This window comes from Triturus cristatus, chromosome 2_1 (genome assembly GCF_964204655.1).
Source record: "Triturus cristatus chromosome 2_1, aTriCri1.1, whole genome shotgun sequence".
Taxonomy (NCBI): domain Eukaryota; kingdom Metazoa; phylum Chordata; class Amphibia; order Caudata; family Salamandridae; genus Triturus; species Triturus cristatus.
In genome coordinates, this window is record NC_140581.1 from 85,591,139 (window position 1) to 85,663,227 (window position 72,089).

The 72,089-nt window shown below is 46.3% G+C and overlaps 1 protein-coding gene across 1 annotated transcript; it reads left to right on the forward strand.

Moving 5' to 3' along the window:
* The first annotated feature begins 2,073 nt into the window (after positions 1–2,073).
* On the forward strand, positions 2,074–57,310 carry LOC146863799 (extracellular calcium-sensing receptor-like). The gene is made up of 2 exons (XM_085628110.1): positions 2,074–2,252; positions 54,732–57,310. The coding sequence occupies exons 1-2, from the start codon at positions 2,187–2,189 to the stop codon at positions 55,551–55,553; spliced, it is 888 nt and encodes a 295-aa protein (XP_085484236.1). The 5' UTR covers positions 2,074–2,186; the 3' UTR covers positions 55,554–57,310.
* The last annotated feature ends 14,779 nt before the right edge of the window (positions 57,311–72,089 follow it).

Sequence of the window (72,089 nt, forward strand, 5' to 3'; positions counted from 1 at the left end):
GGATGTTAGTTTTCTTCAGTGGGCAGACAGGCGGTGATTTTCCGTCGGGGTGACCTTAGGGAGTGAGAAGGATTTGAAGGACTTCGTGGCACCTCTCCGTTGACTTCAGGCAGGTGCATTGCGAGGTGTGGTGCTATAGATACCAAGCAGTCGGTGACAGGTGAGAGGACGGTCGAACTGCGAAGCGTGGGGCCAGGATGCAGATTGCGCTTGCTAGCGGCTTACGGTAGGTCCTCCCGCTAAGCTGTCTCCAGTGACGTCTCTGCACCCCGGTGGCTGGCTTGTGTGGATGAGAACCTTCCTCAGTCCTTGGTCCTGTTGCCCGTCTCTGTTCCATCTTGAGTGCCTGTGGTGGTTGTCTGCCCTGTGGCGTCATGACAGTATTCTGCCTCCTTTTCTTTTGCGGACCTTTTGCAGGCCTGTCCTCTCAGTAGGACTTGCATGTACCTCTTGGGGACTTCCAGTGGCACCATCCCCTCCTTAGGGGTTTCACGGTGTCCCTCTTCTCTTCGCTTGAAGCTTCGTGCTTGCGCCGTCTTGGCGGCTGCTCCTTCCGTTTTTTCCGGTGTGCTCGTCCGGACTGTTCACTCTGCGTGAAGGGCTCCTTGCTTGCTCTGCGCTGTGACGTCTGGTCACGTGTCGCTGTGCTGTAGGAGTGTCCGTTGCCGTGGCGGCCTGCCACGTGTGGTGTGCGACTCCTCTCTTGCCGTCTTGGCTCTCTGCCGACTCCGTCTTGAGGCAGTGCGAGGGAGGACACTGTGTTTCCTTCGGCCCACTGTGGGGCTTCACTGGGCGGTGGAGATGTAGGGGATCTCCCTACAGCAGTGCTTCTTCCTTGTGGCCGCCTGGCGGGTCAGCTTCTTCGTTGCAACCGTTTGGCTGGCCGGCTTCACTTTTGGCGCGTATCCGACTGCTCTCTTCATTTGCTTCACAGGAAGTGCTGGCTGTGCATTCTCTTCGGTCTGTCCTTCCTGGAACGGTAGCAGCTGTCCCTGTGCTGCTGTGCACTTGCTTAGTGCTGTGTTCTCTTCTTCAACCTCAGTGCAGTAGAGATGTGGTCGCTCTCTGTACTGCGTTCAGCAGTGCTTCTCTGTGGAGAGGTCCCTCTCTCCTGGGCACCTGCCCATGCTGTCAAATTCGCCAGTGCAGCCTTCTGGGGGTTAACAATCTCTCCCCTCAATGACAGGCAGCCAATAGGGTGTGTGGCACTCACTTCGAACAGTCTTTTGCGGTGGCTGCTTAGAGCGCAGTCTCTAGAGTACTGTGTAGTCTCTCTTGCTGGAATATACAGTCTGCTGCTATTTCCTCCTCACAGGACGTGCACACTGTCCCTTGTTAATTCAGTAGGCCCCTCTCACCTCATTTCCTTGCAGCACACACTTCTCACTCTGAAGCTGCGACAGCCCTGCTAATACCACTGCAAGCTTTTCGGGGTGTTTAGCTGGAACCTGATGTGGCAGCCCGGCCAAGACTTTGATGGGCCTGATCTACAGACCAATCTCGCTTTCGGACTCCCTGCCAACAGGTGGTTGTACATTTGCTCACCACTGTAGGGGGGCAGCAGCAAGTCTCTTTTACATATGCTAGCCCTGTAAGAGGGCTGCTCCGGCAGGTCACTACTGCTGGGTGTGCTGTGGCCCTTGGGCCACCAGGTGACACCGTGCGTGTTTGCAGAGAGGCCACTATAGCTTTCCTCGTGCTGCAGGGCAGTTAGGCACTCTCTCTTGTGCTGCTAGGCTGTTTGTTTGCTGGATGGGGCAGTGTTCAGGTAAATGGAGGGCTCTTTGCTGGCATTTGGTGCTCTTTGGCAGTTCCCTCCTCCAGTCGGGGTGCCGATTTTCACCACTGGGTGAGCAGCTCCTTTTCACCATACCGCTGTTTTTTTTTTGCTGAGCAAGGTCGGTTCAGAGCAGTCTCTCCATGCAGGCACTGAGCTTGTGTCAGTCATTCATTGTGAGCCACTGCGTGGAGCCGACTTGTGTGCCAAGTAACTTCCTTTTCTTTTTGATCATGCCCAAGGTGCAGTGTGGTGAAACGGCCACTGGGTGGCTCTGCAGAAGAAAACAGAGCGGCTAGGCAACTCTTCCCGATTGCTGCAGGCCTCGCTCGTCTCTCTCCGGCGCTGCAGGCATTGCGGGAGGCCGTGACAACTTGCATCACGCTGCGGGCCTCAGGGTGTACTGGAAATGCTGGTGTTCCTCACTGTGGGTGCCTCTAGCCAGCTCAAACCTCTCCGTGACAGATGGCAGCAGGTAGGGCAGAGAGGATGGACGGTGGGTGCGGCCAGTCAGCTTTCCTGGGCATCGCGGGCCTCACTTTTCAGGGCGGTAAATACTTGGGCGGGGGAAAGTATTCCGCGATGGCATGGTTCATTGGTTGTAGTCAAGTGACGCTGCGGCAGCTTCCTATTCTAAGCCGTTTTCATTGCCTCTCGGCGAGGCGCAGCGTCTGGTGGGGGATGCACAGCAAGCTGTCTCTTCTGGCCGGCTTAACATTGCTTCACCGTCTGGCCACCCCGTAACTACCACTCCTGGGTGCGGTACGAGAATGCTCGGTCGCGCGGCTGCCCTCACTCGCCACAGCAGCCTAGCCTAACGCTGCGGGCTTTACGACCTTGTGCTTGTAGCGGTGCTCTCAGGCGGGGGTCCACATGTGGTCGGCCGCATCTCACCTACGGACATGGCAGCAACAGTTGCGGACTTCCGGCGCAGCAGGTGCGGCTCCAGGCCGAGTTCGCTGTCAATGGCCGGACCAGCTTGCCTCTTCCTTGCCTCGCACGTGGGTGGGACGGCGCACAGTCACCAACACCAGTGGAGGCTAGGTCGCAGGTTAACGTTTGATTGAGCACAGTAACCTGATGGGTTCGCTGAGTGGCCATAGACGTACTCTGCCCAGGCTGGTTTGCCTTTGTGTCGTCAGGAGATGCGGGGATGCATTACGATCTGCTCACTCTTCCCCTCTGACCAACCATGAAACGGTCGGCGGCATGCACGCGGGAATCGACCCGCTCATCACCATTGTTGTACCTTGGGCCTTAGGCCCACATACTGCACACATGACAACACAGACACGCAGTAGTTAGGTGCTGGAACTGGCCCAGGGCACGTGCCCGGCCCCTTTTATTAACAGGGTCACCTGACAGGTGACACCTGTGGTGGGTGGGTGTACAGTGTCTTACATCAGCAGCGGAACACTAGAATGCGTCCGGCTGGATGCAACACCTAACAGCCTTACAGAGGACTTTTCGAAGATGTGGCCTGACGGGCAGAGCTGCCGACTCTGACGCTCAGGAACCAGGTTCGAGTCTGGGTGTCGGCACAACATTCTGGGTGAATCACTTAATCTTCCGTGCCCACCAAAAATGAATGTGTCCTTGTGTAATGTAACTGGTGCTCATGTTAAGGGCTGCAATTCCTTCGGATCTAGTTTGCTATATAAAAGTGCGAAAGAAGAAATCCCAGTGTAAGCCTCGCCAGACGGGAATCTGGTCATAACGCATCATTACCTGCTAGAGCATGAGTTGACTCTTTGGGGCCATCTGTTGTGAGATCTAAACAGACTCCCCCATATTAAGCGCTATGTGAAACGTGGATGCCAACGAAATGTGGCACTTTAATGCCTCCTCATGTTTCACCAATTGGTGGACTGATCCAGGCAACTTTTGAACTTCGGTGGAGGGGGGAGGATTTACATGGGATGTGTGATATTTTGGGAGCTTTTGTGCAAGTAATTCTGCTCGTCTGTTGCTGCAGCTCAGATGAAAACAAACCATCAAAAATTCATGACGCTGGTGACGTCAGCTGTTGTGCAACCAAATGTCACTTATTGAAAATGAAAAGGGAGTGGCGGCTGGGTTTATTGATTGTGCTGCTGTGACTCTTCATGGCTGGGATGCGTGACAGCCAAGGCGGAAGGATCTTGTCAAAATTAAAATTCGGACATCATCATCGCTTCCTATTATAGACATCATTTCTTTTTTACAGCAACACACTATTATATCATGCCACTATGGCTAAACAAGCCCTTAAAGACATGCAGGATTCAGGGTGGTGGTGATAGGGTGGGAGTTCACCTTGTGTGAAACTAGACATGTGTAGGCATGTCAGAAAGTTTTATGGAAGTATACCAAAAAGTGATAGATGGAATGCTTGAATTAATCTCAGCCACTGGTAATCACTCTGGGCAGCATCCCAGTCCATTGTTATTTTGCCTACTGTGCCACCTCAGTTTGGACCCAGCTATATGCAAATCAGTCTTGATCCTGCTCCAATAAGAACAGCCCAGCCTGAACTGCCAGGCTCTCCCTGCAGTGGAACACAAGCAGCCCAGGAACGGTTTCACCCTAATCAGGGCCCATCAGCCAGGTATAGCTTATGCTGTCAATGTAACATCATCGAATACCTACTGTTTTTGAAGTTAGTATATGATGTGTTTTCCTTCACATACCATCATTTGCCAACCCATTAAAAGGTTGGCATAGAAGAGGGTAAATCTGACACCCATCACAGGCCCTATGTATGCACATAGATCATTATTATACTGTATAGTTTCTAATATCAAATTGCTATGCACTTATAATTTCCTGCTATATTGGTAAATCACCTTGTTTTGCTGAAGCATACCAACTGTATTAAACTTGTTTTTGGGCCATTTAAATTCTAGCAATTTCAGCATCAAATATACTAGAACCACTGCATCTGCGACTTTGGCAAGACAAAAGGTCAAGGTAGCAAAGCTTTGTCTGTCACTGGTTAGGGAAATCTCATTAGATTTGCCCCCTACATGCAAATAGTTGAAGCTGCAGAATAATAATATTTGAGTTTATTTTGGAAAATATGGTGTACATCAATTTGTGCTTTGTCAATGGCTGAACTGAGGATTTGATAACTAGTGATTTTCTGCCCTCTTAATAATGCTTACTGAGGGGTAGTGAGATCTAAACTGCACAAGATTTAGTGGTTAGAAAAATCCAAGATCAAATTATCACATTTATATGCATCAAGGGAAAAACAGCCACCACCCAACGCTGTTAGCTTACGATTGCAAACAATTGTAAAAGTTCAAACAAATGTTAATTCCCTGAGCAAGGTTCAGAAGTATATGTCTCTATATTAGTTGATAGGAATTTTCAAGCACAAGTACATATAAGGAAATGATATCCGAGCTTCATCCACAATCTTTATTTTCAGGTTCTGTCGTTTTTCTTGGAAGACTTGTTTAAACAAGAACTCTGTTTTCAAAGCATTCAGTCTTTTCAGATTCTGTCGTATTTCTAGAATGACTTGTTTAAACATAAACTCTCTTCTCAATTCGTACAACCTCAAAACATACAGCCAACAAGTGTTTTGTCTAAGGCAATATTTTTCAAAAGACTTCCTCAGGGCTCAAGCGGTAACTAACGAAGATAATCCTATAAAAAAATCTTCATAAAGTCATAATCCAAAAGTGACGCTTTCTATTTATAAAAATCCAATTCAGAGTTAACAATATATGTAATGCCTAGCCCATAGAAAATTCCTCGTTATTAGCTGACTCCTGACCTCCAAATTCGAGGCAGAAGGTTCCAATGCGTCCTGCCACACAGTATCGATGGCGTTAATAATGCTCTTGTAAAACCTTAAACACAAAAAGTTCTCTTTGGTGCGCTTCTCGTAGTTATGCGCAAATCTCAATGATAGTGCGCGTAATCCCCTTCAACTGTTTTTTGCCAGATTATTCGCTCAAGAATCACAGGAAGCAGCTCAGTAAAGAATCTCTTATGGCAAATTTAATGTTACTCGTTCACAAATCTTCAAATGTATTTATTCGCTATGTTAGCTATTTCCATGCTTACGTACAGGTATCTGCAAAAAGAACAATTGATGCACAGAATGCAGAACAATGTTTATACATTCACCCCAGTACAGAGATCTGGGCCTACATCCATCGTTTTTTTGCTCACCATGCCATTCCAGTTTGGACCCAGCCATATGCAAATCAGTCTTGACCCTGCGCCCAATGGGAACTGTTCAGCCCAAACTGCCAGGCCAGGTCCTCTCTGGACTGGAAACAAGCATCATAAGACCAGTTTCAGGCTTTCAGCCCTCATCAGCCAGGATAGCTTGACTTATCCTATGTCTTATCTCATCATTGGTCTGTATGCTGGTATTTGAAGTTCCAAGAAATACCACCTACATTTTCTGTTGATGAGTCAGTTACTCAGAACTCAGTGTATTTAATTTTTCTATCATGTAAAGTTCCTTAGTTTCTTGTTAATATCATCCCCTTGTAGTGGTAATTTTACTTGTTCTTCAGTTTAGAAATCAGTTCACTTAGGAGATGGAGAACCAGAGAAGTGTCACATGATGACTCATTATGTGCTAAAGCATATACATTCTATTTCTTCTTACATGTAAAATAAAGGATATTGATAAAACCATTTAGAAATTACACTTAAATCACACTGTGATTTTCTGTAGCCAAGGCTTTAAGAGGCCGGCTCCATTCAGGTCTCAGACACAGTAATATTTATACAAGCATTGAAAATGCAATAGGTCTCGCCTTTGAATAAGTTAAAGCCATTTGCTTTGCTAATGGTATTCTATAGCATAGCAAATGGCTTTAACTTAATGAAAGGTGAGACCTATTTCATTTTTAATGCCTGTTTGTTCTTGAGTCCATATGAGTGCGGTTGTCTTGGTGGACCACCAGAGGGCAGTCTTATGCAACCGTAGAGATGCTTCGCGGGTGCCAAGTGCCGCATTCCTGGCATACCAACAAGATTCCAGAAACGCACACCATGGAGCCTTGACCTTATGTAAGCCCAAAGGCAGCCTGGAGCTTGACATCCAGAAGATGGGTCTGTAAGAGGGAGTTTCCCTACAGAAGAATTGCTTCAGCGCTAAGACCGTGACACTGGCCGAGGCAGGTCTGATTTAAATCACTAGGGAAACCATATACTTTTTGGCACCACAGGGACCATCCCAGAATGCAGCCTCTATATATACATATTGGGTGATTGGTCCCTTTTATTAGATAATGACTCACCCTATTTTGCTTGGTCCCCTAGCACTACATCACTATAATTCGGCCTGGGTGGAGTTCACAGAGTTCTACTTCGCGAAACTCCACGAAGTGGCAGAAAAACTCCACTGCCATTTGGAAGTTCCGCAAGCAGAGTAGTATGTTAAGTTACAATGCTGGCACTGATTTAAAGCGTCTGGAGAGTGTCCCACGCTCTAAAATCAGTGCAAATGGCACTACCCATCATGCAAGAGGGCGCTGCTGCTTTCTGCGGGCCGAGTAGAGTATTTACCCAAGCGGCAGTTTCCTTAACGCGAGCTGCAGATTTCTCAATGTGAGAGGTTGCGACCTGCTGCGGCCACTCACGTTCAAAGAGCTCGCCATGAGGAGGTCGAGTGAGCATCTTTTCTCTCGAGAGCGCTTGCCAACTTACCATTGGTGAGCCACGCAAGAGAAAAAACTTTGCTCAGCATCACTTTGAGGAGTTTTGAGGAATTTTGTGCCCTGCACAGAGCAGGCAAAACTCTGTGAACTCCTCCAGCGGAACAGAATTCTTAGTGCCCCCTAAGCTATAATGCAGGCTTCTAGCAGTAGAGGAGGAATCCTTCTCATTTCTAACGCTGGCTGATGAGTTCTGTGATGCCTGTATGCCTCAATCTAAAATGCGCTCACTTCTGCCCTGGAGCCACTTGAGCAAAAAATGAATAAGCTGACACAGGTGCGCCATGAACCCCTTGGGTCCCCAGGTGATCACCCGTCCAAGCACTTAGTGCCTAATAGACCCAATGAACAGGAGATTGACATGGACACATTTGAACCCCTTAGGAAGGCATTTCTCCACCCTAACCCTCAGTTTGCAGACACAGATCTTACTTCTTTGTCCCTGGAGACTCCAGACCCCTTAGGGGAGGACGAGGACTCACATGGTGAGTTCAATGTCGACAGGTACTTCCTGGTCATGGCATCTAAAAAGGGATGACACTTCTCACCATAAGTCCAGCCTTGGGGTAGAGCTGACCCCAGAACTCAATGCTCACATGGCCAGCTTTTGGCTAAGTTCCAGCGGGATCCCAAGAAGGGCATTAAGTATTCCTGGTGGTCATGCCAGGACAAGATGCTGGATATCACAAGACCCCTGACCAAGATCCTGGACATGGTGGAGGATGCCAAACAGTCAGGGTCCCTGATATCTCCAGCTGTCTTGTCCGGCTGTGTGCAGCACTTAGTCATATTTCTTGGAAACAGAACTGCGCTCTGTCATTAGAACAACATCGCTCATTGTTTATCAAGGTCGACCACAAATTCAGAGACTTAGCAACATCAGAGGCGGATTTTTTGGGTGAGCCTTTTATTAAAGAGCTGAGGAGGTTTGTCGCTACCTTTAATTCTCTAGCAAAGGTGCAAACCTTCATTAAAATGATTTTTTCTCAGCAAAGGCTTTAGGAGGGGCACGACGTGCTTGTCCGGCCACTTCCTTATTTATCCTCCCCAGAGAGGTCAAGGCTCCCCTGCAGGACAATGGCAGGATGAGGTGGGGCAAAATGAGCACTCTCTTTTCTTCCCAACTGAGAGCGGGAGGGTCGTTGGCGCAGTATCTAGAGAACTGCAAGGCTTTGACAGCCAATGCCAGGGTACTACAAGAAGTACAGGGGTTCACGATGGAGTTCATGGACAACTCTGTTCAAGTTTCAAGACTCCAACCCCTTTGCTTTTCCCAAGAAGACTCAGCTCTCATAGAAAAAGAGATTAGGGATCTGTTACACAAAGGGGGAATCACTCCTACAGTACTACACACCAGGAGCTTCGTGAGCAACCTGGTCTTGGTGGAAAAACGGGATGGAGGATATTGAACTGTCATAAGCGTTTGGGAGTTCAACGATTAGTTGATTTACCGCCACTTCCAGATGGTAGGCATCTATCTGCTGTGCGATCTTCTGATACCGGGTGATTGGTTTGCGAGACTGGATCTCAAGGACGTCTATTTTACAGTCCCAATCTTTCCTCCACATCACAGATTTCTGCAGTTTGTGTGGAACCATCATGTATTCGAATTCCTAATTCTAATATTCGGTTTGTCTTTGGCACAGTGGTGCTTTACCAAGGTACTCAAACTGGTGGTGGAGCTACTTTGCAGCCAGGGCATGTGTCCGATAGTATATCTAGATAATATGCTCTTGATGAACCAGTGTCCTTGAGCTTTGATGGACCAACTACAGATAGCAGTGGATCTGTTGGAACACCTGGGGTTCATGATAAACGAGAGGCCTTGTTTGCCCTAGCAATACGCATGAAGTTCCTGTGCTTCTTCATAGATGCCATGGAGTCTACTTTGTGTCTGCCGGCCAAGAAGATGGCAAAGATTCGGAAAATCTCAGTGTTATACTTGGCTTTTTCAGCAGGTTTACCCAAAGACGTTTTGCTTTTTGGCCTCCTGTTTTTGACCAAGTTTTTGTTGATTTTAGGACGCTGGGCACATTACCACTGCTATTCAGTGCTAAAGTGCATATACTCTCTATGTAAATTGTGTTTATTGATTTGTGTTTCCATGATCGGCTAATTTGATTTACTACTAAGTCCATAGTATAGTGCACTGTGTGTACCCAGGGCCTGTAAATCAAATGCTGCTAGTGGGCCTGCAGCACTGATTGCTCCACCCACACAGGCAGCCTTTCAAAGGTGTCTCAGACCTGCCACTCGAGTGTCTGCACACAGTTTTTAATGCAATGTTGACCTGGCAAGTGCACCCACTTGCTAGGCCCAAACCTTACCTTTTCTTACATGCAAGGCATTCCTCAGATAGGTCCGAGGTAACACCATAGGCAGGGCACAGTGTATGTGAAAGGTAGGAAATGTAGTGGTGTGTTTTACATGATCAGATAGTGAAAGACTGTGTATTTCGTTTTTCACTATTGCAAGGTTATCTGTCCCCTAGGCTGACTTGGGAGTTGCTTTGTAACATCTTACGAGCATCACTTTCCATTGAGACAAGATAGAGAAATGGAATTTAGGCTTCCTGAACTCAGGATTTAAATAAATACATATTTTATTAAAGAAGATTTTGAGGTTGTGTGTTTGAAAATACCACAGTATTATCTTGTCCAACCATCTCCTTGCCTCTACCTGTTGTGCATTAATTGTGTGGGTTTTAGACTGACAGGGGCGGGCATGTGCTTTCACACTAGACAGACACCACGGGGATGAGGTGTGTCCTGCCTTTCCTGGGTGACTCATAAACAGGCTGAATTAACCTGGCTGCATTTAGAGTAGTGATGGCAGTTTTTGCTTGCACCTGAATGGACTGTGCCTGTCTTCCATAATGCTGTCTCCAGCCCCTGGAGTGAGACTGGCCTGTGCCAGGCGGGACTGGATTATGTATACCAGTAGAACTTTGTTTGTGCGAACTTCAAAGGGAAATGTGGTATAAATGTTGGGACACTGGCCCCAGAACTTTAGATTACTGCTGGCCTAAGAAACCTGCCAGGAAGAAGAGCTGTAAGAGCTGTGTGGAGAGACTACCACTTTGCTATGTGCTTTGCTTGGTTGACCTGCGGTTGCAGCTTCTGTCTTGGGCATGGAAGGGACTGTACTGTACTTTCTGCATTCTAAGTATCTCCAAGGGCGTGTTGAAGAGCTTGTCTCCTGTTGGAAGTCTCAGGGAAATCAAAGGCTTCAACATTTTCTGGGTCAACAACACCGCTGCCGGCTCTGTGACCTGAAGGCACCGCAGAGGGCACCACCTTACTTCTAATCTTAACCCCTAGTCTCACTGCTGATGCCGTCCGACGCTGCCACCGAGCCTCTGCTTGCACCACGACCTGTGGCACTGCAGTTCGCACTGCCTCACTTCACACTGCCGCCTGATATCCCTGACGACGACGCAACATTGTCACCGACGTGCCTGCCTGCACTGTTACCGGCGATCACTGCTCATGGAGAATATGGAGCACCGTCCCATTTTGCACCGTAGCCCTGGTCTCAACAACGCCGCCACTCCAAGCTGACATTGACGCCACTGCCTGCACCGTGGTTTGGGGACACCGCTCGTAAGTTATTCAATGCACCGTCCCAACCCACACCGCAGCCTTGGCCCACCGACGCCGACGCCATAGGCTCCCGATCATCAACCGATGCTGCTGCCTGCACTGCGACCTGTGGTCCTTGCACACCACTTTGCCCCATCTCACACTGCAGTCTGGGTCTACCCTAGTCAGCGCTTCAGCAATGACAACACCGCTGCCTTCACCGTGACCTGGCAGCACCGCAGCAAGCACCACCCCACTTTTTATCGCAGCTCTGGTCTCACAGATGCTACTAGACCACTGTCACAGAGCTGCTGCCTGCACTGCGACCTGAGGGCACCGCGCGTCGTGCCACTCTGCTCTTTTTCACACTGCAGCCCCGACGCTCCTGACTTCAAACTCAAGGATTTCAGCCTACAACACATGTGACTTTGATGGCTAGATGACTCCTGCACCGACTCCGGAAACCGACGCCGCTCCTCCGGAGCTCACCACAAGTTACGACGCCCTTTTACGGGCCCATGATGCCACTGTTGGCCAGAACTGTTGGATTTGTTTACTCACAATGCCGTAATAACACCAGATGGAGCTATTGACTTCAATTAACTGTTTTTGATGTCTATTTTTGCTTTATTTGTATTTGGATTACTGTATGTTGGGTTTTTATCATTTTGGTGTTGTTTTACCCAGATAAATATTGGATATTTTTCTAAAACTGGTGTGGTGTCCTTTTGTAGTGTGTTCACTGTATTATTGTTTGTTATGTGCAAATGAACTACACATTGCCTCTGAGATAGGCCTGACTGCTCGTACCAAGCTACCAAGGGGGTAATCAGGGATTATTTTAGACGTTTAATTCCCTTATCCTGACTAAAGCGGTGTATTCTGCCTCGCTGAGGTGCAACCAACCAGAAAACCCATTTCTAAGGAAAACTCTGTCATGACAATCCATGTCCTCATTGCAGTTGGCCAGGATATTGGGCTTACCAGAGTTGTCCATACAAGCGATTTTCCCTGGTCCACCTCACTACAGGGCTCTTCAGAGGCTGAAAGCTCTCCATCTATCCATAAGCCTGAAATATTCAGTCACTTCTATTGTTGGAAGAAGCCCTAGAGGAGATTAAGTGGTGGCTCTCTCACATGGAGGAATGGAACGGGAGAACGATCTTTAGTTCCAGCCTGGACATCGTAATAGAGGGGATGTATCCACAGGTGTAAAGTAGGCATCCAAAGAACTGGAGCTGCTGGTGGGATTGTTTGCAGTTGGAACATCCAACGAGGTGGAAGACTCGCATTCCAGGCATCTGAGGAACCTCAGCGCTTGGCAACTCTACCTGGAAGTGTTTCGAGCACTGGAGAACATCTGGGAACTCTTCTCGGCGGGCCTGTGTGCCTCCCGCTTGACCTATAAAGTTGACAGATTTTTCAGTTGGCGGCCAAACCCAGAGGCGGGTGCAACAGGTGCTTTCCTTTAGGACTGAAGCCTGGAGAGGGGGCATGCCTTCCCTCCATTAATCATGCTCATGTGGCTGTCAACACAGATCAGATCAGGGGTCAGAAGATGGATTTGGAAGTGTTCACACCCTTTTGGAAGTCTCAAGTCTGGTTTCCAGTGATGATGGAACTTTCTTAAGATTTTACAATTCGTGTGCCCCTTCGGGAGGGACCTTCTTCAGGAATATCTTCGGAATCCTCACCGCATGATTCTGGATGGGTCACTAAGTCTCATGGCTTGGAGCATTACCAGAGTAGATGAGCTTTTTGAAGCTTTTCAGAGGAAGCATGACTGCTCTTGTCGAGAGCGTAGGAAGACAGAACAACTAAGAGGCATTGTTCCACTTGGGGACGATGGCTCCGTTGGTGTGTACAAAGGGCAGGGGATCCTGTGGAATCCGATATTGTCCACATTATGAATTTACTGTCAACTTTGGTATTGAAAGGGTTGACTTATTGATCGGTGAACACTTTTCGCTCTCCTATAGGTGGATGCCCAGTGGGAGAACATCCTTTGGTCTGGAAATTGATGTGGGGCATCAGACTGTCGATTTCCCTACAACCCAGGTGCTCAATCTTTTTCTATCATGGCCACAGAACAACTATTTGTTTAGGAAACATCTATCGGGGAAGTTGGCCATGTCGTTGTGCCTGACCTCCTGTAAATGGGTGTTAGATGTGCATGCAAAGTTATGTGTGGTGGATGCATTAAGACCTATGAGGCCATCATGGAGGCGGTTAGCCCAGACAGGAAACGTCAACTTTGCATCTCATTAAGTAGGCCATGCAAAGCCTCGACTCCCCTTACCGCCACATACACACAGGGAGCAGTTTGCTTACTGGTTAAGCTCCCTGACCAGATTCTTACCTAGTCACAGGTGACAGACGGTGGATGCACCGTCGGGCGTCCCCGAAGCACTACCATGCCTAGCGTGCCCCGCTCACTGGCAGCGAAGCAATGATGACACACACACACCCTACCAGGGACGGGTACGCCCAGAGAGAATGCGGAAAGATCTTGCCCGGGGCACGCTGTATAGAACACCAGATGCACCCCGACAATCAGCTGCTTGAGGGGTGTAGCGCTGGAGGGACGGACGCGCGCCACATAGCTCACGCACGGCCTCGAATTGCGAAGCTGTAGACTGGATTCGCCGGATTTACACGTTAGCACTTATGTCTTAGTGAGCTATACCGACACATCCTTGCCGCGCTCCGACCGCATCGCGAGCGCGATACTGACACTGAGCTGGCCGGAGGCCTTTACACTTGGGGCCAACCACGTTATCCTACACAACTCCAGATAGGGGCCTGGGTGGCGCCCGGGATAGCCGCGGTGTGGGCTGGAATTCAGCGCCATCCATCGTCGCTGATAACACGCATAAGGACCACCACAACAAAACACCAAAAGGCAACATAGACCTACAGTTTCACAAAGTACTCACCTAACTCCTGTAACAATGCCAATCTGCACAACGCCGCCGGACCCCCGGGTTGCCGGCTGAATGGCTGTGTCCTACTGTCTGGAAGCATGGGTTTATTGTCTAACTGCTTTGACACCTTGGATGTTGAATGTACATTGTAGGATGATGCAACTGTGCACAATAAAGGTTTTTAAAAAAATAAATAAAAAAAAAGTAGGCCATGCAAAGCAGTGTCTTCACCCACGATAGCCAGGTGGGTATGGTAGGTTATACAAGATACTAGTATTGATACCTCCATGTTTGCCTTCCACTCTGCGAGGGGTGCCGTGTCATCTAAGGTTTTTTCCTTAGGAGTACAGTTAGAAGACATTTTACACGTGGGCGACTGGTCATCTGAATCAACGTTCAAAATGTTCTACTTCAAGCTTGTTCTTGTGACAGAGGTGAGGGAGAATACAATCGGTATAAGTATTTTGCCGTTATCAGGTGTTAGAAGATTGTATTCCAGAATATAATGTGACATTGCTGTTTGATTTATTTGCTTGCCCTCTACTTTTGGGTGGTAAAGTTATGAGATGTATTCTCTCTTCTACGGAATGACGGTTCCAAACATTAATCAACATGAAGGGACAGATTGCTTTGATCGCATGAAGGAAGAGGGGGCATAAACATGGCAAGGGGCTATGTTATGGACTCTAAGGGGCGGATTTACAAGCACCCTGCGCCACCAGTATGTCACTTTTTATGACGTACTGGTGGCGTATTTTACTGCTCCATATTTACAAGGGCAGGAAAAGCCACCCTGCTTGGCTTTTCCTGTCCTTGTAAATATGGTCTCTTTACATGCAGCACTTTGCGTGAAAGGGGCGTTCCATGGGTGTTGATGTGGGTGTTCCCATGCAACACCCATGGAACAAGACACATTTCCAGATTCACGAGGAATCGCAAATCTGGAACTGTGTCTAAATGCTACACTTCCCCAGGTGAGGCGTAGGGAGGGAAGCGCAACAAGGAGAAATGGTTTCATTTCTCCTCGTTTGTTCCTCTTTCAATGTGTGCTACAGCACGCACTGAAAGAGGAAAATGCCTGTAGTGATTTTTTTTTTGCAGGAAGGTGCCCCTTCCTGCACAAAAACAATCTCCCCATGACACAGGAATCCTTGCACAATGGTGAAAGGGTGCCTGCGCCGGCGCATGGCAGCTGTTTGTGCACCAGCGCAGGGGAATGCGACATATATTGTAAATATGTTGCATTCCTGTGCTTTGGAAGTGCCGCAGCATGGCGCAGCCAAAGGGCTTGCGTTGCCGCTCTGCATCACTTCCTTGTAAATCTGCCCCTAAGAGTTGGCTGGTTATGTGGATTACTCCTTCCCTAAGGTTCCTGGCGAAGGAAGCTTTTTTCTGATTGTTAAGGCTGCGGATTAATAAAGTGGAGAAAGGAAATGTATAATTCTCACCTCCTTGTCCTTCATGGAATTGAAACTTTCCTGTGCTAAAGATAGTATATTTTATATTCTTCCCGGCTGGGGACTTCAGATACTGAACTGTTACTATTTCCTGTCACTACTGCTAATACAGGATGTGCATCAGATGTGAATTTACAGTTTTCAACTGCTACTCCTAACAAACAAGTTGTTTATTACCAACCATCTTTGGAGATGTCTAAGAGTTCGCCTTCAACACATGAGGTCCTTGTTTTTGCACAGACTGCTTCTGGTTACTTTGCCAATATTGATGATTATTTTTCAGATTCCTTTCATACTTCACTACATGGTGTACATGTATTTATTCTTTGGTTGAAAGAGATTTGTCTGATCCATCTTTGTCCTACATTTAGATTTCCATTTCACTGCTTTACCCTTTAATTTGTTACGTATTTTTCTTGCTTTTGAATGGACATTACCTTCAAGAACACTCTGTGGCAGAACTGGTAGCTGATTCTTCTTCATATAAAGTGCAAAGAGATCTGTAACTTGTGAACAGTTCTGCATTTCTTGTCTCTGATGGAATTATTTGGGGGAAAGGTCCCATTTTATGTTTTGGTCCTACAGAAACCTTTCAGATTCCTTAGGTGTTTAAGGTCACTATGGTTGAAATAATTACTCCTAGGTTCATCTTATCTCTGATGAATGGGATGTAGATACTGTCAAAGCATGCTTTCTTGAACTAGAATCATATACAGTATTTGAGACTGAAGATTTATATTTAAAATCTGCATGTTATGGTGAAATGTTTTATAATCATTATCCCCGCCACTTTCTTACACCCAGCAAGTGCTCCATGTACAGATTTCAATTACACACAATGGGAATGTTGTCCGATAAAACACCAGTGAGTAGCTCAAAAATGTATTTGAAATGTTTGTATATTTTTCCGGTCACAACACTTTAAACTCAGTTTCCAATTATTATAAGCTTACCCCTTCCACAGCAAAGAAATTTATGTTGACCCAAACAAAATTAATTTATTTAGATTCATTTATTTCCCAGTTATTCATAAAAGGCTATGAATTTTGAAGGGAAAATGTTGATTTTAAATCAATTTGGGGAACACAACACTGGCATGTCCAGGGCATTGATGCTTTATTTAGAGCTTGTCTGATCCCTAGACAAACAATATTGCTGAGCAAAACAGTGCAACAAAGTACTTGGCAAGGTTTGGCTAAAATTAAGGAAATTATCACATCTAGTTTTCCCTTTATTTGACATTTTCAGAATTGGCAATACTTTGCAAATTTCACAGAAGAACAGCTCAAAGGTATTGTGCAGAATAGTACTTATAACTCTTCAATTTCAGGTTCAGATGGGTGTTTAGCGCGGCCAGTTGAAAAACACATATTTTTGAAAGACCTGAATGGGGTTTAAAGTTTTCACTGAGTTTTTGGCACCCTGAGGTCCGCAAAACCTCTGCCACCACCAGCGGAGCAGAGTTTACCAGTGTGAGCTGCACTCTCACCCTATATTAAACTCTTCCTCACAGGCAGTAGGCTCGGACTCCGCTCCTCAGTATCTGCAGGGACTCCATCTGCTACCATCCGGCACCTTCATACATTATACTGTCATCCCTTGTGCCACACAGGTCCCATTGCACTTCATGTCTGTTCCTGGCCAGGGCGTAGGCCCTATTCAGTGCTGTTGGCGTGGGTTAGTCTGTGCACATGGTTCACTCCTGCAAATGCCTGTCTGAAACTGGAAGATACCTCCTCTACTGCCTCTGCCCTGCATGTGGTGAATGAGAACGACGATGGTAGTTATTTCAAACGTTGTGCTTATGCAGAGTGATGGGGAGGGTGAAGGCGGCCGGGGAGAGGGAAGAAGGCAGGAAAGACAAAGGAGGCCTCTGTTTTAGCTCCTAACACTGCTCACAGCGTTCAGGGAACCAGAATCAGCAGGAGAGCATGCAATGCCAATCCGTGCCCCCTCCACCCTTTCAGTAATGCAAAGCCTCAGAAAGTTATTGTTGATTCCTACAGGAATGTATGTGGCCAGCGTTGAGGTAGTGGTAGGACTTTAATTCTGCATCGAGGCGTCCCCTCCCCGCCCCCTTCAAGCTGAACATAATGTAAGTGATGTTTAGCTGCGCAGGTCACAAAGGGGTATTCTCTTGTCAGATTCTTTTGTCTGTGTACAGTGAATGATTGCACTTGCATTGCCAACATTTCCGATTTCATTCAAGTAGACTAGGTTGTGCCCGGGAGGAATGTGGTGGTGGTGCTGCCCAGTTCCTCTGAAGTGCACAATAGAAATGCACACTGGCTGGTAAACGTAGGTGGTTCAGGAAGGCCGCAGGAGCACCGTAGACAATCTCACGGGCATTAACAGTATAGATGAGTTGAGGGCACCACAAGCCGGGGCCACAGCAGGAGTGCAGCCTCACAATGGTGGCTAGGATCATTAGAGAAACAGTGCTCCTCTCCACTCTAGAATCAATGGCAGGCAGAATTTGGTTTCTCATCGCGAAAAAAGTCAATGCTGACATGGAACAGCTTTAACAAAAACTTGGACACCACCACTTTAGAACAACCCACTCTTGCAGCGTTCACACAGATAGTACTCAGCCTGCTTGCGAAACTCCGCAGAATGTCATGGGGTTGTTCAGTAACTTCTTGGAATTCCACAGAGTGAAACTCCGTGAACTCCACCCATGCCTAATTTAAAGCTAGTACACCAGACCCCTGATGCACATAGTCACAACATTTAGAGGTGGTTACCACCTATACTGTATGAATGTTATGCTAGCAATGGTTACAGCATTCCAATTTATCTGCAGTTAAGAAACATCTTTCTCTCCTTTGTGATGACATGAATTTACAAGATTTCTTGTAGGGTACAAGGTTACCATGTTCTAAACAGGTCATATATGCCACTTAAAATGACCTGTGGAAACTTTCTCAGCAAGAAGCTGCTGAGCACTTGAGACAAATTGACAGGATTAATTTGGAAAAAGCATTGTTGTTGTAGATAATGGCATGACTACACTGTCAACTCAAATGTATTCTTTGAATTACATTGTATCATCTGCATTCAATATAATACAGAATGGCATATCTCTCCTCAAGCATGGGCAAAGTCAGCTGAGATTGATAATGCAATTGAGTTGGACATTGCAGGTGTTAAAAGCAAACTGTGTGCAATGGAAATATCTGAATTCAACAGAACTGTTTTTGCCTTACAATTTAACACGCACACAAAGACTAATGGAAAAAAAAATGCAACCTACACAATGCTGAACATGAAACAAATGTGAAACTTTGTTCAGCCGTTCATTAGTTTGTAAGGAGGTGAGACAAAATGGGTGTGCAATGAGTCCATGGCCAATTTGGGATGTTATCTGAAGTGAGTTCCAGTTTCCCTAATTTGGCTCATGTTTAATTTTCTTTCTTATAGAAGTTATTTGATCCGGAATGACCAAAGCTGTTGTGGGATAAAGCCAGGAGTGCTATATGTGGTAAAGGTTTCCAGAACCATGACTTGTTGCCATTTCCACTCACATACACGATAAGGGTAATCATCCTGTTGCCCTCCAATTTTTAACATAAGCAGACTAAAAGCCGTATTGTTTCGAAAGGATGTTGCATTAACATCTGCATAAGAAACTTTTGATCTTCAAGTTGCAAGGTCTTCCTCTGAAGTACAATCACTTTTGTGCACAAACTTGAAGCAGTATTTTGGTGAACATGTACATCGAATATTTAATGCAGCAAATACTGCGTTAGTGGTACAATTTTTTAAAGCAGTTGGGTCTGGCTTTGTTAGCACATTCCAGACTATATTCAAAGTGATTCCATCCTTTTTACACTCTTTGGTTTCCTGTGTATTTGGAGGCATACAGTTGGTGTTATTCCTGATTATTGCTCTTTTGGTCTTATTTTTGTTGCCCCGCAATTGATGTTGCACCACAAGGCCAAAGGGTGATGGACTTAAAAACATTCTACTGTGTCGAGAACGCATGATACAGTACTTGAACAAAAACTGGAGTTTGTTGTTTAGACCTGTGTGGTTACACTGTGTGCAGCCTGTGTTCCACTGTTTGTTACTCTTTTGAGTGTGTACTAGGCCTATATCGTGTGATGCATTTGGTACAATTTTTAGATAGGGATCTGCAGTTGCGCCCACTAAGGGCTCACCTTTAGTGCTCTCCTATGAAACTGCCATTGCAGCATGCTTACTATGGGCTGGTATCTCCAGCCAGCATGGATACTTCGGTTCTTGATTGCATGGGATCTGGCTCTCCTACTGTGGTTTGCTGATTGGGCAGGATATGACCATGTTTGTCCATTGGAATTTGCCCTTCATATCCATGTGGCTATATCATCTGCGGATGCAGGTTCCTTCCTTACATGGGTAACATTTCCGGAGCCTCCTAGATTTTTTATTCGGCCACTTAATTTTATCGTAAAGTGAATCTTATACATTTTTTATTAAGCTGCATGCTTTTAATTGCCATTTTTAATGGCTTTGTTCTGCTCTTGTTTTTAAAGTATGTTTTATTAGCATTTACTTAATGTTTTAGGCTAGCTGAGTCTCCCTCCGTCCAAGAAGAGGGTGTTGTGAAAGACAGCAGGGCCCGCTCCAAATATCCATTTTAGTTTCACAGTTTAACTCGACATATTTTTCTATTGATGACTTGTTGTATGCTTTATACTTCTGTGATAGTGTACTTAGCAGATATCCTACATGCAGTTAATTTTTTAGCAAGCAACATTATCATGTTGTTCGTAAAGCTAGGTACATAAAAGGCAATGCCCTTGCATTTACATTGTCCGTTCGTAGACTGCTCTAGCACTCCATACTCAGGTATGGGGGTTAGGCTATCCCAAGGGATCTGGCAGAGGGTACACCTACTATGCTCTCTATAATATAGATACTATTAGGTAGGAGTATTATCACATAGTAATGTAATAATGGTTGAACTGTTTATCTTTTCAATATTCTTGTAATGCTGGTTACACTGCTTTGTTTCTTCTGCCTCATAAATGCAGCACACTATTTCTATACAAGAATACAGTTGTTCAATAAATGTTTGAAAAGTAAATTTGTTTCTTTCTTGTATTCACCTTGGGCATGCAAAAACAATCAAGACCTCTTTCCATGATTGCCTTGGGAAATAAACAGTGGTGATGCTCGAGGTTGCTGATACCATCTGGTACCCTGGTTAGGATAGGTGTTCAGATGGGTCACTATGAGCTAGTTAAGAACCAGGCCAACATTTCCTGATCGTATGTGTGAACTGAGTTCCCATGATCTGAAGTTTATGTTTTCCAGAAACACAGTCCTACTTGATTTGTAGGAACAGTATAATAATATCTAGTGTTCTCCCAGCAAAGAGGAGGTCTGCAACAAATCTACCACCACATATTTCCCTACCTAGAAGTCCCAATGTACATTTGAGGCAGAGATTGGATTATTCAGATTTCAGGTGTCACTGTCTGCTGCAGAGAGATACTCTGACGATAGGAAGTTATAGATGTTATTAAGTTGTGTGGCTGTAGAAGGTTTGGGTGTGTACAGAATGTAGCCTGATGAACCACTGCCTGAAGGAAGCCGTGAAAGTGGTGACAGAAAAAGATAGCCTATGCTTAAAAAAAAACGTCAGCTTAATATTTGAGAGATTAAATTCTTCTCTAGGGGACAGAAAGAAACCAAAACAGTGGGTGATTACACAACTGTATTGCAAGTTGTAATTATGAACAGGAGATGTAGGTGGGCATGTCCCTAATTAGTTGGTAATGACAATGTGGAATTTTCAAGATTAGGCAACATTTGTAGATGGAAAGGGATTCTACAATGAAGTAACCATACCCGAAGGGATATAAATGAGTGGCAATTGTTTCAAGACAGTAATGCCCTAATTGCGAGTCTGCAGGTCTGAGGACCGCCAGACTCACGGGGCATGGTGGTGGCACTCTAGCCATCGCCACATCTGTAGTCCGACCACCCTATTAGGACTTCGGCTGTCGGACTGCCATTGCAAGGCTGCAGATGCCAGGTAACGGCTGTACCCTGGTGGTCCCACGGCGGTCTGAGGGCCGCAATATGATGCACCACCAAGCATATTACAACTTTCCTCACCGCCAGTGCTGCCATGGAGGTTCTTCCTCCATGAAAAGGCTGGCAATACGGAAAGAATGGGGGCACTGTGTGCCCTTGTGCACAGAGGTGCATGCATGGGGGCACATATTGTGCCCTCGTGTATTTTTGCACCTCCATTTCCTGCACAGGAAAAAATGTATGACATGGTGCATTTCTTCCTGTGCAGGAACTGGGCCTTTTAAACAGCACCGACACGGGACCGCCGCCCACCAGAGTATTAAAAAAATGTATATTGCGGATAGGCGGAGGCGACTCTTGGTGGTGCAGCGGTGGTAAGCTGCCCGCCCTCGCACTACCAAAAGTTGTAGGTTATAATATGTGAGAAACAGAAAAAGTGATAGGTAAAAGTGAAAATGGAGAGATGGAAGGAATGAGGGCACAAATGGGGTTGACAAAGCACCAAGGTTTGGCATGAATAAAGGTACACTGGAAGGGAGTTCAAAGGTATGTCTCATTGGTGTGAAAATCTGAGGGCCCACTTCAAGCTGTGGTGGACTCAGGTTCATTGTACACCATTGATCCCAAAGTACATCTTACCATATTGAAGGACACTGTTACCGACTTGAAACCTTATGAAAGGTATTATGGCGATATGCTTGTATGCATACACCCATGTGCAGATACAGACCATGACAATGTGAGCAAGATATATGTTGCAATATATAGATACATCGGTCAACAAAGGGAGATATACTTTTGGTTGCCGCCATTAAGGTAAATTTGGAATTTGTTTAAGATATGGGAGACAGTGCTTGAATCGTTTTTAATAAAAACCTTGTTAAACCAAAGAGTAATTAAGGTACAAAAGGTTTCAGGGATGGAAATTAAATAGTTAGAAGGCAATTGGATACCTTGCTGCATGTATCTGTATTTGAGAGTGTGATAGCATCAGACTGGTTAAGTTTCACTGTAACTGCATTCAAGGCAGACAGCTCATTAGGAATGTGTATGGATTTATGAGCTGTGAATTACACCATTTCAGTATATAGGCTTCCGTCACCCAATGTTGCTGACATGCTGGTGACAATGAAGGAAGCATCATCGTTCAACACCATTGATGTGTCATCAGCATATCACAAAACTAAGTTGGAGGAAGAGTTGAGATACATAACTATTACTCTGCTGGCAGTTTTAGATTTACAAGAATGCCTTTTGGATTGGCATCCACATCAGCCTTGTTCCAGTGACTTTATTGTGTAACATTGACTTTGAAAGAACAAGATCTTGATGTTAAAATATTTAAATGTAAAAGTTTGGTAAATCCTAGGACATACCTAGGACATAAAGTGTCGAAGAAGGAATTCAGACTGAGAGATAAGTTGGTTTGCCCCAGTCAAATGACCTTGTGGCCAGCTTGGATGCGGCTTTGTATAAAAGCTGCACACTTTCCAGATTATCTTGCCAGTTCTACAGACTCTTGCACAGAAAAGATATCTTCTTGCCTGCTCAGATGTGTTCCTTAATTTACATTGTTCACAAGCTGCAGCAAAGTTCAGGGGTATGTAAGACAAATATAAAGCAACATTTAAAGTTAAAGCCTGACCCCTAGCTACAGAAATCACCTTTTTGAAATTTGAGGCACGGTGCCAGTCTTCCTTCTTGCACCAGCACTCCCTCAAGTTCCAGTTTTCAGCTGAATGTGCTCTGACAAAACCAGGAAAGAAAGACACAGCATTAAAAGAATCCTTGCATAGAAACAGGTTATTATCATTTCCAGAAACAAAACTCTAACAACTAATGCAAATCCGACTAGACACATGCTCTAATATGAAAAATGTGTATTTTGGAGTTTTGGGACCACTATATGAAAGCACAAAGATTTCTTTAGCGTAAAGGCAAACAATGAAGGACCTAATTTGAAATTTATGGAACAATGATTAACTTGATTTAGTCATATTGACATGATATACTAATAATAATGTATATTGCAATATGTCTATATAAATTATAAGAGCAGGTCACAGATGCAACAATATACCCTAGGGGAGAGGTTATCCTGCAACCTTCGGTCCATGTTAAAACAAGTTAGTCTAATTATAGGTAATATTGGCTGTGGAACTTCAGATTCTATAGACTATTATTACATAAAATACGTTAATACAAAAGCAATGTTGCCATATCTAGTTTAAAGGTTTAGAAGATTCCACTGAGATGAGCTGTAAAAGAAGTTAGGAGCAAACGTCACCTGACTCATAAAGCAGATATTTTTTAGCCATGGCCCCCATGTAGCCATACTATAAATATCAAGGGAAGTCTGTTTCCAATGACATTGTCTGCTTTTTGCACCGACTGCAAAAGAATCCAAAAGATCTTTACACGAAACGGGCTGGTGTTCAAATGGTCTGGTTCAAAACTACCTTTGCACAAGCTGTCTTTGCCCCAAACACACTTTACCCCACTCAGTGGTGTCAGATGCTGACTTCATTTCAGAATCACCAGCACAGAGTGGGGTGAATAGAGATATTCCCCACTCTTGCCATTTCATGGGCATACACAGGTTAGTACAAGTGAGTTTTAATTCAAAATATTTTATTGAGTTTTGTATATAGACAATAAATAAAGACAATACAAAAAATAATACTATGGGGCCGATTCCGATGGCCGGTCGGACAGCTGTCCGTAGCCTTACTGCGCGACCGACACGTACCCGGAGCGGTTCGTCCTGTAGAGTAAGTACGATGCGCATAACTGCCAAAAACACGACCGATACGTAGGCTGTGAATCAAGCCCCATTCTCCGTCCGAGCCGTAACTCCTACAGATGAACCGAGTCGCCCAGAAGCAGTATCCATAGCAGTTTCCGGCATGACAAGTACGATGCGTACTTCCTACGCGCCGGACGGGTCGTCACGCACGGGACGTCACAGCATCCGGAAAACAAGCATATCAGCTACGATTCGCCCAACAAATCAATACAAGGCTACGAGACGGACCAGCTTGCAGCGGGTACGAGACGGAGCAACAAGCAGCGTGTACGACACGAACACATCGTGAATCCCATCGCGCAGGTCATACCAGTACTCTACATCTATGACCGGATCAGGGACCGGCGGCGCAGGCGGTAAGTCAGACACCTACAACACAAACAAACGACACGTACCTGCAAAATGGCACACACACACAGGGGATCCACATCCTGGCCACTAACAACAGCCCACCATAGGGGATGCATGGCCAGCACCAGAAACACCCCCACCCATAGTGGATCTGTTGCCCATCACTACTGCCACCCCCACTCACAGGGGACCTGTTGCCCATCACCCCTGCCACCCTAACTCACAGGGGACATGTTGCCCATCACCCCTGAAACCTCCACTCACAGGGGACCTGTTGCCCATCACCCCTGCCACCTCCAGCCATAGGGCTGATGTTGTCCATCACCCCTGCCCCCCCAGCCATAGGGCTTATGCTGCCCATCACCCCTGCCACCCCCACTCACAGGGGACCTGTTGCCCATCACCCCTGCCACCCATAGTGCTTATGTTGCCCATCACCCCTGCCACACCCAGCCATAGGGCTTATGTTGCCCCTCACCCCTGCCACCCCCACTCACAGGGGACCTGTTGCCCCTCACCCCTGACACCCCCAGCCACAGGGCTCATGTTGCCCATCACCTCGGCCACCCCCACTCACAGGTCACCTGTTGCCCATCACCCCTGCCACCCCCACTCACAGGGCCCTGTTGCCCATCACCCCTGCCACCCCCAGCCAGAGGACTGATGTTGCCCATCACCCCTGCCACCCCCAGACATAGCGCTTATGTTGACCATCACCCCTGCCACCCCCACTCACAGGGGACCTGTTGCCCATCACCCCTGCCACCCCCAGCCATAGGGCTTCTGTTGCCCATCAGCCCTGCCACACCCACCCATAGTGCTTATGTTGCCCATCACCCCAGCCACCCCCAGCCTTAGGATGGGTGATATGCAACACATCCAGCATACTCCAACGTCAGGTATGTCCGCCAAATACATCCCCCATAACATCATGACAACAGTGTGTAGTCTGTGACAAATGCCCACAACAGTGATTATGGCTACGAGCATACAATGTAAGTAACAGCACATGTGTGACCAATGTAAAAAGAACACCCCCTCACTGTGTAGAACAGAAGTTAAGTAGGGGCTCACAAAATGCAGCAGATGCGGAGCATTGTGATGATGGGGACCAAACCCCCCTCATCACAGTGACCAAAAGGTAAGTGTCATCATGGTCAAAGCTGCAAATAACAAACAGCATGTATGATCCCTGCTCCCAACACATCAAACACTTCTGGGACAAACTAGTGGTTCTGTCCCATACACACAGAGATGTGGTGAGGCTAACAGTGCTGTGAAAACATAACACACTCTCGGCCATGTGCAGACAAGCACCACACATGGGGGCTGACAATGCATACAGCATACAATGACACAACAGCAGAAGTGACCATCACCAAGCATACACACATCTCGAAAATAGACACACCAATCAAAACAACATGTGTAGACTGTAGGTGTCAGCTCACAAACTCACATTCCATGGCACCCAACAACCAGGATGAATGTGCACAATGATGTGAAATGACTCACAGGGACAGCATGCAAAATCACAGAAACAGCATCCAGACAATGGCCCACAACAGCAATACCAATGCACTGGTGCAGATGCACAAACACAAACAGGCAAACTCACACTGCACATCGGACACAACATGTGTGTGTGTGTCACAGTATCCCCAGGCAACTACACAACACATGAGGGGGGCTGAACCACAGTGACACAGATGTGGACACAGTGCCATACAAAAGTAAACCATCATTGGGACACCCTCAGTGGGCAATCAGGCATTGGGAGATGAGAGGGAGCACAACAGACACATGTGACACAAGCTGGAATGAACACCAACTAACACAGCAAGAGACTGACACACAACACCGCTACCCCCAGGGACCAGACATTGGGGTGACACAAGCATGCATGACACCTCCACTGTGATGACAAAGGCAGATGTCGTGCAAACTGGGAAACCCAGACATGTGTCCTGTGCCACAAACGTACATCACACATACACAAACAAAAATCACTCAGCATGGCCCCTCATCCATGGACAAATGGAAGCTAGGGAACCATACATGCAAACATTCACATCAGTCCACCCTCAACACCACACACCCTGAACTGCAACAATGTGTATCTTTGAAGCCCACATGGACAGGTGACATTGCACATGCACCCATGACAAACCCAGGAATGTTGGGATGAGCTAAGGTGCACAGACACATCACACAAGGACAGTTTACAACCCTGGGGAATGACAGACATACTGCACAGTATGCGGTACATGGCCATGACCTCAAAGCTCATGTAACCTTCAGAATCCCTGCCACAGTCCCAGGACAATGCAGATGCCAAGGAGAAACACAAGGCACACATGCTGACACCTGCCAGCATCGCAGCAGTGAACCCGACAAGTGGGAGCAGTCACACACACATACAAATGTCTCAATCACTGAAAACTATCACCTAGGGACAACTACATGATATTGCGAACAAACAAGTGCCCTGAGGAACCCTGACTGTGTCCCATCTGTGTCTGACAACATCATCACCACTCAGAACTGACAAATGCCAATGATGATACACCAATTAACAGTAGTGTGTCATGCACCCACACATCTGGTAGCCCATTGGAAAAGTAGTGGGATGAATCCAGTACCACTCAGCAAGCATCAACAACAGGAACATATCAAGGGAACACTGTCTGTGTATGAATAGGGATGTGGACACACACACATGCTCATACAACACACACCATGGGCCCAGGCCATGTCACTGGACAACACACTAACTTGAGGAGACACAACTCCTGTGAGAGCCCAGCTGTGCCAAACATATTCACCGCAAGTCCCACTCATGTCTGCAGAACACTTGGTTAGTCAGCCATCAGTTACCACACAATGAAGGCTCTGGTCACAACAGCCTGGGTATGTGAGTCTCCCCTAAGTCATCAGCACAAACCCAAAACATATGTCTAGCAAGTTGCACAGAGGCCCCAGTTGCTCCTATTACAATGATGCCCACACCTGTAGGTCCAGTGTTGATGAGCACAAAGTATGTGGAAGTGACAAATTGGACAATGGGAAGCACATCATATGTGCAGGGGTGCAAGCCACAGATGTGACCATGCCAATGAAATGCTCACAGAGAGATGTAAACAAATAGTTGATCCTGACACACCCAGGTAGCTGCAAAGGATGACATGGATACCCACCAGAATAGGATACATATCTCATGGACCACAGGGAGTACCTCACATCAACACATCAGTATTCAACATTGTAAACCAAGCATTACAGGTGCAAGGGCATGTAAAACAACATCAACATAATGTACAGCTAAATCAAGTTCACAGGGATAAAGAAAAAAGCTGTATTCAGCATATTAAAAGTGAAACGTCTGTTCTAACAAAAGGCCAATGGCCAGTCCATGTCCAAATGCCAAGGAGTGAACTAGAGTGACAAATTCAGTGTATGAAAATCTAAACGTCTGTGCAAACAAAAGGCCAATGGCCAGTCCATGTCCAAATGCCAAGGAGTGAACTAGAGTGACAACTGTCACACCTTGCTTGCCTGCACTGCTAAGGACCAGGTTCATCCCCTCGGAGGGGCATACATGGGGGCAGGCCAGGCACCGCAGGGACAGGATCAGGGCGCAGCAGAAGGAGGCAGTGAATAGGTGGGGGATGCAGGCGAGACACTTGCAACTGCAGTGGAGCTGACTGAAGTGGCGGGTGCTGTCACAACTGTGGGGCACAAGTCAGAAGTGGGTTGGATTGGCTCACCACTGCAGTGCCCAAGTCAGACGGGGTGGTCGTGGACTCCAAAGCAGTGCCTACATCCATGGGAGCGGAATGAGGGACAGGTTAGGTCGGCAGGGCGGGGGGGGGGACACGGTCCCCACATCAGTGGCACCAACTGTCTGACCAGGTGTGGAGGAGCAAGCGCTAGGGGGGTATGGCCGTAGCATTTTGGGGATGGTGTATCTGTGTGTGGGGGAACCCGGGGCAAGGAGTGGCGGGGGATCCTCTGGAGTGGTGGCCTGGGGATGGAGGATGGAGACTTTGCCTTGGAGCCGTGTGGTGGCGGGGGGGGTCTAGCTCTTCTGGCGCCGGGGGGACTTGCGGGTGGGCATCTTGGTCTGACTGCGCCTGGGGGAGGGTGTCCGGGTGTGAGGGGCACTCCATTCTGTGTGTGGGGACTTCCTCTTCCCCTTGTAATCAGGATCTGCAGGGTCGGTGGGGAAGAGGCCAAGGTCACAGAGGAAGAGCTTCTGGGGGGATGGGGTTGCAGGTGAGGCAAGGGAAGGGGGCTGAGAGGGAGAGGTCTCAGAGGACTGTGGAGTGGTTGTGGATGACTGTGTGTGTGTCAGCAAACCAGCCCCTGTGAGTGTGGAATCAGTCCCCTGCGCTTGCTTGTGTGCACGTCTAGACCTTGGTTTGGGGGTTTCTGTGGTTGGGACAGTTAGGGTGCTAGGAATCGTGGTTGGTGCAAGGGTAGGAGGGGTGCGGGACTGTTGGAGGAGGGACACTGCTGCCGTCAGGGAGGAGGCCACGGACTGATTGGTCCTCTGTAGGACAGACATGCCCGAGGAAATGCCCTCCATGAACGACACCAGTTGTGTCAACAGACCTGTGTGTGCATGGAGGACCTTCAGCATCGACGTCTGCCCTACATGGATCTGTCGAAGTAAGTCCACAGACTCCTTACTTAGGGCAGCAGGGGACACAGGGGCAGGGGGTGCGGTGCCTGGCACAAAGGAGACATGCTCACGAACACGGGAGCCCACAGGGACCTCTGGGATGGGAGCCGATGGGGTGGGGGTGGTGTTGGTGGCGGTGGTGGTGGCGGGGGCGGGGACAGCCTCACTAGCTGGGGTTTGGTGGCTGCTGACACCCGCCTCCACAAGGGAGTCATCCTCAGAGCTGCTGTGGCCCTCAGCTGGGGGATGGTGCTGACGACTCCTCTGTGTGGCTCAACTCGCCCTCCGTGCCACTGGGTCCACACGACTCCTCTCCTTCTGTCCCAGTAAGGCTCTGTGGCTCCTCCTGGTCCGTGGAGCTGTCCCCTCCTGTGGCCGTGGATGTATCTGGATAGGAATAGGAAGTAACAGAACTACATCAGTCACCTGCACCGACTGCACACACCACAGTGAGTACAGCACATCACAGGGCGAGCCCTGGCATCATCAGCTGAACACTGCTCAAAGTGCCAACACTGTTTAGGATAAGACAATTGTCATTCTCAACATCAACCATGGCACACACATTCCTCCTTGATTTTCACACATATGTCCGTTGCATGTTGGATGCTAACACCCCAATGTGCCAACATGCACCACCCACACATCAGTTGTACATGCAAGTGAACATGTAGGAGTATGTCACTATACACACAGCACATCTCTTTCTACTGACTCAGTACAGGTGTCCGGATGAAGGGAAGGGCAGAGACTCATTCCACATGCTTGTGATGCATTCCAGCTACACACGCTATGATGTACTCCTGTCCTGATGGTCAATGCCACAATGGTGCATTGTGCACACTTGAACACAATGCAGGTTCACTCATAGCAAGTTAAATGCCATGGCACTGGTATGCCCTGAAAGTCAGTTAACACTGTCTCCTGTCACAGGGGCAGGGCATCCAGACAACAACAATATGCACTGACTTACAATCCTAGCTCTGGGGTAAAGCTAACTCTGCAGATGACCGGCGCACTTGCCCATCCCATGCAAACAACATATCCAGGACCCATAAGACCCACATCATGCAAATCAGACATATGAGTGTAAGCAAACACAAATCCCTGTACATTAACACATCACAGTCTGCCATGCATGTAACCCAGCTGCATGAAGGACACAGTTGCATTCACTATTGTGCGCTGTCAGATGATTACACACCTATATGACACACAGGTCTTGTCTTTCACAGTCACATCGCAGATGTCATGCTGACCCTCTGAATCATGGACACCCCAGTTGTACGTAGCAACAAGCCACACCCTGATGACACAGAGGCAGACACCTGAGGGCACATGTCACTGAGCACAACCTGCAATTTCATACACAGGAGTGGGATTACAGAGTGTTTGTAAATGCCCTTGAGGGGCCATGACTGGCCAGGACTAAGTGAAACAGTGTTTGGCCCTGGACAGCAGTCAGGTGGCTAAGCAAGTGGGACATACTTGCTATACATACTCCTGAGGCCCCTAAATTGGAGTCCCCTGTTGCATGGGTTTGTTTGGAATACCCCAGCCACATGTTGCGGGACAAAAGACTGCTATTTGCATGTCAGACATAGTACACAGATCAGATATGGACTCACCCCCTTCCTGCTGCTGTCTGGCCTTCAGCTGCCTATCCAGGTCCGGGAAGACCACCGCCAGGATAGGAAGCATGTGGGGAGTCAGGGTCCGGTGTCCATCCCTCCTGCGTGGAGGTGACAGCTTCAGCTGGACTCTAGCTATCCTCCGGGTCCAGCCCCGAAGGTCCTGCCACCTCTTCTGGCAGTTGCGGATCCGGCGCTTGTAGACCCCCACAGAACGAACAGCCCAGGCGATGGTCAGCCAGATCTCCTGCTTCTGGTGGGCATCAACCTGTGAGGAGGACAAAGTGAAAAGTACATTAACACACATGCCCCAGATTGCTGCAGCACACATTTGGATAGACATCTCATCATCACAAAGGGAAATAAATTACACAGGTAGTGCAACCATGGGGATTGCAAAAGCACATGCATGTCTGACATGTTAACAATGCCTGGATAGTTTGAGCTTGCAATAATGCACTTTAGCAGCAGGAAAACTATTCATTGCATGTACCTACACACTTTGGGGGATTAAAGCAGTCTTTGAGACTGCTTGTCACTGGTGTACACACTGCTAGTACTGCTAGTCAGAAAACATGCATAATTAGGAAGGCAGTGGACTGCACACTCACCTGCTCCCCTGGTTTCCCATAGAGCTTTCTGTACTCTGGAAGGAGCCCGTCCAGCAGGGCCTGGTTCTCCTCCCCAGTGAAGGCTGGGGCCCTCTCCAGAGTACATGCCATAGCAGGAGCCAGAGGATGCATAGACAACAGCAGTGGTAGCAGGGATGTGGTCCTGTAGCATGTAGTGCAGGCAAGTGAGCTCCCTGGGGGCTAGCCAGCCTTATATCTGTGCTGCAGAGGCAGACTCTGTGCCATGTGTCCCAAGTGATTGGTCCAACACCGTTGCATTCTACGAATCTGGCCAATCCATTTAGAAGTACGACTCGTACACGCCTTCCGCATCGTTCAAATCTTCACCTTCATGGAACACTTGAAATTGCAACATTGTTGTATGCATCCAACTGAATTTCCAGTGCACAACTCGCACAACTTTTGAATCCGCATCCGTCCCCATGACAGTCCAGTGCCAATGGGTGCGCACGGCTTGTTAAACTGACTGTACAATGCGTATTTTGAATGTACACATGCACCCGTCTCCATACGATTCAATGGCCAAGGCGTACGCCTGTCTCGGACCATGCCTGTCCGACGCGTATGCATGATAGTCACCCGCGTCCGACCTCATTGCATTCAATGCCAAAGCATACGCACGGCTCAGACATGAACCGTGCAACGCGTACGCATTGTTACCCGCGTTGGACCTCATTGCATTCAATGACAAAGCGTACGCACGGCTCGGACATGACCCGTGCAATGTGTACGCATTGTCACCCGCGTCGGACCTCATTGCATTCAATGACAAAGCATACGCACGGCTCGGACATAACCCGTGCAATGTGTACGCATTGTCACCCGCGTCGGACCTCATTGCATTCAATGCCAAAGCGTACGCACGGCTCGGACATGACCCGTGCAATGCGTAGGCATTGTCACCCGCGTCGGACCTCATTGCACTCAATGTCAAAGTGTACGCACGGCTCGGACATGACCCGTGCAATGCGTACGCATTGTCACCCATGTCGGACCTCATTGCATTCAATGCCAAAGCGTACACACGGCTCAGACATGACCCGTGCAATGCGTACGCATTGTCACCCGCGTCAGACCTCATTGCATTAAATGGCAAAGCGTACGCACGGCTCGGACATGACCCATGCACGGTGTACGCATTGTCACCCGCGTCGGACCTCATTAGTGTGACTATTATACGGATGCAACACACATATACTGACCATGGACACCTGCGCACACCTGCCACACTATTGCATTGGCCACACAGTGTCCCATGGCATGTAAGGCTGCATTCCCTGGGTGTTTGGGGGCCCACAGCTGTTTTTTGGGCTGGCACTTTGTTCAGCTACTCCCAGGTTGTGCACATGTACATGGGGGCAGAATCCTTTGTGTGTTGTGCACATTACCACTGTGATGTGCAATTGTACAGTAATGGGCATGAGTCAAGGCCACAGTGTCAGGTTGGATATGTTTAGGACATGTCACATACACCCTGAGTCCTGGGGGTGATGGCATGTACATCACAGTGAGACCTGTAGCCACAATACTTATGTGCACCCACAGTCTGTGCGCATGTTGTGTCTCAGATGTGTCTGATCACGTTACCAATGGGTGACAGTCTCCACATCCATGTGGTATTTGCATCAACCTTGATGGGGTGTGTGTCTAAGAGACGTACATGTAGGGCCGGCAGGAACAACAGTGGCCACTACCTGTGGGACTTACGCTTGCCTTGTGGTGTGTACGTGCTACGCCATGTCCATTGCTGTGTTGATGTGGCAATACAGGAAGCCTGGGTTTCTGCATGGCTAAGATCTGTGATGCCTGGGAGACATGAGGCCTCAATTGTCACTGGGGCGTGTTTTTTTAACGTTGCAGCAGCACATAGGTTGGGTGACACAGCCAGATGATTGGCCCATTGCACTACATGGGACTCATGTGGACATGTGGAATTGAGATGTGAGGTGGTGGTCTTGTAGGTGACATATGTGTCCATGCCCAACAGCACACACCTCAGTACATTGTGTAATGTCATCAACTAGCATGTGATAGTGATCTTGGTCATGGCCACATGGGTGGATGTACTGACAATCTTCCTTTGTGCATCTCTGTACTGCAGGGCACCAGCTGCCCATCGTCCGTTCCCAGACCTTGCAACCATGCAGGAACGCAACTGCATCAGAGGGTACTGCTTCACCAGGCCACTGATTGTGGAGTTGGCGGAGCAGTTGGCGCCACATCTGCTACCTGGCCGGACATACCCTACAGCACTGACCCCAGAGGTGAAGGTGATGGCAGCCCTGCACTTCTTTGCTACCGTTACCTTCCAGTACACTGTGGCTACTGCTGGTGGTATGTCGCAAACGATGTTTAGTCGGGTGCTACGCGATGTCTTGGAGGGGATGTTGCAATTCCTCGACCTGTATATCAAGTTCCCAAGCCCAGATGAACTCCCTGAAATTAAGGATGCCTTTTATACACTGGGGGGGATGCCGAACGTCATCGGATCTATTGATGGGACACATGTTGCCCTGATACCACCACAGTCACATGAGCAGGCATACCAGAACAGGAAGCACTACCATTCGATCAATAGTCTGGTGGTCTGTCTTGCTGACATGTTGATCACACATGTGTGTGCACGGTTCCCTGGGTCTGCACATGATGCCTACATTATGAGGAATAGTCGCATTGCAACGCTGATGTCACAGATGCCAGCTCAGCGTGCCTGGTTTGTTGGTGTGTACTGACTGTTTCTCATTGTGTGTGTTTGTCACTGTTGTATTCCGCACTCCTACAAAACTCAGCTACTTGTTCATTTTTGTGTGTGTAGGTGACTCCGGATACCCCAAGATGCCGTGGTTGCTGACACCTCTCAGGAACCCAGTCACACCAGCCTAGATGCGCTACAATGAGGCACATGGTCAGAGCAGGCGGGTGATTGAGCGGACATTCGGCCTCCTGAAAAGCCGCTTTTGCTGCCTGGACAAGACCGGAGGGGCCCTCCCATATGAGCCTGCAAAGGTGTGCAAAATAATCCTTGTCTGCTGCATGCTACACAACATGGCGGTGCGGAAGGAGGTGCCTCTCATCCAGGATGACGATGACGACGACCAACCTCCGGCACCTGTGGAGGATCCCGGCCTGGGCCTAGATGCCAGTGATGATGAAGATGATGGTGGCGTCCGCTCCCAGCTCATCAACAACTTCTTCACCTGAATGTGAGTTTCCAGGGTTGTTATGTGAATGTATGGAGGTAGCCTGGAATGTGTTGAGCCAGCTCTGTTGCTGTCTGAGTGTGTCTGTGTGCCACTTGACTGGATGCGTGCTGTGATGTGTCCATTCAGGTGGTGTGTACTCCACAATAGGGTAGTACTGCTAACTAGTGTTTGTGTAGGTGTTTTGCAACATATTTTGTGCATGTGTATTGCATTTCTCTCCTGTTCTTCTGTGCTTTTGACTGTATCTTGTCTGTCCTTCCCAGGGTACTTTGCCTGTTGTGTGGTCAACACTGACCCCCAACACCCAGAAGCCAACACCAGTGTGGAAGTTTACAATTCCCATCAACTGATGTACCACACATCCCTGTACTTCCATTCTCCAACACATGGGCCCGATTCACAGAACTAACTTAAGAAAAAATCCTAAACTTACTACTTTTGGTATTCACAGAAGTTAGGATTTTGTCTTAAGTTTGTCTTAAGTCTGTCTTAAGTTTGTCTTAAGTCTGTCTTAAGTTTGTCTTAAGTCTGTCTTAAGTCTGTCTTAAGTTTGTCTTCAGTTTGTCTTAAGTCTGTCTTAAGGCTGTCTTAAGTTTGTCTTAAGACAAACTTAAGACAAAATCCTAACTTCTGTGAATACCAAAAGTAGTAAGTTTAGGATTTTGTCTTAAGTTAGATCTGTGAATCGGCCCCATTGTGAGCATGTGTCCACTGTTACGTAGAATTGCCGTGCAACTAGTGTGGAATAAATGTGTTGCTGATGTTTAATGAACCTGTGCTACGCTTTGTTATGTGTGTTGTCTGTCTTCCCACATCTGAGTGACATCTGCTTACCTCACCTGTGGACTTGTTACCACTGACTGGGCTTGATGTTGTGTCTGTGCATGCCAATGTTTTTCAGGTCAACATCATTGTGTGTGATGAGTAACATGGCCATGGTGAGTATGTTTTGTGTTGCCATAGTGGTGTGTGTCCCTCACATGTGTCACATCCCCATGACTCACCTTACGTTGGTCACATTGTTGCAGTATTTGGCATGCACTGTGTTGTGTAGCAGTTCGACATCTCCCTGAACATGACAAGTTGGAATCACAACAGAGGCAAGTATGGTGTACTGGTGAGTTTATTTACAAACATGTGTGAGGGAAGTGCACAGGATGGTGGGTGCTGTACAGTGATTTCGGAATCCAAAGTTCACATTGGAGTTGGAAGTGCTGGTAGATGACATGTCCAGAGTAAAGTCCACAGTCATCTGATACATTGGCCCAACATGAACCCTCCCTGTCATGTCGGTGAGTTGTGTGCGATTGGACAAGGTGAACGATTTGCGCACTAAGAAAATTGTCCAGAACAGGTTTGGAGGCCCCGGGGGATGTGCTGGGACATCTGCCTCTCAAATGTCCTTCTTCGGACGACCCCTCTTCTTCCGGGAAGGGGGATCCTCATGTGCAGGCCTCTGCGGTGCAGGGGACTCTCCGCCAGAGTCCTCCTCCCTCCCTGTGGCGCTTGCAGATGGTGTTGCGACAGATGTTGTGGGCACACAGGGGGGTGTGGACAGGTTGGTGTTGATCTGGCGCAGGTATTGTAGTATGTCCCGATGCACCGCAGTGATGTCATCTCACTTGGCCTCTATGCGGGCATGGTAGGGGACCTGCTTGTGTTGCATGTCCTTGAGGATCCCCACTACCTGGCCAAATCCTCCGGTGCTATCCTGGAACCCATCTAAGATGCGTGCCAGACGGGGGTCATCATGCAGTCCAGACCCCTCTGCAAGGCGTGCCCTGTGCCTACCACCCCTCCCAGCATCCCTCTCCACACGGGAAGGACCAGCGGTGGTACGCACAGGTGACACTGGGAGCCCTTGGGTGGTGTTGCTTGCGGTGTTGGCTGTAGCTTCCGAGGGGTCCTGTGTCCCTGTGCTGTGGGTGTTGCTTGTCCTTGGTCTGTCCGTGCTGGCGGAGGTGCCCTGTCAGTGTCCAGATGCTGGAGGCGTGGGTACAGGGGGGCAGATGTTGATGCTGCTGGTGCTGCATGATGGCTCACACCGGAGGGGCCAGGTTGGTCATCGTCATCCGAAGAGGACAGTGAGAGAGTCAGACAAGATAGCTCAGTGTCCACCAGAGTCTGGGACTGGGTATCCTCGTCATTTGGTGCTGGGTGCCCAGCACCACCTGTGTTTGGAAGAGACACACAATGTGATTTATGTTTCTACATGCATCGTTGGTTCACAAACATGACATTTTCTACTTTTCAAACAGATGCCTGCCTGTACTCTGCTTTTTCCCAGCTTGTCACAGACAGAGTTTGATATTGTTGTTGGCCGTTTCCCAGCATAGCCTTGTGCTCCCCACGACAGAGCCCAGTGTCAGACATCTTGTCAGTCCCTTCCCACTCCCTGTGAGGCGAGTAGGGTTCAGTTTGATCTTGCTGGGCCATGTGGGTGGGTGTAGGTTGTCTGTGACTGCGAGTCCCATCATACTCTTGGCTACACCCCTCTTCCCAGCATGCCCATACTTCCTCCCTCTTGACTCTACTTCCCTGTGAGGGGGTGTGACAGCAATGGCAAGATGGCTGACTGTGAAATCCTGGTGTTTGTTTGGCTACAAGTCCCAAGTGAGCCCCTGTGCTTCACCCAGCAGCACCCAGTACGGGGTATCTTTTGCTGATATTTCAATGAGGTGTGTGTCAATGCATTGTACCCAGTGAGTTTTGTGGAGTTTGTGTTGGGGGGCGGTCTCCCCATGCTGAGTAGTATGGTCAGGGTTGTCAGTCCTCCTTCCCATCATGAAACGTGCTTCCATTGTAGGGCGTGCAAGTTGTCTTTCAGGATGTCAGTCAGTGGTGTCCTGCTTCTGATTTGCACACAAGCCCTAGCAGGGCCTTGTGCTCCCCACAGCCGGACCCAGTGTCAGCCATCTTGTCAGTCATTTTCCACTCCCTGTGATGTGGGCATGTTTCAGAGAGGTCTTGATGGGCCAATCAGGAGGGTGTGCATTATCTGTGACTACAGGCCCCATCATGCTTTTGGCTACACTCACTTCACCTGCATCCCCACTAATCCTTCCTGACAGTCAGCTGCACTGTGAGGTGGTGTGTTTGTGGTGGCAAACTGTCTGGCAGGGTCTATTTGGCTTAGTGCCACTGGCTTGCTCTATTTGTTTGTAGGTTGGTGCATGTCATGACGCAGTCCCCAGTCACTATGAGATGGCAGGTATTGTGTGTGTCTGACTGGCATACACATCTTGGGCTGATTATCTATTGGTTAGTGTAGCTTTGCTTGGGGTGCATAGTTTCACTGTCCCCTGGCCACACAATCTTGGGTATGTTGTTTGTGTACTCACCAGGCTCTGGGATGTGTGTTAGGCCATGGACGCTCTCTGGTGGTAGGATGTCCCGCACCTTCTCCTCCCAGGTCTTGAAGTAGACTGGTTTGGCAGGAGGGCCACCGCCGGTGCACTGACTCAGGGCGTGATCTTTTTCGATGAGTTTCTTGACCCTCCTGCGCACGTCATACCACCTGTTCTGGATGTCGTCCTTTGTGCACCTTGCTGGTGCTTGTGCGTTCACCTTGTCCACAATCCTCGCCCACATCTTGGTTTTCTGTGAGATGGGGGTCCTTTGAACCAATGTACCAAACAAATGTGGCTCTACCCTGATGATCTTGTCTATCAGCACTTCTAACTCACTATCTGTGAACTTTGGATTCTTCTTTGGAGGCATGGTGATGGTTGGTGGTGGTGAGTGATGTGTGTGTGAGGGTGCAAGTGATGGTGGGTTGGTGTTGGTTTTGCTGTGTGTATGTGTGTGTGCTTTTGTATGAGGTGCTGATGGTGTGTTAGTTGTGTGATGGGTGAGTTGTGAGTGTATCTGTGGTTGCTGTGTACTGGTGTTTGCTGCTGGCCGTGTCTCCTGTTTGCAAGCGATGATGGTTGTGATTGTAGTCCTTTATATAGTTAGAGTTGTGGGTGTGTCTTTGTCCCATGTTTTTTTTGTGGTATTTATTGGCTTTGTAATTGCTTGTTTGGTCCTTTTTTTGTCTTTTTTCCTTTGTGTTTTGTAGGCATGAAGGAGACGTTCATGTGACGGAAACAGACACTGCTGTTGTCTCGTGCGGGCTTCTCCGCCTCATTTACGCTGCCTGTCTTCTGTGTTTGGTACGCGTCGTTTGCGGCGGTCTCTATTGCTTGTGTGCCGGGTTGTCTCTGCGTGTCGGTCGTGCGGCTTAGTCTCCGTGCGAGTTGGTCTGGTTTTACACGCATTGCATCGTACTGCGCAATCGTACATCGCGGGTACGGGTTGGTCGGGTTCATTCCGGGTTCGTGTCGGTCAGTGAAAATCACGTCGGTTTTCCGGCCAGATCACTATTTTCCCTACGGCTCGGTCGTACGGCTTGTATTCCGTACATGTCGGTTGTAATTCACACGCGTTGCATCGTACTGCACGGGTCGTACGGCGCTGGTCCGTGTCGGTCGGTATTCGGTCCGGGTCCATAACGGTCGGTTTGTTTTGCGGCCGGAATCGGCCCCTCAATAGCGAAAATACCTAATCTCAAGTCATAAAATGATCAATGCCATTAATAAAATACAATAGGTAAGAAGATGTAACATATTCATATGAAACATAAAAGAGGGAAGGAAAGGAAGGAACATTTACAAAACTAGTGCATTAAATATCAATAGAGCTACTGTATCATATGGATAGATTAATCGAGAAATAATAAAATCAAAAGATAAATTAACAGTACATCACTTAGAGGATAAATATACATCAACAGGTAACCAATAAGATTGATAACAGATAGAATTATGAAGAATCCCATTCAGGGATAACTGAGCACCTCTTCTTGTAAAAATAACCCAGGCCCACCACTCATCAACAGATAACATAGAAATATCTTTCCAGCAATAAGTAATGGATTTCAAAGCTGCTGAAATTAGGAAATTGAAAAGTTTACCGTCTAAAACATGTAATTTTTGTAATAAAGTAGCAGATTTGCATATTAACATTTGGTAGGAAACATCAACATGAATTTTTAAAATCTTTTTTATAATATCCCAAACTTTAGACCAGAATTCAAACACTAAAGGACAGTCAAAAAGCATATGTTGTAGCGTACCTGGTTGCATTTTGCAATGCCAACATTCTGCAGAGGGAAGAAGTTCAGCTTGGAATAAACGTAATGGAGTCCATAACCGATTAAGTAAAATATAAGAATTAGTTTGGTACAGTGATACTGGTAGCCAACCAGATATACTATTAAGCCAGATGTCTTTCCATGTGTTAGTAGATAAAGAAAGTGAAAGCTCACTGTTCCAAAAAGTTGAAATCATATCTATATTATTACCTAAAGTATTTGAAAACTTTTTATATAGAATAGAAACACCATGAGAAGAAGTGGAAATTGTTTGAATGTAAATTGATAAATCAGCTGCAACATTAGAGGGAATTGCATTGGGGAAAGAATCTAAAATTGAATTGCACAAATATTGATATTTAATAAGGTCAGGTTGAGATAAACCAAATCTTGTTTGTAATATTTCAAAAGAAATGAATGCATTATTGGAATAAACATCTTTAAGATAGAAAATCCCCGCCTTGATCCATGAAAACCAGAAACTAACATTTCTATTCAATTTAATGGCAGTACTATACCAAAGTGATAATTCTTCAGTATTATTCATGGGAAAAAGAAAAATTGAGTCTAGATCGCTAAATATCATTTTAGTGGATTTAATAATCACTGATTTGTGAAAAAATGTTGCATTATTTGACATGGTTATCAGAGAGGGTAATGGGAGTGGATGTACTATTGATTTCTCAATAGATAGCTAAGCAGGTGGATTATTTAAAAAGGAATGATTAAACTATATTGAACTTTGTTTTAAAATAAAGACTTTATGATAAAGAAAAAAGTCAGGGATATTAAATCCAGCATTATGTTTGGAAACTTTTAATTTTTTGTAACTAATACGAGGTGATTTGTTATTCTATAGAAACTTAGATAGAGCTTTATCAACATCCTTACAAAACTTTAATGGAAATTGAGAAGGAATCATGGCAAGGGTATAAAACAATTTAGGAGCTATAGTAATTTTGATAGAATCCATTCTGCCCCACCATGAAAGATGCAATGACGACCATTTAGACGTTTTACCTTTAATATAATTTAATATGAAATCACAATTTAAAGTAATTGTTGATTTTATGGAAGAAGAAAATAAAATACCAAGATATTTTACTTTACTCTTTTGCCAAATTATTCCATTCGTGGGAAGCATATCAGGAGTGCAAAAAATATTTAAGGGGAAAAATTCCGTTTTGTTGGTATTTAAAGTGTATCTGGAAACTGTAGAATATTTTGCTATAATATTCATTAAAGAGGGGCAAGAGGATATAGGGTCACTAATAAATAAAATCACATCATCCGCATATGCAAGGGTTTTAACAGGAACATCCTTAATATTAATTCCTTTAATATCATCACATTTTCTTATTGAAGTAAGGAAAGGTTCAATACCAATTAAAAATAAAACTGGAGAAAGGGGACAACCTTGTCTTGTACCTCTAAAAAGTGAAAATTGATTTGAAACTTGGCCATTGATATATAAACGAGCAGTATGTGCATAATATAGAGCTGAAATCATGCGTATAAAAGACTCTCCAAAATTAAATGATGATAACGTATGAAATAAAAATTGCCAAATAATTTTTATCAAAAGCTTTTTCAGCATCTAAGGCTAAAATACCTGAGGGTAACGTCAAAGTAGAACTTTGTTCAATAATGTGTAGCAAAGTTCTAGTATTATTCGCAAAATATCTATTCTCAATAAAACCAGATTGGTCAGGGTGTATAATAGAATCTAAAATAGGGCCTAATATTGTAGCAAGTACCTTTGCATATAATTTACAGTCTTGATTAATTAAGGATATAGGACGATAATTAGATACAAGAGTGGGATCTTTATCTGGCTTAGGCAGTACAATAATTAAAGCTTCAGTAAAAGAACCAGAGGTAGATCCTGTAGACCCAAAAAAGCGTAAAAAGTTGATATAAAAAAGGTAAAAGTTGTGATTGAAATTCTTTGTAGAATTCCGCTGGAATCCCATCAGGACCGGGAGATTTTTTTTTTTAAGGGATTTTATGGCTGATAAAATTTCATCCTTAGTAATGGGTGCATCAAGTCCAATTTTATCAGGTTGTGAAATCTTGGGTAACCCACAAGAAGCTAAAAAGGAATCAATTAAGGAAGCATCTTGAAAGTCGAGTTTACTATACAATTTAGAATAGAAATTCAAAAATTCATTAACGATTTCATTGTGAGATAAAGCAATTTTACCCTGAGAACCATGAATGCAATTGATTTGAGTTTTATCCTTTTTTATGCGTAAAAAATTAGCTAAAAGTCTTCCAGATCTGTTGGCATTAAAACTAAATTTGGCTTTAGCATTAGAGATTTGAATGCCAGCTTGTTTACTAAGGATAGAGTTAAATTCATACCGCAGTTTTTATAGCTTAAATTTATATTGAGGATCATTGGAGGTAATAAAAAGTCGTTCAGTTTTTGCAATTTGTTTTTGTAGGTTTTTAATATTTGCATTACAGGTTTTATTATCGTATGCCATAATAGAGATCGTTACACCCCTAATATAAGCTTTAAAAGCATCCCATCTATCAATCATAGAAGCAGAATCTTCTGGGTTAAATAGAAAGTAATCTTTAATGGCGGCTAAAAGGTTTGGTTTGTTATATTCATTTAATACTATACCAGTATTCATTCGCCATCTGGATTGTTTAATAAAAGTTGACTCCAAATTCAAAACCAAAGTATCCATAGCATGGTCTGAAACATCAATGTTACCAATTTGAGGAGTAGTTACTGAATTAATTAATTGCCTGGAAACTAATAAACAATCAATTCTAGAATGGGAATTATGAGGATTGGAAAAAAAATAAAACTTTTTTCCCGTGGGAAAATGTAATCTCCAAATATCTACTACTTTAGTGGTTTGAATAAATAATTTGAAAGCAAAATACACTTTAGAAAGGTGAAATTTAGTAAGAGATAATCTATCTAATAAAGTGTCAGAAATAACATTAAAATCACCTCCAACAATTAAAGGAACATTTCCATACTTTAGAACCTCTGTTGTGAGAGTAGTCCAAAAAACAGGATCATCTGTAGAAGGACCATAAACATTTAGTAAGAATGAATCATGAACTTTAATTTTAAAGAATATATATCTACCATCTGCATCTGAATTTTTACTCAAAATTTGACAGTGTAATTTTTTTGCAAAAAGAATAGCCACACCATTTTTCTTACCATTAGCAGGAGAGGAGGCAATCTTATCCACCCATTTCTTTTTCATATAATCTAAAATGTTGTCATCTATATGAGTCTCTTGAATAAAACAAATGTCAGCTTTGCAGCTTCCTAAATAGTCTAAAATCTTTGTACGTTTAACTGGATGGCGCAAACCTTTAACATTTAATGACACAACTTTAAGAATATGAGTACTAGCCATAGTAGAAAGGAAGAGAAAAGAGAACCATGGGCCCGATTCACAGAACTAACTTAAGACAAAATCCTAAACTTATTACTTTTGGTATTCACAGAAGTTAGGATTTTGTCTTAAGACAAACTTAAGACAGACTTAAGACAGACTTAAGTTAGGATTTTGTCTTAAGTCTGACTTAAGTCTGTCTTAAGTTTGTCTTAAGTCTGTCTTAAGTCTGTCTTAAGTTTGTCTTAAGACAAACTTAAGACAAAATCGTAACTTCTGTGAATACCAAAAGTAGTAAGTTTAGGCTTTTGTCTTAAGTTAGTTCTGTGAATCGGCCCCAAGAAGAGGGAGGTAAAAGAAGAAAAAGAGAAAAAGAATGAGAGAAAGGTATCTCCAGGACAAGCAAAAGGGAAGAAGAAAAGAAAAAACATGGAAAAAACAACAAACAGAAGACATAAATGTGAAACGTGAAACGCACACTCGTTCTACAAGCATGAGCGAAACCGCTGGAGCCCAATATAAAAAATTATCAGTAGCATGTCAGAAAAGGCATAACTGGTAGAAATCAAGTAGCAGAGTCATTAGTATCCATTGAGTGTTGAGACTGTTGATCAATAAAATGTTTCAAATCTTCAGGACGTTGAAAAGATTAAGGGAAATTATCTTTCCAAATGCGCATCGTCGATGGATCAAAAAGTCCATATTTGTAGCCAAGACTTCGTAGTTGAGGGCGAAGAGCCGTGAATTCCTTGCGAATTGAGACAGTTTCTTTTGCAAAATCTTGATCAATGAATATTTTTTCCCATTCACCATCAGTGAAGGTATTTCTCGTGCTGCTTTTCTAATTAAAACCAAATGATGGTGGCGGATGACTTTAAAGATCATTTGTCGCGGTTTGGTGTGATGAGGGTTCCGATGGGAGGGAATCCTGTGAGCCTTATCAAATTCAAACTTTTCTGGAAATTTGAGTTGCAAAAGGCCAGGAATCAGATTTTTCAAATATAATCTACAGTTAGCTCCCTCAACATCCTCTGGTAAATTAAATATGCGAAGATTGTATTGCCTGTTGTGATTTTCCATGTCCAACAGTAAAGAGCACATAGGTGAAATTTTTGCCACAAGTGGAGTGAAGGTGTCGATTTTTGCTTTATTATCTTGTATTTTGATTGAATTATCCGAAATTTTCATGGACAAACTGGCCATTTCTTTGCGTATGTCTTCTGACGCAATGGTATCTGTATTTACACGAAGTGCCTGAATTTCCTCTAATATTAAGGATAAGGAAGGTTCAGATGACTCTACTGCTTTTGATTTAACAGGAGGAGGGGAAACTTGCTGTCTCCTTTTATTATTAATGGAAGCTTTGTTATCCATTTTCTTAAAAAAAGAATTAGATTTATAAGAACAGAAGCAAATTATTATCAAATAAAGAGAATGCTGTGGAGATATCTTAAAAATAACTGGTGCAGCAGCTAAAATGGGCTGTGGGAGTGGCTAGGCCCAAGCCAGGCCCTCTCTTGAAATAACACTCCGCCCAATTGACAGAGAAGCCCTGCTGTAGCTGCGTGCTGAGCTGGGTGCAGGGACAGGCGGTGAAAAAAAACACTTCCGATGCCCAAAATCGCAGGATTTTGCTTCACCGCACAGGTAGGGACTTCATAAAAGTATCGACCTCCTTAAAAGCAATTTTCTGACAGAAATCGTCGTTTAATATTAAAAAACGGGTGAAAAACGCGCTAGAGCTCCCGGGAAGCGGCCATCTTGAATCCCGTGCTCGGGCGTCTCTAGTACGAGTGAGTTTTAACAGTTTGCCCAACAACTGTCAACTAAGGGTTCTTTTGGACTGTCAAATGGATCCTCATTTATAGGAATACAGCTTCCAAGTCCAGTATCTGGCATGATGGAAGAATGTGGTTCCAGATCATGTATCAAGGAATTGTGGTAAGAATGATACGGATGCAGTATGAGAAGTTGCAGATGATGAGGTGGATTGTCATGGAAGTGTAGCATGCAGATGTGTCAAAGTAGACGGAACTGATGGATGCGGAAGCAGATAATGTTGAGTTGGGTGCAGTGCGAAAGTATTTGATGGAGCAGTGGTTCATGTAGGTGAATTGCAGTCAGGAATTTGTAGCCGTGAAGGGTGAATTGTATAGTGAATGTGTAAGTATTTGGAAAAATAGAAGGTTAGTCCCACCGTTGGTCTTGAGGCAAAGACTAATTGACAAGATACAAGAAGGTTGTACAATATTAAGCAAGAGATATGCTAGAAAGTTCTTGTCGTCAGAAATAGATAGGGTGGTTTAGAATATGGTTAGGAGGTATGTATTGTGTGTTACAAGAGACAAGGGAGTAACAGTAGTTAATATACCTTTGATATCAGTTTTAGATTCATGTTAGGTGCCAAAGCAAGTGGAAGTGTATATATTGGGCTTATTGGAGTGTTTGGTTAGGACCTGCAGGCATGCAGTGGTTTTGACTGACTATTTGTCTGAGTCAATTATGATAGAGTTATAGTGTAAGAAATTGGGTTATTGGTTGACTGGGGTGTAAACCCTGGTCAAGCAACAGCCGCCACCCCTGGCAGGTTGTACCACAAAAAGTCACTAAATTACCCTGTGCTTGACCCAAGGTAGCTTTGCACAAAAAGCAGCGTACGGACGGAGCAGAAAGCAGCAGTTCTCTCATCACGAAGACCGCAAGCCCTTATCAAGGAGGCCCAGGCAGCCCATCAACGCGCTCTTATTGCGTACGAGAGGACACTTATTCTTATGCCCTGAAGAAGTTCATTGTTATGAACGAAACGCGTTGGCTGACAATTTCCTGAAAATCAAACCTTTTTGCAATAAAAGACTGTGTTTGATAATCTACTAAAAGACTTTGAGACTTATTGAAAAACAACTTTGTTTATACTTTGGTGGTGCACCACTCCAAACCTTGGATTCAGCATGAAGGAATCTCTCTCCCACAGGGGCATCACTCATCACAAATCTGCATTGTATTTTCCCCTTGCAAACGGATTAGTGGAACGGATCAGACGATTGTTCAAAGAGTGTCTGCAGAGGGCAGAAGTATTGGGGACACCAGCAAGTTCAGTCTTAATGGAGACTATTTGGGCCTATCGCACTTTGCCCAATAGTGTAACCGGTTATTCACCGTTCACCTCTCTCAAAGGGAGGATTCTCAAAACTAAACTTACCCCACCTGTATTGCCAAGGAATGACACATGTGTGGTAAGTCGCAGCAAAATCTCCAGAAGAGTAGGTGAACATCAAGTCAAATACAAAGTCAGATATGACCGGACCAAACTGGTCAAAAAGCAAATGTTCAAAGAAGGAGAATGGGTCTGTGTGGACGTACCCAAAGCTCACAGAAAAGAAGCATCCAGATTTTCCGATCCTTGCAGAATTTCAAAGGTAGGGAAAAATGTAGTCCATCTTGACAGCGGTCAAACATGGAGCATGGACAGAATCATCCCTCATGAACAAGGGGTTGATCTCGGCTACAGTAGGAATACAGAGAGGGAGACACAGGTTCTCGGTCCCAGGAGATCTCTGAGAACAAGAAGCTCAACGGTGTAACCAGAGGCTTTTGTGTTTAGTTATAGACACTGTTTCCTTGTTTTTCTGCATTTCCTTGCAGGCCTTGTTATTAATCCTATGGTTATTGTATTTAAATGCTTTTTACCTCTTCCTGCTTTCCTGTTCCTGCTCTTCTTCTCCTTGCCTCCCTCTCTCCTTTTCCCCTCTCTCTTCTTCTCTGCTGTCCCTTCTTTCTTCGCCCTATGCAGGGAGGTGTGTTGTAATCTACTTCACTTGGTACGTTCCGTCCCTCCCTCCCCTGCACCTCCCATGGTCTTTCCCCTCTTTTGTTGCCAACATTCCACAGTGCCCTCCAGACAGCTGCCTGGAACCTGTGGTGGTGAGAAGACTAATAAAGAACTCCGGGGCATATAGGCAACAACCGGCGACAATTATCGCTAAGCACACTTAGCGCTAGGATATTTATCGCCGGCTATCGCCGAATTTTATTGCTGAGATAGCGTGCTATTAGGAACGCTTATCTCAAAAGCGATAAAATTCCAGGCGCAAGCTGTCAATTGTGCGATTATCGCTGGAAATACAGCGATAATCGCACAACGTTTGGCGATAGCTTGCTGATAGGGCAGGGCAGACTCAGCCATTATATCCACCTTCCATTGGATATCATGGCTAAGTGAAACTAAAAGCAGGTGTAAGGAAAGTAGCGATAACCAAGGTTAGCGCTACTTTTCTTATCGCTATGCTTGTTAGTGTGCCCATTGATAATTGGAGAAATGTCGGTTAGCGACATTTCTCCAGTTATTTTGTGACGGAATGCCTATTTTGCATCTCATTAGAGATGCAAAGGTGGGCGTTATGGAAAAGAGCGCTAAGGCAAGGGTTCATGCGATAGCGTGACCTTGCTAATATAGCGATAAAATAATCGCTGCTTTTCGGCCGAAAACGGCCGCAAAAGCGGCTATAATTTTTTATCGCCGCCTTGTTGATATGCCCCTCTTATCTTCATCCTTACCTTTGTCTTCATTTCAACACAACTCTTGACCCTTCAGGGATCGTGGAAATAGTACAGTACTTTTCACTCAGTCAATCGTGCTCAGTTAGTCTCAGAGAGATACACAGAATAGACGTTGAGCACATTTTCAATAAGCATTTATTGAACCAGGGCCATTCTAGTAAAAAACATGTTTGCTCTGACAATTAATAGACAGAAGCAATTGCAAGAGATTACAAGCACCAACTGAGTAAACAGCAGATACATTTCTACCATGGTGCTAAGCAACGAATATATGGAGGCATATATAAAAACAGTAATCTTTGCGTACTCCAACTAGGCTATGTTATGTTACATTAGGCTGACTTGTAGAGCGCACAGCTGCCCAGCAAAGGGGCGTCCCAGCGCTAAAAGCAGTAAAAGGCCGCTGACCGCAAGGAGCCCATCATGATGAACGAAAGAAAAAGGCCAGAGGGCCATTAAGAGCCACATAGACAGACAGAAGGCTTTGGACTACAAAACCTAAAAAGAAGGGAAAAGATGTGTCTTCAGTGCTTTCCGAAATGTCAGATAGTTATCCATACTCCAGATGTGTACAGGAAGGGCATTCCACAGTTTAGCTGCCAGTGTACTATGCGGACCGTAACTAAGTATACCCAAGTATACCTAGCATGTATGTGTGTGTGAAGCCAAGAATACCCAACCACAATACCTTATGGTAGAGAATGTCAGACCGCTGCGTGTAGAAGCTTCAATGTGCAGGGACCTCCGTGTCAATGTAGAAGCCTCTCCTCTCACAACCTAGTGACCGTGCGGTTCTTTTATACCAAAAAGGTAGCCTCTGGGGTTGTACCACAATCAATATGTTGTGAGTATGATTATATAGATGAACCTAAATTAATAATTGTAATCATGCAAAGTAGCCCTGTCGCCCAAGGATAAAGATAGCGATGACTTTTGTACGGAGTATGTTAATCCTGTTATGTACATCTTGTTCAGGGATTTAAGATATGATGCTACAAATCCTCATGCATAATAAAGGAGGCTGGTTTCAAGGAAACCAATCCATATTTATTCAGCACATAACTGGGTAAAAGATCATTGCTAGAACCGTTATGCAGAGCAAGGTAGGACAAATGAAGGTAAAAGGTTGCTTTGCTACTTAGTCTTAGATAGGAAACATAACAGCTTAACTTAGAGGCAATGAGTAAAGTATTCATATAGCAAGCAAACAGTAATAAAGTGAAACACAAAACAATCCCACACCAATTTAGAAAAATAGAGTACCTTTTAATTAAATGACACAAAAATGACAAAGTCCAACCAGTAGAACCATAGTAATGATATTTTAAACATTTTAGTAAAACCTAATGCCTAAAGATCAAAGCGCCAACCGGGTTAAAGTCGAAAAATATGGCCGACCTTGATGGAGCGCGACACAGATACATGATGTGGATTAGACCCAGTCAATGCTAAACTTTGGACGTATAAGAATTTTCAAGAAAAATGTTCTGAGAAGGGAAAGCTCAGCGGGGCAAGGCTACAGGCACTGTCTGACGGGGGAGTGTCATCGGGGAGTCTATGGATCAAGTGGTGGTGGACATTTCAATGTTTGGACTAAATCGCTTTTTTGTAAGTCGGAAATCTCCAGCCAGACGAGGCAGGATGCAGTTTTAGGAGGTCAGATATCCGGTTGGCAAAGGACCACTGAACAGGCTTTGCTGTTGCATGGAAGAACGTAGCGGGAACAGCCGCAAAGTCAGGCCGACCTGCAACACACATTGGGAAGATCATCAAGGTCAAATCGAAATGGCAGTTTAAAACTGCATTCAGGCTGCAATGGCAGGCCTAGGACATGTGTTAAGGTGCTACTTAAGTGGGTGGCACAATAATTGCTGCAGGCTCTTTAATTTACTGGCCCTCGGTATATGGTATACCACACTACAAAGGTCATGTAAGTAAATCAAAAAGGCAATCAGGTGTAAACTAATTTTACCATATTTAGGGGAGAGAGTGCAAGCACTTTAGCACTTGTTTGCAGTGGTAATGTGCTAGAGCCAACAAAAACAAATACAAATAAAATTAGGAGGGTTAAAGGCAAAACGTTTGCAGAGAGGGCCAGGTCCAACATATGGGTATAGTGGAAAGATTTTTGAGGGAAAGAGTTGCAAATGTATTGATTATGGGCAATGGAATACACATGTGTCCCAGGGCAGTGGTTCCCAAACTTTTGACTCCGGAGGACCCCCATTGAGTCACCACTGAAATCCGGGGACCCCCAAGCAATTTGTAGAATTTCAATTTCAATCATTAATACAGTAATTTGAAAAAAATTGCCTTCTGTGAATATCAAAAGTCTTAAAATAAGGATTTTTCTCAATTTAGTAGTAGAAAGTTAGTACTCCTAACTTTAGGACTCCTAAATGCCTTCTGTGAATACCTAAAGTCGTAAAGTTAGAATTTTTCTCAGTGAAAAATCCTAATTTTAAGACATCCGGTATTCACAGAAGGCATTTAGGAGTCCTAAAGTTAGGACTCCTAACTTCAGTGAATACCGAAATGAGTAAGTGCCTTCTGTGAATACCAAAATGAGTAAGTGCCTTCTGTGAATACCAAACTGGTAGTAAATTTAGGATTTTGTCTTAATTTAGTTCTGTGAAACAGGCCCCTTGTTTTTGCTATTTCCATGTGTGCTGCTTTGTGCAAAATGCCTTGGACTGTTTAGGTTGGTGACCCTTCCTGCACATAAGCAATCTTTTAAAAAAAAAAAAAAAAAAAAACATTTTATAACTTCCATGTGTAGTGCATTAAGCAGCACACATAGAAGTGACAAACCAGCATTTCAAGATTGTTTATGTGCAGGAAGGGGGGCCTTCCTGTACATAAACAATCTTCCCCTGCATCCAGACACCCTTACACTATGGTGCAAGGGTGCATGCGTTGGAACTACATTGCTAAGTGTAGCGCCAGCGCAGGGGGAAACGCAGGGCTGCACCATATTCTTGTAAATATGGTGCAGCCCTGCATTTCTGAAGTGGTGGAGCATGTTGTTGAGTCAAGGAGGCTAAGAACACTCTCCTCCACTTCTGTTGTAAATATCCCCCTGAGTATTTTATACTGAAAGAATGTTTTCAGACCAGTCCCCATACTGTGCACACCAAGTGCAGTGAGTGAGACTGACCACTACAAAGGGGGCTTAGGCAGGCTCTCCCCCCAACAAATATTTAGGAAACAATGGTGCAGTCTACAACACATTTATCATTATATATTAATTGTATTAGGTTTTAAAGAATAGTAAATGAAGATGCACCAGGATACCACAATCTTTGTTGGGGTTCTTCAATGATTCCTTTGGTTTTTGCGTTCTTCAATGGTTCCCTTATTATCACCCTCCAACAGTGCCTCTCATCTCTCCATAGCTCCCCTGTCACATGTATTTCATTTGTTTTATAGCATCTCTCATACCATTGTAGGATGTCAGACACATATAGAGACAATGGATCATACGTGTAAATCAGTGTATAGAAAGTGTTACCAAAGGCAAAGGGGATTACAAGGTATAGGATTCACATGTCATTCATACTGGTAGGCATTTTTAAAGAGTGCTTGGTTTGGAGAAGCACAAAGTCAGGATTCAGAACATGACACAGTGGTTAGCATTGAAAAATCTATTCCCACCCAAATAAACATTTTTAGCAGCATCAGGATAATGAAAGACTGGAAACAACATAAGTTACTAACTTGTACCATGTAGTTTGCAAGCAACTCTTTGATGACAGTTTGTAGGTCACTGTGCTAGATTACGACTGTCACTTATGAACTGCACAGTAACAAAAGAATCTGTGACAAAAGCAGTAACCCACTGACCTATGCACGTAGAAAACTGTTTTTAAAATGCATGGTACACGTTCTTTGCAGTAGGCATATTAACCAAGCCTCTGTGCTACATTAGGTAAGTCAAAGCTGCCACAGGACAAAACTCTCATCTCTCTCCAGCAGGTACATTAATCACTGACGTTATCTTGACACTTTTATTGTTGCATGAAAACTACTAATTATACCAGCAACTTTCCTGTGCTTTAAAAACTACAGCCTGCGGACCCCCTGGGAATGTGTCACGGACCCCTGGGGGGTCCACGGACCACAGTTTGGGAAACACTGTCCTAGGGAAATATCTAAGGGGCCCATTAGGATGGCGGGCGGATCGCCCCCGCCGGCCCGGTGGTAGTCACCGCTGGCCCAGCGGGGGCAATCCGCCCGCCATCCACACTTCAAAGACCCCCCGCCATATTCGGATGGATGGGGGGGTCCGCAGCGGACGGAAAGGACGTCTGCCACTTTTCTGCTGGTCGACTCGTCCACCGGGCAGAAAACATGCATAATATGGTGGCAGTGTCTGCAAGACTCCGCCATCCATATTATGGTGATAGCGGAAAGCAGCCCTTCCATGGTGACGTTGCAGCCATAGAAAGCCATGCGGTCTTTGCTGTTGGGGGCCCGTAGCGGGACCCCAGGGAGTTGGGGGTGTGGGGGATGCACATGGGGGGTGCCTATGGTACCCCCCTGCATTGGCATGGACAAAGTGGCAGGCACTGAGCGGTGCCTGTCACCTTGTGCATGTCAATGCACAACGTGCATTCCCAGCATTGTGGCGGGCGGTGCTGTGAGCTCCGCCCGCCACAATGATGGGAATGGGGGATGGCATCCTAATTTCAGGTGCGGAACCGCCGCACCCCTGGCGGACAGTCCCGCATTCCGTTACGATGTCCGTCCGCCATCGTAATAGACCCCTAAGTGTTTTTGCAGAACAAGGAGTGAAACAGCACCTATAGACTGCATTGCAATATCCAAAGGCCAACTGACGCATAGAAACGGGTAGTAGAATGATCAAGGATAGCCTTCCACTGGCTTTAATAAAAAATTTTCATGGGCGAAGGAGTGTGCCCTATTTCACTAATGAAGGCAAGACTGAAAGGATATAAGCTCTGTCCAGGGGCGGAATGTGCATAGGAGTGTGGGGGCGTTAACCCCCTGACTTAACCACTGCAACTCCTCTTACGCTTTCCACTCTCATCATCTTAGGGGACATGGCCATGACGAAGTTCTCTCCCCAGTCAAGACAGCAGCAGTTCAGGCTGTGTTAACTGAACTGTACATGTCAGATTTGCCGATGTTTACACTCTGGCCAGCTGAAAGTCAGCTGAGAAGCAGAAGCACATCCCATCGGTCTTCGGTGGAGCGCTGGGACTGCCTGCTCCAGCCAATCCTAGCACTGCTCCCATACGGTTTAGCATTGTAAGCAGCAAGGGAGCAGAGCTTGGATAGGCTCGATGCATTTATCCAGCAAGAGCGCGAGGCAGGGGCCAAATGTGTGCTGCAGCCTGCAGAGTGGTAAGCTTATTTTTCTATTTTAATTGTTTGAAAGTACTGTACGTGAAGCAGCCGCCACTGGCTCTGTCCTAAATAAAGGAACATTTAAACTTGGAAGTCCTTCGAAAGAGGATTCAGTAAATTCAGGCCCTGTGTAACAAAAGATATGATGAGATGAGGAGTAACAAAAGATATGATGAGACAAGGAAAAGAGGTGATGTGGATGTGCGTGTTGGAGACACATTTTCTGTAAGGAGAGTGGGTTTCTTCAGGAAAGGTGCATCTAAGTGGTCAGAGTTATGGAAGGTGGTAGAGACTGGATAAAAGCTAGGCCTGGGCAAAGTTCTTGGAGCTCAGTGACCAAAAAACTGCACTGCACTACGCAGAGTTCCGCAAGCAGCGTTCATGCTGATTTTTAGTCCAGCGCTATAAAATAAAGGGTGGAATGACATCACTGTAGAACAGTAGACTCGGGCCTGGTGGCTTAGTGAACTAATGCATCCACTGTAGGGCCCTGTGTTTGACCTCATGTTCACATGTTCAAATTGCAGTGGGTCCACTCAGCCTTTCATCCTTCTGAAGTTGATAAAGCCAGTACCACTGAGTTGGATAACAATAAACATCTGTTATTTAGGAGGTCCTTCTGGGTGAAAGTGCGCTTTACAAATACACATTATGTTATATTCTGCACATGATTAATTTATTATTGTCTGTTTTTGTATGTGCCAGTAGCTGGCGTCCAGGTTCCTTTAGACTTGGAGGTGGTGCGATTCCCTTTAACAAATGCCTGTTTTTCATCTGAGATTTCGTGGTTGTGTTCTCAACAAGACAATTTTGAACTGTTTAATAAAATAGCATTTTTGAAAAGCTATCAGACTCCTCCAGATCCCTCTGCCGGTCCATGTAAAGGAACCATAGGGGCATATCAACAAGGGCTTTATCTCTGCTTTTTTGGCTTTAAAAGCCAAAAAAGCAGAGATAAAACTAGCACCCTATCAACAACAGGGTGCTAACATGCAAATTCGCATGTTAGCACCCTTTTACTCTACGCTTCCCCCTGCATCTCTAATGAGATGCAAAGGGGGCGTTCCAGACTAAAATAATAGGAGAAATGTCGCTAAGCGACATTTCTCCTATTATCAAGAATATCGCTAACCCTGTTAGAGACAAAAAAAGCAGTGCTAACCGCGGTTAACGCTGCTTTTTTACGTCTGGTATTTTTCTGACTTAGCCATGATATCCTATGGAAGGAGGATATCATGGCTAAGTTTGTCTGTCCCTATCAACAAGCTAACGTGAGATTATCGCTGGGTTTCCAGCGATAATCTCAAGTTAGCCACTTAGCGTGAGGATTTTTATCGCTATTGAGATAAGCGTTGCTAATAGCACGCTATCTCAGCGATAAAAATCAACGCTAGCCGGCGATAATTATCCTAGCGCTAAGTGCACTTATCGATAATTATCGCCGGTTGTTGTTGATATGCCCCATAGTCCTTTACCTTTCATGAAGTAAAACCATCGCTCATTCAAAATGCTGCCAGTAGCCTTTAAATCTTCAGTTTTGTCTCCTTTTTTCCCCTCTTGCAGATCAGTTACGGGGCTTCGGATCCTCTGCTCAGTGACGCAAAGATGTTTCCAGCCTTGTACCGGACTGTCCCAAGTGAGCTCTCCTACTACGAAGGAATCGCTCAATTATTACGACATTTCGGCTGGACCTGGGTGGGGATCCTGACCTCGGACGATGCCGGCGGAGAGAAAGCACTGCGAGAACTGACGAAGGTTGTGGCTCAGATTGGGGGCTGCATTGAGTTCTCCTATGTGTTAACACCATATGTGTCTGCCGCTAGAAGCTCAAACTTGGATCTCATCACAAACGCTATCAGAAAGTCAACAGCACAGGTGATCATTTTATATAGCAGCACAGCAGCCATCAGTCACTATTTCGATTACAAACAGTTGACTCAAATCCCTCATAAGATGTGGATCACCTCATTGTCTCTCACCAGTCTTTTTGAGTATTCTAGTTATAGAGAGGCATTAAATGGAAGTCTGGCATTTTCAATCCAAAAAGGAGAAATAGCCGGATTTGAAGAATTTCTGCATGATGTCACTCCATCAATGTTTGTAAATTTGTCAGCTCTGGAAGTTCTATGGGAGGGCTACTTCGGGTGCGAATTGAGGGAAAGTTACGGGATCTCCTCTCCATCGCAACCATATTGTTTTGGTAATGAGACCTTTCAAAGTCTTGACTTGTTCATGTCTACCTCCTCCAGACTCTTATATACGTATAATGTCAACATAGCTGTCGATGCATTGGCAAAAGCCTTACATGACATGTATTCATCTGATCCCAGACCAGGAACTGCTCGGAGATCAAAGAAGGACAACAAACAGTGGAAGGTAAAATAAATCACTTGCGGAAGTGAGCCATGGCAGGAGCCCCTTTCTTATTGATCAATTACTGTACAAAAGGACAGGCTGTGTGAGAAATTAAGGGGTTGCTGTTATTTGATGGTGGGAAGATTAAGTGGTAGAGGGTTAGGAAGAGGAATGTTGATCACTAAGTCCTCATCTTCACCTTACATCTTCCAGACACACATAGAATTCACAATCTGAGATAACTGAAATCTGCCGCAACATAGAAGTCAAACCTTCTAATTCAGGTCTACAACCCATGCACAGAAAAACAAAATCCTATGTTACACATATAATAGTGGGTGAGGTCAAAAGGCCACCACTCCCTATTTCACTTTGACTTACCTTTCACATAGAAATATCCTACTTGCCTCCTGTCCCTAAATCACGCCCAGAAAGGACTCTTCAATGCACAGTGTCAGCACCACCACTGCTTCCTACTAGCCCACTCTCTTAGACCTGAGCCTCCCACATCCTTGCTCTCCAACACTCGGCCTACTATTTACCTTCTTTTTAGGTTGAGAGTAAGCGTATGACCTCTTGGCTACTTTAGAATACTTCTCTTGTGGACTTCAAGCCACTGCTTTTGATTTGTTTGATTCAGTGTTTTTTTAAAAATCTTTGCTTGCTGGTGGTCAGTTCTGCCTCTTTGTGCCACCTTTTCTCTTCTGGCAGCAGGGACTAAGGGGCCTATTAGTGTTGTGACCGGCTGCCAGACATGCGGCAGTCCCGCACCTCGAATTTGGATGCGACCGCTACCCTGGCAGTCACATTCCACATTTTAACATCGTGGCGGGTGCTGCTTACAGCAGCACCCACCGCAATGTCAAAAACGCACGCCTGCCATTTTCCTGCACCACGTGGCAGGCACCACGTGGTGCCTGCCACGTAGTGCAGGGAATTGCAGGGGGGTACCATGGGTACCCCCAAGTGCACCCCCTCAACCCCCCGGGGGCCCGTTGCTGGCCCCCAAAACCAATCCCTGCAAGCCCTTCCCGCCATGGAAGGGCCTGTTTGACACCCACATCGTAATATGGCTGGCGGAGGCTGCTGGGCACCGCCACCATATTTACTGGCCCAGCATCACCTGGCCGGCAATCGGTACAATTGCTGACCGGCGGTAAAGCAGCGGACGGACTTTGCGTCCGATGCGATACCCCCGCCATCATAATATGGTGGGGGGTGTTTTCACGTTACGGTGGCGTAACGGTCGCCACCACCGGCTCGGCGGTGGCGAACGTTATGCAATCGTAATGAGCCCCTTAGTGTCATTCCGCTATGGTTCTCTATCTGTTCTTTGAGGGACATTTTTTTATCTCGATTTTCTTTGTCTTACTGTTTGCCTGTGTTCAGCTTTGCCACCATAGCTGTTTATATTAAAATATAATATTCTTCCCTCCTACCTCTTAATGCCACAGTTTTGTTAGTGCTGCCTCCCGCGCCGTGCTTGTATTTTCTTTGACCTTTTTGCACTTTTTGATGTCAATCGCGAGTTGGGCTAGTTTTTGGTAGGATGTTTATTTGGTCTGGGCTTCTTTTTAAGGGGGGTTGGGCTTGTTGAAATGCACTTAGCCCACTGGTCTGAAAACAACAAAGCGCTACCACATGACAATACTTTATTGCATTAAAATATCATCCTATTCTTTTTTTCAGTACGTATCTAAAGCCCTTGCCGATTTCAACATGTTTATGTAAGTGACACTCCTATAGAAATCACAAATAAAATGTCTCTTGCGGGCAGGGACGTTCTCATAGGTAGTCATGTTATTTCCAGGCAAAATGAGGAAATACCAATTGAAAGTAGGACATGTAATGGAGGTGTGGCTCAAACCTAATGGTAGAGACTTATCTTTGCTGAGAACCAATGTGGCAGTCACTCAAGACACAGCCCACCCAGTGCGCATTCGCTGATACACAGATCAACGTCTATGTTTTTTGGGGGTGGATAATGGCTTCTCGCGAGAACAACAGATGGCAACCCAGCATCCATTTCATTCGAAGGGGCATGAAGACAGCCTTGTTGGCATAACTGGAGTTATTCTGTAAAATTCTCTTCTAGGTGGGTTTTGTGCTCCATTCGGACTGGGGGAGGTGTTACCATCCCAGTAGAAGCGATAGGCGTTGGGACGCCATACATTAGCAGCAACATCACCCTGATCTCCAAGGCCGAGGTTCGTTATGAAGGTATTTTGTACACTATTGGCATAGAAAACTCCACCGTGGTGCTGGCCAAAGATGCTGGAAATGGGTTTTGAGACAGGGTTTAGGTCGTAAACTACAAGAAAATAAATTGTATGGGATAACGGGAAACTGGTTTGGGGATTAAGAAAGGCTTGAGTAGGCAGGACATGGGGTTGGGGAGGGGTGTTTAACTTCCATGTCCTCCTAACAGGGAGAGGGTGTGATTTAAAGATTTTTACTCGCCCCTCTAGCCGCCTGCAAGGATGTGCTTTAAAACCTCTGGCAGTGATGGGATTTTCACAGATGGACTGATCACTTTCCCCTCTCATATTACCTGTTTTACCATCCTGAAATGGCTTGAGAAAATTATCTGGATGCTTCCCTGCTCCACCCAGAGAACCTTAGTCCAGGCTCTTGTTACCTCTAGACTGGACTACGGCAACATTCTTTATCTGGGGGCAAAGAAGGATGTGACATGCAAGCTACAAGTGGTGCAGAATTCAGCCGCCAGACTGCTCTGCCAGGTTCCCAGAGCTGCCTCTATCGCTGGCTCTCTGCGTGATCTCCTTTGGCTCAGGGTAGAGAATCGGATTAAATTCAAAGCCTTGAGTTACATGTTTAAGATCAAATCTGGCACGGCCCCTCAATACCTGCAAGACTTAGTTCACCCTTACTTGGCCTCTTCGCTCACTACTCAGGTGAAATTTTTGGTTCCCAGGATTAGACTGTCATGGATCGTGGCCGATCTTTTGCTTGTTTGGGCCCTTCCTTGTGGAATTCTATTCCCATGTCACTCTGCAATGAAACTGTCTAAGGGAACTTTCGTAAATGTTTAAAAACCTGGCTGTTCAACCAAAAAATCTCTGCTCTCCTTCTGCTCCTTTTAGCTGGCACAGGGAACCCCTTGCTTGGTAGCTGTGTGCCCTACAAATTAAATTAACATAACATTAACATAACATATTTGACTTTTGTTTTAGTGGTACCTCTAGCTCTCTCCCAATTGTTTTTGTTGTATTTTTCTTTGCGTACCGCTCTCAAAGCAGCACTATCACATTCTTTGTGGTTTTCCAAAAGTGCTTATCAACATCCTTGCTTGTGTTTCAAAGTGCGATATACAAAGTCTTCACTGAATTGTTGCATCTCTGGTCCCATTTCATTTTGTTTACAGACTAGGTATCTGTTTTGTCAAAGCATCTTCTGTTGTACAGGGAACATTTCACATAAATATTTGTGCTTTGTTGTTTCTCTTAAGTACGGCGTAATCAGAAAACTTTGCACGAAGTATTGTCCGGAAAAAAAAAATATTCTGCTTCGGCCCCCTGAACATTATTTATGTTGGTTGCCTGTCTGGGACTGGAAAGTTAGTTTGAGACCCATGAAAGTACACTGTGGTGAGGATGCTCCTTTGGGGTGCCAAAGTACATATATACATATTTAGGAAAGCATGTGGATATATGGTTTCTGTAAGTGGAGCTTGTATTTTAGTCTAGGAATATTTAGTCCTATGTGGAATCCTTTTTAATGTTTCGTATTGAACGGGATGTCACTATTCTGTAGAATCATTTCTTCTCCGTCCTGACATTTGTTTGAGGAAACAAAAATGCTTCCGGGGATAGCAAGGCATCACGAGAATCTTCAGAAGCATGAATTCACATGGGTACAGATTGTGGGTGATCAGTTTAGAGTCGGAACCCTAGCATGGGCAGTTCTGCATCTCTCTCATCTGCTAGAGACAATATTCCACTGCCAGATGGCTCTTCAAGCCTACTAGTATTAACAGCTGCAAGCATATTAGTGCCTTACTGTTAGACCTGGTACCATTGGCTTGAGTCTCCCCTCTATTTTTTCTGATTGCCTCCTTTTTGATATGTTTTGCTGGTTTAGATGCTTTCGGCACTGTGCCACTGCTATTCAGTGCCACAGTGCAAGTGCTCCCTATGTTAAATTGATGTATTGATTAGTGATTCCATGATTGGGTTATTTGATTTACTTGTCAGACCCTAGTACAGTGCACCATGTGTGCCCAGGCCTTGTAAATCAAATGCTGCTGGTGGACTTGCAGCACTGGTTGTGCCACCCACAGAAGCAGCTTGCAAAGTGTGTCCCAGGTTTGACATTGCAGAGCCTGTGTGCAGTCTCTGACTGCCATGTTGACTGGCCGAGTGCACCCACTTGCCAGTCCCTAAACCTTCCCTTTTCTTCATATCAGACACCCCTATGGTAGGCCCAAGGGCATTGTAAGTATAAGGTAGGACATACTCTGGTGTGTGTGGCATGTCCTAATAGTGAATTACAGCAATTTTCATTTTTCACTATTGCAAGGCTAGCTGTTCCCCATAGGCCAGAATGGGCAGTTTGATTATTACATCTTATAATCCTAACTGACTCTGGGAACTAGGTAGAAATTCGAGTTTAGTATGCCTGAACTCAGAATGATAAAATACATCTTTTAGTGAAGTTGGTTTTAACTTTCTGTGTTTTTGAAAATACCACTTTTAGAAAGTATGTATTTTCTTGCTTAAACTGTCCAAGCCTGCCTCTGCTAGGTTCTGTATTGTGTGTCAGGAGTTTGAGTGACAGGGGCTGGGAGATTCCAGGAGAGAGGGTGAGTCAGCACAGGGCTGAATAGAGAAAGGAAAGAAGAGGTCTTGTCAACAAAGTGCTCCAGGACTGACCAGAACTGGTTTGGACTAGGCAAAGGCCTCTCTGCCTTCAGAGAACTAGGAGAAAAGTAGTATACATATGGGGACCCACACCCCAAGACTTTAGATCACTTCTGGAACAACAAGACAAACCTCTGCCAAGGAGAAGAACCAAAGGAAGCTGCATGAGTTGTACTACACCCCTGCCAGTGTGCTGTGTTGCTGGGTTGGCCTACAGTGGTGTCTTCAGTGTCAAGGAGAGGAGAAGGAACTTTCAAAGGACTTTCATCATCTTGCAGAATATTACTCCAAGGGCTTGAACTTGTGCTTGCCTCCTGCTGAAGTCTCAGGGACAAAAGACTTCACCACCAGCTCCCCTCTGAATTTCCTTGCTGGGAATTCTATCTGCAGAAGCCTGCGTGTTGCTGGGAGCTGGAAGCACGACGCAACAAGAAGAAGAGTGTCGCCGCTGCAGCTGTAGTCGTCGCATCACCGGAGAAGCGTGCCGCCGCCGCATCTCCCCAGAAGCGTGTCTTCGTCACAGTTGTCTACCGACGCATCACCGGAGAAGCGTGTCGCCACCGTGAGGGTCGCCGTCGCATCACCGGAGAAGCGCGTGGCAGGTTCTGTCGCGGCTCCAAAGTACAGAGTCACCGTAAGACTGCCAGGGCGTGCACAAATCGTCTTCACATCGTCGCATCAAGGGCGCCATCATGTTGTATCGCATCGAGGCCCCATCCTGCCGCATCGCAACCGGGCCGCAGTACGAGAATTTACGCATCACCTCCTCTCCGGTAAGAATAAAGATGCATCCCCTACTCTGTGCAAGCATTGAGGCGTGACGCATCGTCGCCCCGAAGCAAAGAACCGACGCATCTCCAACACTGCGAGCCTTCTGTTTATTTTGCGTTACGCCTCCAGGTACTTTTGTGAGAACTTTGTCGCATTTACCATCAACTTGACCTAAGTTAATTCTACCACCTTTTTTTTTTTTTAAACAATTTTTATTGTCAAAAACAAAATATCGGCATATTACATGAATCATCACTTTGATTTCAATTCCCACACAATATGACCAGTACTCTACATTCCATACATTTCCCCACACATTGTCAAACTCTGTAGGTCCTCTGGCCCCTGGGCGACTTTCCACGGGGCACAATACTAGGGGAGGACGCCTGCACAGAAACAGCAAAAAAAAAAAAATGTATTAGATTATGCAAGGTATATTTTCTACTCTGGGGTGGGAGAGGCCACAACCTCAGAAGCTAACTGGTCCAACCTCTTTAGCCGCTCACGCCGCAGCTCTATCGTAGGGGAGACACAGACACCGCCTCGGTATCTGTTCCACTTCCCCCACCGGTGGTCCCACTTCCCAGGGCAGCCACGCCCCTTGAATACAGTTTTTTCAGCGATCATGGCCGCGTCCATGTCCTTTGCCCAATCTCGTACCAACGAGGCCCCATCCAACCCCCACTTCTGTGCAATGTTGCGCTTTGCGATAGCAAAGCCCATCGCAGCCCAAGCCTGTTCGGCCAGGGAAAGGTCAGTTGCCACCCAGATGTTTAGCAGGCAGAGCCGGGGGGACTTTTGCAGCGATTTATCGCGCGATCTTGACATTTGACAGGTGACTGCATCCCAATAGTGTTGTATGTGTGGGCATTCCCATATAATATGAAAAAAGGTGCCAACGCGATTACAATGCTGCAGACAGAGTGTGTCAGGACGCCTACCCAGCCGGTACAAGAGCTTAGCATCGAAATAGACTCTATGGAGGATCTTCAACTGGATTAGCCGGAGCCGCATGGGAATAGCTACTTCCCTAGGGGAGGCCAATGCGTCACGCCAATCCTCCTCTTCTAAAATGCCCAGGTCCGTTTCCCAACTCCCTTTCAGTTTCTGCATTGGATCAGGGCGGTTATTGATAAGTTTTTTGTATGTGAATGAAATGGCCTTGCGGTCCATGGGGTCCAGTAGCAACCTATCTTCCAAGGGAGGCGAATCGGGAAGAAGGGTTCCACTCAGTATAGCTGTCAAAATGGCGTGCCTAATTTGGAGGTACCGAAATGCCTCCGAGGGCGCAAGTTGGAATTTAGTCTGAAGGTCACCAAAGGATGCCATCCTCCCCCCCACCCACACGTCTCCCACTGTAGAAATCCCTATTGTGTCCCATTTATCGAACCCGGGGCATTGACTGAGTCGACCCAGCCTCTCAGGCTCCCACAGTGGTGTCGCCTTAGTCATGCGATTGGACCATCCCATTTGTCGTGTGACTTTGTGCCAAGTCTCCACCGTGCGGGCGGTGGGGCCAGTTAACTGCAATTTACGGGGGTTTGTGTATAGCGCCCTATTGTAACCACCTGTCCCCACCTGTCCCCATGAGCCAACGGTCGGTTCGGAAGTTGGGTTCATCATATTGGCCAAACACCCAGCAGTTAATGGCGACTAACTGGGAGGCCTGATAGTAGAGTCGTAGATCCGGCAACCCTATTCCCCCATCATACCAGCCCATCGTGAGCTTGGATAACGAGATGCGTGGGGCTCTGTCTTCCCATAAGAGGCCTTGGAGAATACCGTCGATTTGGGCAAAGTAGGACTCTGGAATAAGTATAGGGGCATTTTGCAACGCATATTAAAAGCGCGGCAGTGCTAACATCTTGAACAGGGATGCGCATCCCAGGAGGGTGAGGGAGAGCGATCTCCAATGGAGGACGTTAGACTTAAGATGTTGAAGAGGCCCAACTAAGTTGTGTTCATAGAAGAGATCCGCATCCGGGGTGACGAATATGCCCAGATAGCGGGAGCTGCGTGCCGCAACTGGTATCTCATAACCCCTTGAACTGGCCGGAGGAACACTCCGCAACGCAAACATTTGGGACTTAGACCAGTTTATACTGTAGCCCAAATGGGATCCAAAAATATGAAAAATGTGCAACACACGTCGTATCGACCGCGCTGGGGAGGCCAAATATAGCAGAATATCATCGGCGTATAAAAAAACGCGGTCATCATGGTCCGCCATCCACTTGAGCCCCCGGATCTCCGGATCCCCCCTGACCCAAACAGCCAACGGCTCCAGAGACAGAGCGAAGAGCAGGGGAGACAAGGGGCACCCCTGTCTCGTGCCTCGGTGCAGTGCGAATGTGGCCGACCTATGGTTGTTTACCGTAACATGCGCGGTAGGCTGCGTGTATAATAGTCTGATCCATCATACCAATTTGGGACCGAAGCCCATGCGAGCCAACACTGCGAACAGAAAGTTCCATTCAATAGTGTCAAATGCCATGCTGGCGTCCAAAGAAAGGAGGACCGCGTCTCGATAGTAGTAATCCTACCAAGGACCCCATTCACCCTCCGTAGATCAGGGGCCGTATTTCTGCCCGGCATGAAGCCGGACTGGTCAGGGTGAATTAAGTCGGGAACATATGGCAGAAGTCGATTAGCCAGGAGTTTAGCCAAGATTTTAACCTCGACTGTGAGCAGAGAAATAGGGCAATAGGATTTACAGTCATCTACCGGTTTGTTAGGTTTGTGGATAACCACGATGGCGGCGTTACGAATATCATCCGGAAGAATTCCCGACTCGAAACACTCCTTATATAGGTTAAGCAAATGTGGGGCCAACAGTGCAGACATGGGCTTAATGAGCTCAATGGGGAGCCCGTTGGGACCCATTGCCTTGCCAGAGTGTACTCCATGAATAGCCTTTTGGATCTCAGTCTCAGTAAAATCCACCTCAAGTGCTTCCCTGTCCTGCGGGGAGATGCTGGTAACTCCCATGGTGGCCAGTAGGTCATTAGACAACGGTGCCTGAGAAGTCGGCGACGCGGCGTAGACCTCTTTAAAGTAAGAAGCGAAAGTGTCAGCAATGAATTGGGGATCTGTGAGACGCGTACCGTCCGGGGATACTATTACACAGACCCACGAGAGGCCTGCTCCTTACGCTCCAACCATGCCAGGAGTTTGCCCGTTCGCTCCACAAGTTCATACACCCGGTGTCGTAAGGAAACCGCGCGCATTGTGGCCTCTTCCAAGAGCAACTGCTTATAGTCCTGCCTCTTGACTTTGAGGCTATGCTGCACCTCGTGGTCAGCGCTGACCACGGCGGACGCCTCGAGAGTTAACAGTTCAGCCTCCATCTCACCCACTCTTTTAGACCTCTCAGTCCTGTACCCAACCACCAAGGAGAGGGCCCTACCCTTTATTACAGCTCCAAACGCTCCCCATAAAGTCAAGGCCGAGTCAACTGTTCTCACATTGTCCAGGAAATAGTTTTCCGTGTCCTTCCGTAATGCGTCCTTAATGTGAGGGACCCTCAACGTCCATGGCTGCAAGGTGAGGGTACCCGGGCTTCTGACCCGCCGCAGTGTGAAAGATGTCAGGACAGGGGAATGGTTCTAGATCCCACAAGCAAGGCAGGAGGCTCCCACAAAGGAGTGAATGTCTTGGGCATGGGTGAATAAGTGATCTATACGAGATTGGCTACCATGTGCCCCTGACTGAAACGTGAAGTGTGTGTGTAGAGGGTTGTGCCATCGCCAAATGTCCACCACCCCCAAAGCATTAGTGAATTCAAGTAATTGTGAGCCCCGCGGGGGATCCTCCCGAGCTGGCAGTCCGTCAAGAGACCCATCCATGGCCAAATTGAAATCCCCACCCATCACCAAGGTCCCCATGGGCAATTCCAAACGCAAGGCACCCACTGCTCGTAGCGTCATTCGCTGCAACCCCGGGGGGGCATTAACGGAAACAATATTGACAACACTCCCCTCCCATGTACCAGTGACTGCCGCATATCTGCCCTGTGCGTCCGTCCAGGAGTCATGAACAATGTATGGACAGTTCCTACGGAGAAGAATTCCCACTCCCCTGGAGCCCATTTAATTTTATCCTCAAGACCATTGATATTCCAAGTTGCCATTTTAAGCATACCGGCATTAGCCATTATATGGGTCGAGGGAGGATCAGGCGTAGCAGGATGCGACTATAGTTGTGTGGCGTCCCCTGGGCCCACCCCCACCCAAGACCCCTATCCCAGGACCAGAGACTATAGATATGGAGTTTGTGAGCACTAAATGCCTTGGAACCATTTCGAATGTGTGAGCGACGAACACAATCATGCACCGACATAGAACAGATTAAAACAAAAAACCCTAACCATGCCAAACACCAAAACCCCCCCGACCCACCTCCCCAACTCCCACTCCCCTCCCTGCCTTCCTGCATAATGGACCTAAAACCGCCCGCCACCCCCAACTTGCAGAGTGCCTGTCGCCTAACCCAAACATTTCAAGGTACGTGATACAACCCCATTCCCTAGATCATCAAGAAAGAAAACAGTGCCCACCCGACCCATCTGCCCTCAAATAGTAAGGTATGGCGAGATCACAGAGCCGACTGTCACAACCTGCCGACAGGCAAATAGTTCTGCTGCAATAATCTGTTCCACCCATGAAGCCGCCCTCCTCTCCACATCAAACCCCCAACACAGCTGAATTACCCAACTTAGGAAAAAAGAAAAGTGAAGAACTCCTCAAGTACAGTCTTGGTGTATGAATAAAGGGTGAGAGGGAGCCTTAGTCTCTCTAGATAGATTGTATACTTGCAGTTCCGAGTCCATTACCCCTCCGGGGCGCCGGTCGTCGAGTCGTCCTGTCAGTGTCCCATGCCTGCGGCTGCGTCCTTCGGGTGCCCCTCCGTCCCCCTTGGACCTGCGGGGTCCCCTGCCAACAGTTCTCCAGCCATCAAGCCAGTGCCATGCCTCCTCCAGACGGGTGAAGAACCAAAGTTTCCCATCCAATTCGATGCGAAGCTTGGCGGGAAACACCATAGCGTATTTGATTTCTTGTTCCCTTAAGGCGCGTTTCACCTCCAGGAAACTGCACCACAGCTTCTGGACCCGCATGGTGAAGTCAGGAAAAAAGGTGACCTTGCTATTATCAATGACCACTGGAGGGGCCGCCCTCGCTGTTTGTAGGATTACGCGATAGTTGAACACCCTCACCAGAATTGGCCAGGGTGGGGCCCCAGGCCGAGGTTGTCCCCCAGGGACACGGTGAGCGCGTTCAATGGAGAAACATTTTGAGAGGCCCCTTGGCTGAAGCTGCTTGAGAATCAGGTCTTCCACATAGAGGTCGGTTGCCGGCCCCTCCACCCATTCTGGCACGCCTAAAAATGCAAACATTATTGCGTCTCATCCGGCCTTCATAGTCATCGAGTTGCAGCGTTAGCGTCTGCTGCGCCGTTTGGAGCTCAGACACTTGGCGCTTGAGAAGCTCCGAGTCTGCTTTAAGTTCTTTTGTGGTCACCTCAACGGTTCCTACTCGCTCTGACATATTGTGCATGTCCACCTGTATCAGGGACACCTCTGTCGCCACAGAGGCTATGCTCGCTTCAAGGGAGTTGCACACAGTCATGATGGCTGATAGGATGTCATGCAATGTGGGCTCCGGTCGACCTCCTGGGGCTTTTAGATTAGACTGTTCCCCCTCCTGACTCCCCTGCCATGCAAATTTATCGAGCTTGGCCTGGACCGCGTTGCGACCACTGCGGCCTGTCGCCATCTCGGTAGCCGTGAGTCACAGTTCATAGCGTGAGAGGAAGAAAGAGCGAAGGGAGCCCCGTGGGCTACTCGCTGCCGCCTGCCGCGGGCTCCAACCCGCACCGGCCTGTCGGTTTTTGCCCACCTGGTGCTCCCACCACACACGACCTGCCCAAGGATGCAGCAGGAGTCCATGACGGACAGAGTAAGTGAATGGATGAGGCCCCGCTGACAATCGTACAAATTAAAGGGGGCCAAGCCTGCACACTGAGAGCCTGAAGCAGGATCCGGAGCTGTTATCGCGGTGCAGACCGCCACTTCCCCGTCCCCGGGCACCGTGATGCTGCTATGAGGATAAGGGCCCAGCAGCAGGGATGGGTAAGGCCATCTTCCCACTGTCCAGTCTGCCAGGGCCCCCCCCCAACGAGAGATGCGCACGCACCCTATCACGGGTGCCAAGAAGACAAATGTATGGCAGGAATTGGTTGAGACGCCTCCGGTCACCAGATATAGGGGCAGCCCCAGTGGCTGGCGAGAAAGGACACGGGGAAGCAGTGATATAATGGATATTACGGGTATGGCACACTGGAGCTCAGCTACAGTGCGGCCATTTCCCTCTGCAGTTGGCCACGCCCCCTAATTGTACCATCTTTAAGTCAAGTTTGAGTACAGTATTGTGGATTTTGGTCGTTTGTGGTCTTGTGTTAAGTCTATAAAAAGAATACTTATTTTTTAATAAAACCTGTGTGGTGTCTATCTGTAGTGTTTTCACTGTATTACTGTATGTGTTCACAAATGCTTAACACACTGCCTCTGAGATAAGCCTGTCTGCTCGTGCCAAGCTACCAAGAGGGTGAGCAGGGGTTATCCAGTAGTGCAATCCCCTTTCAATGACTTAGAAGCAAGGGTCCCTATTTGGTCAAAGGTACTTACCTCTGCCAACTAGAGACCCCCAGTTCTAACACTTACACTGTTAGGCAAGTTCGTGACACCTGTGGGTTGAGTCTGCTCTCACAGTTCGAGTATCCTAAATGCCCTTAGGTCTTTAACCTGGACCAACACCATATGCATAGAAAGTGTGACTTGGATTCCTCTGTTTACATGCATCATCAAAATAATATTTACATCAGAAGTAGAGTAAGTGTTTTCTGTTGGATCGTCCTGTGGAATTGTGCCTTAGTGGTTTTTCTATTCTATTTTTAAGTTCTAGGACGTTTGTAAATCAGGATTGCTTGGTATTGGTATTTATGTAGAGCTTCACTTCCAACTTGTAGTCATAAAACATGCATTATTGAAAGTTTGTGATATTGCCGTTGTATTATTATTAGCAACGCCAATAGCTCGAAGTTTCAGCAATGCAAGACCTTATGCATTGCAAATGCTTGTTTATTATTGTACTGTTATGAGAGCTCTGTTTTAATAGACTGTGTTGTTTTCTGCCAAGTCACATATCAATATAGCATGTCTCAACAATCGTCCTCTGAATTTACAGGCTACCTCAAATGTAATTTAGGACAAATATCGTCCATTCGCATCAACCACTGCAGCATGCCCTCATCTGTGATTCTTTCTGACAAGTTTCAACATGTGCTCACTTCAGATAATCTAGACCTATACATACCCAAGGTCACTGGCTGGACATCCCTGCACAAAATCCCTGCATCTCCACTAAAAGTGGGCCTTATTAACATGCAGTAGGTCAAAAAATATATCCAGTACCAGACTGGTAAACAAAATAACCCTGCCAAAAATGTTCAAACTTGACCTATACTGCAGGAGGCCCTGGCCACAACAGGGCAAGAATAAAGTGATACATGGACTGCTTGAATTGACCTCAGTCAATGGCAGTCGCTGAGGGTCACATCCCAGTTCATTGTTTTTCTCCCGCTATGTAGTTCTAGACAGGGGTCAGAGATTTGAAAATCAATCTTGATCCTTCTCCAATAGGAACAGTCCAGTCAGACCAAATCCCCTGCAGATGGAAACACAATCAACCCCTGCCCTGACCGGTTTGGACCCACTAAGATTTCATTAATGAGTCCTGTGACACAGCGAGTTTGGAACACACATCTGGGCACACCTGTCATTCCGAGGGAATCTTATAAAATAAGAACAAAGGGATGTATGGAATGCTTGAATTAATCTTAGCCATCAGCAATCGCCCAGGAAGGCCTCCCAGTTCATGTCTGCTTACCTACTATGCCACGCTAGAGAGAGACCGGTCACATGCAATCAGTCCTGTCCTCTTCCAATAGAATCATTCTAGCCTGATCTGCCACTGGGGCATGGTTGGTTCATGGCAGGCTATCCTGCTCTGAAAGCAGACCCCACGCCTTCAGTCAAATGGGAAAATGCCACAGGTGCCTAAAGGTCAGTTCAGCCCTGAATATAACATTACCATATAAAGTCAAGCATGGTCCATCAAATTGACGCGTAGTTCAAACTCATCTCTATTATCACCTTTGACAAGCTTCTCCCAGTAGGAATTAAACTGTTACTGAAAGGAAAGAGTAGTATTAGCACGTTCCACAGAAGAACTCAACATATTTCAAATGTATAGCTGCACACTACACAATAATATAAAAGAGCTCCTTCACAACAGCAGAGGTGAGCCTACATTCAGGTCACAGAATACTAACCCAGATTTCCATAGTAAGTGGTTTAAGCCAGCAGTTTCATAAACCTGACTCAAAAACCTGTGACAGCCTCTCTGGTGCTAAATGGTTCAGTAATGTAATCAGTTTATCAACACTCACTGCAAGTCAGGGGTGGGACCTATATTACAGGCATATGAAACCGCAACGCTAAAGTTCATGAATGGTGTAAAATAGTTAACACAGTGGACAAGCCCCAAGCCCTCCTTCACCAGAATAAACCAATAAGTGGGCCTAGGCTTCAAACATATGGTTAGTAAGAAATGACCCACTCAGTTATCTAAAAGTCACCTTCAGTACTTTCAGGAAACACGTAAAGACATGCTTATGTTCAATGAGATAAAAAATAAAAAAAACAGGAATATAATTCACAGAAACATGAGCTTTTACTACACTCCCACTTCTTCCACCATCTAGGCTTTACATTCCTCTTTCAAAGTGGGAGATGATCATAACATGTGCCTATCCCAACAAACGAAAGCATTACGCTTGGGGATGAATCCAAAGATGAAGCAAGCATGAAGGACCTGTTTCGATGAGTTCTGCTAACTTCATTCTGGGTAAGGAAACGTTGTGGGAGGCCCAAGTACCCGCGACAGGCAAGGGCCCAAAACGTTGTGCGGCGAAATCAACATTGCCTATCAAAAAATGTTTTGGGCTCTTGCCTGTCGCGGGTACTTGGGCCTCCCACGCAAGTGAGGCACCATTTTTACCGGGAGACCTGGGGGAACGCTGGGTAGTGGTAACTTTTTGTGAGCCCGGTGATGCCACAACTTTCCCACACAAAAATGTGTGAAAAAAGTGATTTTTTCAGCTACAATTGAGGTTTGCAGGGGATTCTGGATAAGGAAACGTTGGGGGATCCATGCAAGCCATACCTCTCCGGAAGCCCCCGGGTGTCTAGTTTTCAGAAATGTATGGGTTTGGTAGGTTTCCCTAGATGGCCGCCGAGCACCGGGCCAAAAACCCAAGTGATCCCCCTTGCAAAACCAGGTGGTTTTGCGATAGGCAATTTTGATGTCGCCTCACTACGTTTTGGGCCCTTGCTTGTCGCGGGTACTGGGGCCTCCCACACAAGTGAGGCACTATTTTTACCGGGAGACCTGGGGGAATGCTGGGTGGTGGTAAATTTGTGTGAGCCCGGTGATGCCACAACTTTCCCACACAAAAATGTATGAAAAAATCTATTTTTTCAGCTAAAATTGAGGTTTGCAGGGTATTCTGGGTAAGGAAAATTTGGGGGATCCATGCAAGCTATACCTCCCTGGAAGCCCCCGGGTGTCTAGTTTTCAGAAATGTATGGGTTTGGTAGGTTTCCCTAGATGGCCGCTGAGCCCTGGGCCAAAAACCCAGGTGACCCCCCTTGCAAAACCAGATCGTTTACACATAATTAGTTGTTTGTTTTTACAGCTTGAGAATTTTGGAACAATATTGCAAGGAAAATGTGCCAGACATTTTGAGGTTTGCAGGACATTGGGGATAAAATAACTTTTTGGAATTCACAAGAGAGACATCACCATGAACTCCCATGGGTTTACAACAACATCTACAGTTGGTGGGTTATTCTTACATGGAAAGTACACCTTGGCAGAGAAACTGAAAAGACAAAGATTCCTGCACAGCCATCTATTCCTCAAACACACACACATAATGGTTGGATTTGGCATGAGCGCGAGTCATGGTTCAGTGTAATAAATTTTATTAACTAGAGATTTCACAAAAATGAAATGCACTGTAAATAATTAAATGGACAAAAAACCAAACCAATGACTCGCAGCTCATGAGCTGTAAAGCCACGGCAAGGCACCAACCGCTTTACAGGCCATTCACACACCTTTCATACGTGATACACACAAGATCATTCACACCACCAGGCACAAAAACAACACATTACAAAATTCACAAAAAGGGAAAAGGTACACCCTGCTTCAGAAAGACAAATATTACTGCACAGCCATCTAATCCTCAAGCACACACACATACAGGTTGGATTTGGCACGAGGGTGAGTGATGGTTCAGTATATACAATTGTATAAGCAAGTGATTTCACAAAAATGAAATGCACTGTTAATTGAAAGGGCGAGAAACTGAACCATTGACTCACAGCTCGTGAGCTGTAAAGCCACGACAAGGCACCAACCTCTTTACAGGCCATTCATACACCTTTCATACGTGTGACATATACAAAACCATTCACACCGCCAGCCGCGGGCCCATCACATAACAACACTCACACCAGCAGACAGCGCCATTCAAGGGCCCATCACTTTCACACGCCCACATTCCTGACACAGCATCTACACAAGCTGATGGATTGCATGGAGTGGCACTCAGCTAGCAGTGTGTGTAGTGACCAGCAGCAAGTCACTACTCACACACAGCCAGCCGAGCGCCAGTCCACGCACACCGCTAGCCGAGCGCCAGTCCACGCACACCGCTAGCCAAACACCAGTCCAGGCACACCGCCAGCCAATCGCCAGTCCAGGCACACCGCCAGCCAATCGCCAGTCCA

Coding starts and splice junctions, on each gene's coding strand:
- LOC146863799 (XM_085628110.1), top strand. CDS start 2,187: ATGCTGGTGTTCCTCACTGTGGGTGCCTCTAGCCAGCTCAAACCTCTC. Junction 2,253..54,731: donor TCCGTGACAGATGGCAGCAG/GTAGGGCAGAGA, acceptor CCCCTCTTGCAG/ATCAGTTACGGGGCTTCGGA.